We start from the raw sequence: 60,948 nt of genomic DNA on the forward strand, positions 1-60,948 counted from the left end.
GTGATGGACAGGGAAGCCTGGCGTGCTTCAGTCCGTGGGGTTGCAAAGAGTCGGACATGACTGAGGAACTGAACTGAACCGAACTGAATTGAACCCAGAGGGTCATTGTGAAGATGAAATGTGATAATGCAAAGTGCCTAGCATAGCACCTGGCAGGACAGCTCAATACATTGTCATTTAAAATAACTATTTTTTAAATATGTATTTATTTTTGTTTATTTATTTGGCTGTACCAGATCTTTGGTTGCAGTATCTAGTTCCCTGACCAGGAATCGAATCTGGGCCCCTTCTATTGGGAGCTCGGAGTCTTAACCGCGCTGGACCACCAGGGAAGTCCCTAAAATAACTATTTTGACAGTACTTACAAATGGGAAATATGAATGTAAAACTGGTAGAGTAACAGAATCAGGATACCAAATAGTATGTACACACTGATTATTAATACAAAGAGGGGAATTTAATGATAAGAATTGTAGTTTTAAGTTCATTCTTTTCAGTAATGTAATACAGTTCAAATGTGTAGTTTTAAATTTCAAATAAAAAAAAAAGGCACTGTGCACTATGAAGAAAACTTGAATTATAGAAGAATATTCTAACTAAACCACATACTGATAAACTACGAGTTAAAGGTTAATGAAAAAGACACCAGTTGTACTTGAATATTTGTTACTTTTCAAAGTACATTTAGGAATTATTAGATGGTACTTTTATTAAAACTTCAAGCTGTGTTTTTTAAAGATATATGGCTTTTCTCAAATGGGGCTTTTTAGAAACAAGCAACTTTTAGATGCAGTGAAAATTAATTTGGATTAATAAAGTGATTTGAGGGACTTCCCTGGAAATCCAGTGGTTAAGATTCAGGGCTTTCACTGCCAGGGGCACAGGTTCAAACCCTGGTCAGGGAACTAAGATTAGGCATGCCATGTGGCACCGCCAAAAACATAAAATAATAAAATAAAAATAAAGTGATTTGAGGTGAGTCTGGAATGGAAGAACTGCAGTATCTGAGAAGTCAGCTGCCTGATATAAATTACTGAACAGTAATGTAGCCAAAGTTGTCTTAATTGTTGTTGTTTGAGTTGCTAAGTCATGTCCAACTCTTTTGTGACCCCACGGACTGTAACCTGCCAGGCTCCTCTGTCCATGGGATTTCCTTAAGAACGTATTTTTCCTCTCCATATTTTCCCAGCACTGTAATAAGGAAAATGCACAAGGATTTATGCACAAGAATGTTGCCACCATGTGATTTATAATTAGGGAATGTTTTAGTTATCCAAATAAATTAAGAAATAATTCAGTTGTGAAATAAATTATGATCAGCACATGATGAAATACTATTCAGCCATTAAAAACCATGTTTTCAAAGATGATTTAATGATTTTGGAAAATATGATATATTCTTAATTGAAAATAAGCAGTACAAAACTGCATCTTATATAATATTCATACACAAAAAATAATGCCCACGGACACACCAACATATTAGCTGCAGATGATATTGTCCATGGTTTTTATTTTCTCTTTTCTACCTTTCTGCATTTAAATTTTCTACATCAAAGGCATGTATTTTCCAATTTTTTACTGCGGTAAATATACCTTACATAAAATTTACCATCTTAGCCATTTTTAAATGTACAGTTCGGCAGGATTAAATACATTCATAATGTTGTTCAATCATCACAACCACCCATCTTCAGGACATTCTTCATCTTGTAAAACAGAATCTCTGTCCTTACTAAACACTAACTTCCCATCCCCTCTTCCTCCAGCCCTTAGCAACCTCCATTCTACTTTCTGTTTCTATGCATTCGGCTATTCTATGTACCTCATATAAGTGAAATCATATGGTATTTGTCCTTTTTTAACTGACAGTTCACTTAGCAAAATAACCTATTGTAGCAAATTGCAGAATGACCTTTCTTTTTAAGGCTGAAAAACATTTCTTTGTATCTCTTTCTCTCTCTCTCTATATATATATATATATACACACATACATATACCATATTTTGCTTATTCATTCATCTGTCAGTGGACATTTGAGTTGCTTCTATACCTTTAGTTACTGTGAATAATGCTCCTATGAAAATGAGTATACAACTATCTCTTCAAAAACATATATCTTTTCCAGAAAAAAGTATTTAATAAATAGAAAATCTGTGTTTCTTTAGTTGTAATACCAAGAAAAATCAGATATATAATAAACACATAGTAACTAGGTGACTAGTGCTATTTTAAAACTCTGTTCTTTCAAAAGGAAATTAAAATAAAGGGAAATATGTTTTATTCAATGAGATTTTATGTTTAATTTATATTACATTTTATCATAACATATTTGCATTAACAGCTATTTCTTATTGAACGTCAAAAAATCTCTTAAAGGGGAAAACATATAGCCTTGCTACTTGTTTTAGAATTTGAAACAGTAAAATTACAGTGATTAAATCATAATGAATTCATGTAGTCAAAGAACTGGTCTGACTGCTCCTTAGGCCCAGTTAGGCTTATTCATAGTCAGCACCAGATTCGCAGAAGGCTGGGCGGTAAGGGCCCGTCCAAGTCACTGAGTCTAACTGCCCCATTCACAGTCAAGGACACTGAGATTCAGAGGGAAACCACCCTAACCACGGTCACATAACAGAAGGGGACGAAGTGAAGACTGGAACCTACCTGTCTGACTCCCAGCCCTTCTTCTCTAAACATGGGGTCAGAAGCGTTCCTAAGCCCCTGTGGGACCCCCCACGTGGATGGTGGGATCACCGGCTCCTCGACTGGATGATGAGGTTCTGAGCTTTGTACAGAGCTTTGTCCTCCACCTGCTGAGCTGGCTGGGAGTCAGACAGGCAGCGTCCAGTCCTTTTCTGTCCTTTATATCATGTGACCACGGTCAGTGTTTCCTCTCTGAGTCTCAGTGTTCTTGACTGTGCATGGGACAGACTGAGTGACTCTGAAGGGCCCTTACCTCCCAGCCTTCTTAGAGACGCCCAGGCCCTTCCACTCACCGCCTTCCACCACGCCTGCGTGCCTGCGCTGGATGTGGCCCCGGAGAAAGGTGGCGTTCATGAAGGTCTTGTCACACAGGTGGCACTACACAGAGAGAAGCAGTGGGAAGTGCAAGATCAGATCACCTGAGTCATCCTGGGATGATTCTCCCTCCGTCAACACTCCCATTCCTTGGGATCCCCGGGCTGCTTCACAAATGAAGAGCTTGATTTACAAAGTAAGGAAGCAATGCGAATCATATATATATACATATGTAAAACATATATATATATATATGTGTTGCTGTTGTTTAGTTGCTAACTCATGTCCAACTCTCTTGCAACCCTATGAGCTGTTGCCCCCCAGGTTCCTCTGTCCATGGGGTTTTCCAGACAAGAATACCATAGTGGGCTGCCACTTCCTTCTCTAGGAAATCTTCCCAACCCAGGGGTCGAACCTGCATCTCCTGCATTGCTGGCGGATACTTTACCACTGAGCCGTTACATACACATATATATTTTTTATACAGCCCCTTCAAAATATTTATTTTCTGAGCTTTAAAACACTACCAGCTGTAGGGAGCTATGAACAAAAACTAGGCATTTGATGATACTAAGGAATTTTTGTGTGTTTTTCAGGGCAAGATGATGATATTATGCTTATGTTTAAAAGTAGGAGTCCTTGCCTTTCAGAGATACAAAGTGAAATATTTACAGATAAAGTCATATGACTGATACACTTCAAAATAATCCAGGGGAGGGGGGAAGTGTGTTTGGGAACGTATGCAACAACATTGGCCATGAGTTGAAAACTATTGGGCTAGGTATTATGCAAATCAAGGTTCATTATATTATTCTCTCTACTTTTGTATACATTTGATATTTTCCATAATCTTCCCCTCCTACCTCCCTTCCCTGCTTCCCCTTTCCCACCCCAAGCAGCACATTCACAAACCAGGCACCAAACACGGCCCTCTGCCATGCCAGCTCTGAATCTGGGAAAATGAAATATTGGCATTGCAGTGGCCCAACTTGCTACCACACAGACAGACTCTTTCTAAGAATGGAATCCACACTGACAAAGAATTGCCAAGAGCTGCAGAGAGAGAAACTAGATTCTGGTGCCATTATCTGAGTCCACCATAATCCTGGATTTTTCAGTTCAATTAACCAATAAATTCCTTATTGGCCTAAGCCAGGTTAAACTGCTGGTTTGTAATTTACTACTAGAAAAGGTCTGAGCCTTTTATCATAATTAACATTGCATTAATTGCATCAATTACCATTCTAGTCACTAACATCATATCTTAGTGATTCCTTCTGTCCAGTCACCCTTACACTGTGAATTTCTGAAAAATCTGAACCAGCATGATTGGTGCCTTCATCCTCAGAGCCTGCCAGAGGATCTAGCCACCAACAATTCATTAAAGGGCAACTGATCCCAATCTACACTTTTCATGGAAAGAGACGCAAATGCTCAAATGCTACTTTGGGTGATGAACCGTCACTTGGTTGACTAATGGAGTCACTTTTCCAGAATGGGCTTGTCTTCACCAGTTCCTTGTCACACACTGATTTCACACATACCCTCACACATCTCTTATACATGTTTATCAGATCACACCTCTACACACACACAAAGCCTTCACACATACACACTTAGGCTCTACACACACACACACCCTTCATACATCCACACATGCAACAAAAGTATATCTTGACATGCGCATTTTACATAAGCGTGTTATATGCCACACACTCTACACACACACATGCACACACCATTCACAGACATAACCCTCCAAGCAATCATACACACACCTTAGGTATGTTTACCCACCATCTGTAAACTCACACACACCCTGCATATGTTCACACATGCACAATGAGACATAACACATAAGACATATATACTCTGAACTCATACACACCTGCCACACAACTCCACACGCATTGCAGACCTAACCAGACTGCAAGGGCTCTCTGGTGATGAACGGCATCTCTAAAACCTGCTCCCAGCCCCAGTGAGAATGGCCACAGCTGCCTCGGGGCCCAGGCGGCAGGGCCACAGAGGTGGCCACTGGCTGGGCGCACAACCCTCCCAGGGTCCCCGCCCCGCAGCAGTGCTCACGGTGTGGTAGCTGTGGGCACCCGTCTGCAGGAGCAGCTGCTGCAGGGCACTGATCATCTTGCGCCGCCGCCGGCTCTCTTCCCGCACGCCCTTGAGCTCATCGGCCTGGCGGCCCAGCTCCTGCTGGCCGCGCTCCTGCTGGCCGAGGCTGGCCTGCAGCCGCGCCTCCAGCTGGGCCACGCTGGTGCTCAGGCAGTCCTGGCAGTGCAGCAGGTACTCGATGCTGAGCTGCGCCAGCCTCAGCACCTTGAGCAGCACTGGGTCCACGGGCTGCCCACAGCGGCCGCACACCTCCCGGTCCAGGTTGCAGAAAGTGACACCAGCGATGTTCTCCTGCAGGGTAGCCACGTCCAGCTCCCGTGCCACGCGGTCCACATCCAGGGCACTGATGCGCCTCCAGTCCACACTCTCACGGCGAGGCTGGAACTTGAAGGTGGGGAGAGTGTAGGCCCCAAAGAGGGGGCTACTGAGGCCCTGGGCAGTGGGGGTAGGAGACTGCATGGGTGGGGGAAGCCCTGGGCTGGCCACCGAGGAAGGGTGCCACCAAGGCCACGGCCACAGGCACAGGAGCTGAGAGAGGGCCTGGAAAATGAGAAGAGAGCCGAAGTTAGGCCTGCCACACGTGGCTGCGTGCACCGTGCTAGACAGCAGGAACCTTAGTGTGCAGTGTGCGCTGACAAGGCCAAAGCAAGGGCGTGGGCTTCACAACACGCAAATGTGGGTTCAGATCCTCAGCCTTGAGCAAGATCCTCTGTATTATTAAGCCTCCATGTGTATTGGGAATCATGGTGCCTCCTCTGCAGGCCTGTGGTCAGGAATGAGGCAGGAAAAACACCCAGCCCACTGCCTGACACATAGCAGGTCCTCAGTGTACCACCCCCGCCCCGCCCCCCCACCATGCCCAAGTGCACTGCAAGAGAGCCTGCCAGAGAGCTGGGTCAGTAAGGAGCTGTCAAATGTATATGGAAGTCTTTCTGCAACCCTATACTGATCTCAGGATAAAGTCCAGTAACTTTGCCTTGGGAGGCAGAGCCACTTAACAGTGGACATTAAATGGTTCTCTTTCGGTAACTGCAAAATTTAATGGACGGGATGGGCTACAGTTTCCAGTTTCCCCAGCTGTAAGGTGGACCCATATGACCATGTTTTCTTTAGTGGGATGTGAGTGAAATGATGTCCAGCTCTGCCACAGGGTGGCGCTCAAGACAGCAGCTGGGCCTCTGCACAGAGATCTTGTTCAGTCCACGATGGTCTCTTTTCCAATCCTTATGGTTTAGAAAACAGCTCCAGTTTGTTGTTAAAAGACTCAGATTCTACTCGCCACTCTCTTGTTAGACAAAGAAATTGTTCTCTTTGTAACTTTACAATAGCAACTGGATTTAAAATGAACATTCCACTACTAAGAATTATAATTTATTCCACAGATAAACTCATACAGGTATGCAAAGGTACTTGTGCAAAAATTGTCATTGTAGTATTATTTGTAATAGTAAAGTATAAGAAAATTACAAGAAAGTACAAAGTAAGGTATCTCCATACAATGAAATACTATGGAACTATTGATAAGAAGGCAGCTTTTTATGTACTGATAGAGAATAATTACTATATATATACACATATATATGTATTTGTTTAAATAATATAGTAACATGACATTTAATAATAATTTGTAAAAATAAAGGAGATCTGTGTATCTCACATATGTATGGGGACACACACACACACACACACACACACATATATATATATTAGAGCTTCCCAGATAGTTTAGTGGTAAAGAATCCACCTGCAGTGCAGGAGACATGGGTTCGATCCCTGGGTAAGGAGGATCTACTGAAGAAAGAAATGGCAACCCCCTCCAGTATTCTTGCCTGGAAAATTCCATGGACAGAGGAGCTTGGTGGGCTACAGTTCATGCGGTTGCAAAGAGTCAGACACAACTGAACACTGTGGACTTTGAACTGCCCTACATCAATTCTTGAGGCTATCTTTCCTACAATTTTGCTTTGATCAGATCATCACTGCTTATCCATCAAATTCATCCACTCATTCACTCAACCTCCCCCCGTTTAGAGCATGCCTACCTTGGCCAGGCCTGGTGCCAGGCACTGGGGCCATGGAGATGCATTAACCACACAGCTGCCCCCTCTTCCCCACCCCAGCAGCTTAGCACAGCTCCTTGCTGCCACAGTACCCAGTGCAAATCCTTAGCCTGGTCTTGAAGCTGCCACTGCATGCCACTGACCCACCTTTTCCATTTCAGCTCCCATGCTTCCCTTTCTCAGATACTCCTCCTCAACACAAACTCCAGGGGAAAAAAAAAACATCTGGCCACAAGCATACCAACCATGGCCATGAGGAGACTAGCACATTTCTCTTAATAAGGCACATTATTTTTTTTAAAAAAGAAGGCAGGTGACATGACACTCACCATGCTCAGCTGCTGGCTGCAATCTTGTCACCAGAGCCTCAGAGACAATTGCCACAACAAGCTGTACCTTGGAGCAACAGCAGGTTACCAGGCATGCTATGGGCAAGGGTAACAGGACTCCTGCTTCCTGTCCTCCCGCAGACCACGAGCTCACTTGAGAACTTGCTGTTTAACTATTTAAACTTTGGCCTCAGATGTCTGCCCACAGCCCCTCTCTAATAATAAGGCCAAGAATGTTCCATCAGCCACTTTCTTGGCTTGCCTCCCACTTCTTTGAATGCCTCTCGCTTGAACAGTTACTATCTTTTTGCCCTTCCTTTAAGGCAGGGTATGCAGTCCCCCTGTGACAGTCTGCTATTCACCCCCCACCTGTCACTCCGGGCACATGCTCCCTGGGGATGAGTTCACACATACCCTTAGCTTCAGCTACCATAAGCCTCAGCCACTCCCAAATCTGTTTTTCCCAGGCCTGTCTCTTGATATCTTTAGATTGACCTTCCAATATTGATTATTCTGGCTTCCCTAATAGCTCTGTTGGTAAAGAATCCGCCTGCAATGCAGGAGACCCCGGTTCAATTCCTGGGTTGGGAAGATCCACTGGAAAAGGGATAGGCTACCCACTCTAGTATTCTTGGGCTTCCCTTGTGGTTCAACTGGTAAAGAATCTGCCTGCAATGCAGGAGACCTGGGTTCAATCCCTGGGTTGGGAAGATCCTTGGAAAAGGGAAAGGCTACCCACTCCAGTATTCTGGCCTGCAGAATTCCATGGACTTTAAAGTCCATGGGATTGCAGAGTTGGACACAACTGAGTGACTTTTAAAAAAACTGATTATACTAGAAATAGCAACAGAGAAGGCAATGGCAACCCACTCCAGTACACTTGCCTGGAAAATGCCATGGATGGAGAAGCCTGGTAGGCCGAGGTCCGTGGGGTTGCTAAGTGTCAGACACAACAGGGTGTCTTCACTTTCACTTTTCACTTTCATGCATTGGAGAAGGAAATGGCAACCCATTCCAGTGTTCTTGCCTGGAGAATCCCAGGGATGGCAGAGCCTGGAGGGCTGCCGTCTATGGGGTCGCACAGAGTTGGACACAACTGAAGTGACTTAGCAGCAGCAGTAGCAGCAGCAGAAATAGCAAATCTAAATTCCATCAGGACCAGGAAGGTAATGTTAAAGGTAGGAAACATGCCAGGCATAAGAAAAATCATAAGTTTGATGATAAGTGGCAACTAATTCCCTAACTTAGTGTCCAAGATGTAACTGGGCAGGGACTTCCCTGGTAGTCCAGGGGCTAAGACTCCATGCTCCCCATGCAGGGGGCCCAGGTTCAAACCCTGGCCAGGGAAGTAGATTCTGCATGTTGCAACAAAGATTGAAGATCCTATGTGCTACCACTAAAACTCAGTGTAGCCAGATAAACATTTTAAAAGATACAACTGGGCTGTGGTTCTCAAGTGTGGTTGCTGGCTGGCAGCATCAGCATCAACCGGAAACTCATTAGAAATGCAGATCTTCAGACTGACCGACCAGAGAACCACTGCAGGCAGTGTTGGCACAGGGAGCGTTAGGGGCTGGCAGAATGGGGAGTGCACACCCTGCTTACAAGGGGCAGGGTGGTTACAATGTAACCACCACTGAGCTTCAGCCATAAGGGAAGGGATGTTCTGTGTTCCTTGTGGGCTAATTCCAAATTGATTAAGAAGATATTCAAGTAGGTATGGGCAATATGGTGAAGTAGGAAGACCCCAGCTCACCTCCTCCCACAGACACACCAAAATTACAACTATTTACAGGAATAACTATCTACAGGAATGACCTGAACACTAGCAGAAAAGATTTTCCACAACTAAAGATATAAAGAAGAAACCATAAGCCAGGTAAAGGGATTGGGAGCACTGGGTAAGTGAACCACAAACAAGAGGATAATGACAATTGCAGAGGTTCTCCCCAAGGAAGAAGGGGTCTGAGCCCCACCTCATGGCTCCCAGCCCAGGGGTCATGCACCATGAAGATGAGTTCCCAGAACATCTGACTCTGAAGGCCAGCGGGGCTTGCATACTTACATATGGGAGAGCTGCCACTAGCCCTGAGCCCCACAACCAGCTGTTCCAGGACTCACCCCGATCACCAGAGGGCTGGCAGCCACCATTGAGGCAGGGCCACCCACGCCTACCAGCACACTCACAGCAGCTAGCCCAGCCACACAGAAAGACCCACTCAGCCCACATAGCCGACACCCCTAGAGCATATAGCTCTGGTGACCAGGGGGGAGTTCGGTGCTAGGCTCCATGGACGTGTCCTACGTAATGCCACTTCTCCAAGATCTGGAAACAAAACCTGACCTACCTAATACAAGAAATAAACAGAGAATTAGACAAAATGAGGAAGACTCATTTCAAAACTCATTTGAAATGAGTTTTAAATGAAGGAACAAGATCAAACCCCAAAAGAATCAAGTGGAGATATTCAATCTACCCAATGAAGAATTCAAGGTCATGATCATAGAGATGCTGCACAAACTCAGGAAAAGAATGCATGAACACACTGAGAAGTTTAACAAAGAGTTATAAAATATAAAGGAGAACCAAACAGATCTGAAGAATACAACAACTGAAATAAAATATACACTAGAACAGGGGTCCCCAACTCCCCAGACTGTGGACCACTACTGATTAGTCGGTTAGGAACCAGACTGCACAGCAGGTGAGCAGCAGGCAATCTAACGAAACTTCATCTACTGTTCCCCATCACTCACATTACTGCCAGAACCATTCCCCTGACCCAGTCAATGGAAAACTGCCTTCCATGAAACCAGTTCCTGGTGCTGTAAAGGGTGGGGACTGCTACACTAGAAGGAATCAACAGTAGGTTAGATAATACAGATGAATGGATTAGTGAACTGGAAGACAGAATAGTGGAAACCACCCAAGGTGAAAAGAAGAATGAATTTTTACAAGTGAGTGCAGGTCTTCCCTCGTGGCTCAGTGGTAAAGAATCTGCCTGCCAATACAAGAGATGTGGGTTCAATCCCTGGTCTGAGAAGATCCCACATGCCAAGGAACAACTAAGCTCATGTGCCACAAGTATCAAGCCTGTGCTCTAGAGACCAGGAAACACAACTGAGGTCTGCCCACCCTAAGAGCCAGCGATCAGCCACAAGTGAAGCCACTGCAATGAGAAGCCCATACACCACAACTAGAGAGCAGTGCCTTCTCACCGAAATGAGAGAAAAGGCCGTGCAGCAACAAAGACCCAGCACAGCCCAAAAATAATAAATTTTTTTTTAATTTTTAAGTGAGGGACGTTTACGAGATCTCTGGGACAAAGTCAAATATACTAACATTCACATTATAAAGATCCCAGAAGAAGAGAGAGAAAAGGGAAGAGAATTTATTTGAAGAAATAAAAGTTGAAAACTTCCCTAGCCTGGGAAAGAAAGCAGACATCCAAGTCCTGGAAGCACAGAGAGTCCTAAACAAGACGAATCCAAAGAGTTCCATACCAAGACACATTAAACTTAAAAATGAAAAACATTCAAGATAACAAGAGTATCTTGAAAGTGGCAAGAGGTAAGCAACTAGTTAGGTACAGGGAACTCACATAAAACTATGAGCTGACTTTTCAATAACATTTTTCAGGCCAGAAGGGAGTGGCATGACATGAAAAGATGCTCAGAATCACTCATCATCAGGGAAATGCAAACTAAACCTACAGTGAGATATGACCTCACACCTGTCAGAATGGCTATCATCAAAAAGACAAGAAATAACAAGTGTTAAGAAGTAGAGAAAAGTGAGCCCTCAAGCACTGTTGGTGGGATCGTAAACTAGTACAACTCTATGGAAAACAGTATGGAGGGGGGTCCTCAAAAAATTAAAAATAAAACTACCATTCAGTTCAGTTCAGTTCAGTCGCTCAGTTGTGTCCGACTCTTTGCGACCCCATGAATCACAGCACGCCAGACCTGCCTGTCCATCACCAACTCCCGGAGTTCACTCAGACTCACGTCCATCGAGTCTGTGATGCCATCCAGCCATCTCATCCTCGGTCGTCCCCTTCTCCTCCTGCCCCCAATCCCTCCCAGCGTCAGAGTCTTTTCCAATGAGTCAACTCTTTGCATGAGGTGGCCAAAGTACTGGAGTTTCAGCTTCAGCATCATTCCCTCCAAAGAAATCCCAGGGCTGATCTCCTTCAGAATGGACTGGTTGGATCTCCTTGCAGTCCAAGGGACTCTCAAGAGTCTTCTCCAACACCACAGTTCAAAAGCATCAATTCTTCGGCACTCAGCTTTCTTCACAGTCCAACTCTCACATCCATACATGACCACAGGAAAAACCATAGCCTTGACTAGACGGACCTTAGTCGGCAAAGTAATATCTCTGCTTTTGAATATGCTATCTAGGTTGGTCATAACTCTCCTTCCAAGGAGTAAGCGTCTTTTAACTTCATGGCTGCAGTCACCATCTGCAGCGATTCTGGAGCCCAAAAAAATAAAGTCTGACACTGTTTCCACTGTTTCCCCATCTATTTCCCATGAAGTGATGGGACCGGATGCCATGATCTTCATTTTCTGAATGTTGAGCTTTAAGCCAACTTTTTCACTCTCCACTTTCACTTTCATCAAGAGGCTTTTTAGTTCCTCTTCACTTTCTGCCATAAGGGTGGTGTCATCTACATATCTGAGGTTATTGATATTTCTCCCAGCAATCTTGATTCCATACAATCCCAAAATTCCACTTCTGAGTATTTTTCTAAGGAAAACAAAAGCACTAATTCAAAAAGATACCTGCACTCCTGTGTTCACTAGAGCGTTATTTACAACAGTCAAGATATGGAAGCAACCTAAGTGTCCAACAACAGATGAATGGATAAAGGAGATAAATATATATATATTATATGTGTGTGCGTATATATATATACATGTATGTCTGTATTACTCAGCCTTAAAAAAGAATGAAATCTTGCCATTTACAACAATATCGATGGGCATAGAGAGTATTATGCTAAGTGAAATAAGTCAGACACAGAAAGACAAATACCATATGATCTCACTTAGTATAGAATCTAAAAAACAAAACAAGTGAACAAACATAACAAAATAGAAACAGACTTATAGATACAGAGGAAAAACTGGTGATTGCCAGAGGGGAGTGGGGCGGAGGAATGAGTACAACAGGTGAGGGAGATTAAGAGGTACAAACTTTCAGTTACAAAATAAATAAGCACTAAGATGTCATGTAAAGCATTGAGAACACAGTCAATAAAATTATAATAACTTTGTATGGTGACAGATGGTAACTAGCCTGATAGTGGTAATCATTCTGTAAAGTACAAAAATATTGAATCACTATGTTGTATCCCTAAAACCAATATAATTCTGTAAGTCAAATATACGTCAATAAAAATTAAGATATTCAAACACTTCTACAAACTGTTTCCCAACTACCCTTCTAACTGCATCTCCCACCTACCATTTACTTGCTGTCCAAACTTTCATATCTCTGGGTTATTTACCCAAAGGCACAGTTTTTAAGTGCTTTATAAAGAATAACTCGAGACTTCCAGTTCAAGATGGTGGAGTAGAAGGACATGCGCTCATCTCCTCCTCCAAGAGCACCAAAATTGCAACTAGTTGTTGAACAATTATCAACAGAAGTGGAGCAGAGCAAGACCATATGGTCCTTCCCCACCCTGCACCATCTCCTCTGCCTGCCTTTGCCTACGGAAAACTTTAGTCGAAAAAAAAGTTTAATCAGAGAAGTGAGAGACAAAGGAAAATGGTCTAAGGAAACTAAGTAATAATAAGGTAGTCATTAAGCAGAGTCAAGGACCTTTAGTTCTTTCTCAAGGGCTAAAGGTAATATTCTGAGCCATATCCTGTGAGCTGTCTTATAGATATACCAAAACACCAGGTGCAGAAGTTAACTACATAATGACCAGACTACCCAGGACTTGAGCTGCCACAATTCAGGGAATTGATGCAAAGAAATGGGAACAAGTGAAACCAGGAATTGAAGACTAACCATACCTAAAATAATCAAGATGATGCTAGTCAGACAACTGACGACCATTTGGAAGATGACTGTTAGAAATGACTGTACTGGTTCTGCATGTTTCCCAGACACACACTTTGTCCATAAAAGCTCTCACCCTCTGCTTGGGGGAGGGGGCCACCCACCCCAGTTGCCAGCATCTAAAATAAACCAAACTTTCCTTTCCACCAACCTGGCCTATTTACTGACTTTTGAATGGCAAGTAGCCAGGTCCCCAACGCATACCTTTCGGTAACAGGAGGACACTGGAACCCACCAAAAAAAAAAGATACTCCACAACCAAAGACAAAGAAGCCACAGGAATGAGACAGAAATTGCTAGGCAGTCAGGGAAGGACTCTGAGACCTCAGTTTGGTTTTCAATAAACATCTGATTCCATTAGCCTGAAGCTATACCTGTTGTCACAAATTCCTGGAATGTGTCCTTGGTCTGATAAATTATCAGCAGTGGGATCCAGGGAAGGGCAGTAATTAACTTCCAACCCATTTCCCTGAGGAAAAAACCACCATTAATCTTAAGGCTATTCAGTTCAGTTCAGTCTCTCTTTCCAACTCTGCGACCCCATGAACTGCAGCATGCCAGGCCTCCCTGTCCATCACCAGCTCCCGGAGTTTACTCAAACTCACGTCCATTGAGTCGGTGATGCCATCCAACCATTTCATCCTCTGTTATCCCTTTCTCCTCCTACCTTCAATCTTTCCCACCATCAGGGTCTTTTCAAATGAATCAGCTCTTTGCATCAGGTGGCCAAAGTTTCAGCTTCAGCATCAGTCCTTCCAATGAATATTCAGGACTCATTTCCTGTACAATTGACTGGTTGGATCTCCTTGGAGTCCAAGGGACTCTCAAGAGTCTTCTCCAACACCACAGTTCAAAAGCATCAATTCTTTGGCGCTCAGCTTTCTTAACAGTCCAACTCTCACATCCATACAAGACTACTGGAAAATCCATAGCCTTGACTAGACGGATCTTTGCTGGCAAAGTAATGTCTCTGCTTTTTAATGTGCTGTCTAGGTTGGTGATAACTTTTCTTCCAAGGAGTAAGCGTCTTTTAATTTCATGACTGCAGTCACCATCTGCAGTGATTTTGAGCCCAAGAAAACAAAGTCTGTCATTGTTTCCATTGTTTCCCCATCTATTTGCCATGAAGTCATGGGACCGGATGCCATTATCTTCATGTTTTGAATGTTGAGTTTTAAGCCAACTTTTTCACTCTCCTCTTTCACTTTCATCAAGAGGCTCTTTAGTTCTTCACTTTCTGCCATAAGGGTGGTGTCATCTGCATATCTGAGGTTATTGATATTTCTCCCAGCAATCTTGATTCCAGCTTGTGCTTCACCCAGCCCACCATTTCTCATGATGTACTCTGCATATAAGTTAAATAAGCAGGGTGACAATATACAGCCTTGACGTACTTCTTTCTCTATTTGGAACCAGTCTGTTGTTCCATGTCCCATTCTAACTGTTGCTTCCTGACCTGCATACAGATTTCTCAAGAGGCAGGTCAGGTAGTCTGATATTCCCATCTCTTTAAGAATTTTCCAGAGTTTGTTGTGATCCACACAGTCAAAGGCAATAAAGCAGAAGTAGATGTTTTTCTGGAACTCTCTTGCCTTTTTGGTGATGTTGGCAATACATCTAGTCTATTTTACAATGGCCAAGGGGCATGAAAAAGGGTGGTACTTTAATCCAAGGATCAAGAAAAGTCATAAAGATGTTAAATTAAACATTGTGACCTTTAAACTGATTGCTTAAAAATGAGGTATTTTAAGGACAGGAGCCAACAAAAAATGTACAAATTAATACTGGTAAGAATATAAAACTGCTATAATACCCACCCTTTGGGAGACTCTTTACCCCTGCTCAGTGCCTATGCTGAGAGCTTTGTACTTTGCTTCTCTTTAATAAATCCTATTCACTTGCTACTGTGTTTGCATGTTTGTGAAGTTCATGCTCCACAAAGGAGAGCTCGGATTCCCATTTCAGTGAGATGGTAGGAGGGGCACAATCACGATAACATCAACTCTCACACCTGCTGGATGGGTGACCTACAGCCTGGACAACAGTAATACTAAGGAAGTTCTCACACTATTATGAAGGTTCTGAACCCCACATCAGGTTTCCCAGCCTGGGGATCGGACAAAGGACTGGGAATCCCCAGGGAATCTGGCCTTGAGGGCCAGAGAGATTTGATTGTAGACCTTCCAGAGGACCCTCAGAGGACTGAGGGAAACAGAGATTCTAGTCTTGGAAGGCATAAACAAAATTTTGCATGCACCAAAACCCAGAGGAGAGGAGCAGTGATCCCACAGGAGACGGAACCAAAACTACCTGCTAGTATTGGAGGGCCTCCTGCAGAGGCATGGGTCAGCAGGGGCTCACCACAAGGATGAGGCACTGGAAGGTCCCCCTTGGCCTAAGTCCTCTTGGTCAGTCACTCAGTCGTGTCTGACTCTGTGATCTCACCAGGCTTCCCTGTCCATCACCAGCTCCAGGAGCTTACTCAAACTCATGTCCATCAAGTCGGTGATGCCATCCAACCATTTCATCTTCTGTCGTCCCCTTCTCCTCCCACCTTCAATCTTTCCCACCATCAGGGTCTTTTCAAATGAGTCAGTTCTTTGCATCAGGTGCCCAAAGTATTGCAGTTTCAGCTTCAACATCAGTCCTTCCAATGAATATTCAGGACTCATTTCCTTGACAATTAACTGGTTGGATCTCCTTGGAGTCCAAGGGACTCTCAAGAGTATTCTCAGGCACCACAGTTCAAAAGCATCAATTCTTCAGCACTCAGCTTTCTACATAGTCCAACACTCACATCCATATATGACTACTGGGAAAACCATAGCTTTGACTAGACAGACATTTGTTGGCAAAGTAATGTCTCTGTTTTTTAATATGCTGTCTAGGTTGGTCATAGCTTTTCTTCCAACGAGCAAGCGTCTTTTAATTTCATGGCTGCAGTTACCATCTGCAGTGATTTTGGACCCCAAAAAAATAAAGTCTCTCAAACTGTTTCCATTGTTTCCCTATCTATTTGCCATGAAGTGATGGAACCAGATGCCATGATCTTCATCTTCTGAATGTTGAGCTTTAAGCCAGCTTTTTCACCCTCCTCTTTCATTTTCATCAAGAGGCTCTTTAGTTCTTCTTTGCTTTCTGCCACAAGAGTGGTGTCATCTGCATATCTGAGGTTATTGATATTTCTCTCGGCAATCTTGATTCCAGCATGTGTTTCTTCCAGTCCAGCATTTCTCATGATGTATTCTGCATATAAGTTAAATAAGCAGGGTGACAATATACAGCCTTGACGTACTCCTTTTCCTATTTGGAACCAGTGTTCTATGTTTAGTTCTAACTGCTGCTTCTCGACCTGAATACAGATTTCTCAGGAGACAGGTCAGGTGGTCTGGTATTCCCATCTCTCTAAGAATTTTCCACAGTTTGTTGTTATCCACACAGTCAAAGGCTTTGGCATAGTCAATAAAGAAGTAGATGTTTTTCCAGAACTCTCTTGCTTTTTCGATGATCCAACGGATATTGGCAATTTGATCTCTGGTTCCTCTGGCTTTTCTAAATCCAGCTTGAACTTCTGGAAGTTCACGGTTCATGTATTGTTGAAGAATTTTGAGCATTACTTTCCTATCTTGTGAGATGAGTGCAATTATGCAGTAGTCTGAACATTCTTTGGCATTGCCTTTCTTTGGGATTGGAATGAAAATTGACCTTTTCCAGTCCTGTGGCCACTGCTGAGTTTTCCAAATCTTCTGGCATATTGAGTGGAGCACTTTCACAGCACCATCTTTTAGGATTTGAAATAGCTCAAGTGGAATCCCATCACTTCCACTAGTGATGCCTCCTAAGGCCCACTTGACTTTGCATTCTAGGATGCCTGGCTCAAGGTGAGTGGTCACACCATTGTGGTTATCTGAGTCATGATCTTTTTTGTATAGTTCTTCTTGCCACAGTGTATTCTTGCCACCTCTTCTTAATATCTTCTGTTTCTATTAGGTCCATACCATTTCTGTCCTTTATTGTGCCCATCTTTGCATGAAATATTCCCTTGGTATCTCTAAATTTCTTGAAGAGGTCTCTAATCTTTCCCATTCTATTGTTTTCCTCTATTTCTTTGCATTGATCACTGAGAAAGGCTTTCTTATCTCTCCTTGCTATTCTTTGGAACTCTGCATTCAAATGGGAATATCTTTCCTTTTTTTCCTTTACCTTTTGCTTCTCTTTTTTTCTCAGCTATTTGTAAGGCCTCCTCAGACAACCATTTTGCCTTTGTGCATTTCTTTTTCTTGGGGATGGCCTCGATCACTGCCTCCTGTACAATGTCACAAACCTCTGTCCTTAGTTCTTCACGTACTCTATCAAATCTAATCCCTTAAATCTATTTGTCACTTCCACTGTATAATCATAAGGGATTCAATTTAGATCATACTTGAATGGTCTAGTGGTTTTCCCTAATTTCCTCTTGGAGGTCACCATTAACCTTACCATAGAGCCCTAGGGCTGAGTCATCTCAGGCCAAACAGCTACCAGGAAGGGAAACAATCCCACCCATCAGCAGATAATTAGATTAAAGCTTTACTGAGGAAGGCCCTGACTATCAGAGCAAAACCCAGTGTTTCCCACCATGAGTCCCTCCCATCAAGAAGCTTACCCAAGTCTCTTTAGCCTCATCCATCAGAAGGCAGACAGAAGCAAGAAGAAACAGCTAAAACAAAAACCAAGTTACAGAAAGTTAATCATGATGAAAAAGCAGAAGGCTATGTCTCAGATGAAGGGATAAGAAAAAAATCCCAGAAAAACTAAATGAAGTGGAGACAGGCAACCTTCCAGAAAAAAAATGATAGTGAAGATATAGCGCAGGCGGCTGTGAGCCGGTGCACTAAGCGCGGCAGAGAGGAGCTACCCTGCGTCCGAGGTCAGCGGTGGCCGGGAGGAGCTACCCCGTGTCCGAGGTCAGGGGCGGCCGCCGGGAGGACCTACCCCACGTCTGAGGTCAGTGGCGGCCGGGAGGAGACACGCCGCGTCCGAGGCCAGTGGCGGCCGCGAGGAGACACCCCCGTCCAAGCTCAGGGGTGGCCGGGAGAAGCCACCTCGCGCCCGAGGCCAGGGGCGGTGACCCTGAGGAGCCACCCGGAGCCCGAGGCCAGGGGCGGCAGCTGGGAGGAGCCACCCACGCCCAAGGCCAGGGCCGGCGGCCTGGACGAGCAAGCAGAGGAGCGGTGGCTGCGCAGGCACAGGAAGGCCTAGAGGAGCTATCCCACGTTGAAGGTCAGGAACGGTGGCAGTAAGGAGATACCCCTCGTCCAAGGTAAGGAACAGTGGCTGCGCTTTGCTGGAGCAGCCGTGAAGAGATACCCCACGCCAGGGTAAGAGAAACCCAAGTAAGATGGTAAGTGTTGCAAGAGGGCATCAGAGGGCAGACACACTGAAACCATACTCACAGAAAACTAGTCAATCTAATCACACTAGGACCACAGCCTTGTCTAACTCTATGAAACCAAGCCATGCCTGCAGGGCAACCCAAGACAGGCATGTCATGGTGGAGAGGCTTGACAGAATGTGGTCCACTGGAGAAGGGAATGGCAAGCCACTTCAGTATTCTTGCCTTGAGAACTCCATGAATAGTATGAAAAGGCAATATGATAGGATACCAAAAGAGGAACTCCCCAGGTCATTAGGTGCCCAATATGCTACTGGAGATCAGTGGAGAAATAACTCCAGAAAGAATGAAGGGATGGAGCTAAAGCAAAAACAATACCCAGTTGTGGATGTGACTGGTGACAGAAGCAAGATCCGATGCTGTAAAGAGCAATATTGCATAGGAACCTGGAATGTCAGGTCCATGAATCAAGGCAAATTGGAAGTGGTCAAACAAGAGATGACAAGGGTGAACATCGACATTCTAGGAATCAGCGAACTAAAATGGACTGTATGGGTGAATTTAACTCAGATAACCATTACATCTACTACTGCGGACAGAAATCCCTCAGAAGAAATGGAGTAGCCATCATGGTCAACAAAAGAGTCTGAAATGCAGTACTTGGATGCAATCTCAAAAACGACAGAATGATCTCTGTTCGTCTCCAAGGCAAACCATTCAATATCACAGTTATCCAAGTCTATGCCCCAACCAGTAACACTGAAGAAACTGAAGTTGAACGGTTTTATGAAGACCTACAAGATCTTCTAGAACTAACACCCAAAAAAGATGTCCTTTTCATTATAGGGGACTGGAATGCAAAAGTAGGAAGTCAAGAAACACCTGGAGTAACAGGCAAATTTGGCCTTGGAATGCAGAATGAAGCAGGGCAGACTAATAGAGTTTTGCCAAGAGAATGCACTGGTCATAGCAAACACCCTCTTCCAACAACACAAGAGAAGACTCTACACATGGACATCACCAGATGGTCAACACCAAAATCAGATTGATTACATTCTTTACAGCCATAGATGGAGAAGCTCTATACAGTCAACAAAAACAAGACCGGGAGCTGACTGTGGCTCAGATCATGAACTCCTTATTGCCAAATTCAGACTTAAATTGAAGAAAGTAGGGGAAACCGCTAGACCATTCAGATATGACCTAAATCAAATCCCTTATGATTATACAGTGGAAGTGAGAAATAGATTTAAGGCCCTAGATCTGATAGAGTGCCTGATGAACTATGGATGGAGGTTCGTGACATTGTACAGGAGACAGGGATCAAGACCATCCCCATGGAAAAGAAATGCAAAAAAGCAAAATGGCTGTCTGGGGAGGCCTTACAAATAGCTGTGAAAAGAAGAGAGGCAAAAAGCAAAGGAGAAAAGGAAAGATATAAGCATCTGAATGCAGAGTTCCAGAGAATAGCAAGAAGAGATAAGAAACTTCCATACTAAGGATTATATAACAACAATGTATCCTGCTTGAGGACAGTTTCTCTTTCCTGAAACACTTCTGGCTAATCTTGTTATCTTAAAATGTAAATTATGGGAGTGGATCTAGTAAGATCTTTACAACTTTGAGACATTCTTTTGATTTATTGTAATAATTAATTACAAAGTATATAACTCCCTTGCTAACACTAGTGAGGGGGGCATTCTCCCATCCCTTTCTAATGTCTATGTCAGAAACTTTCTCTGTCCCTTTTCTTACTTTAATAAAACTCTGCTACAGACACACACACACACACACACACACACACACTATAAATGGATTAAATGCATCAGCCAAAAGACACAGAATTACTGGGTAGATAAAAACATGTGCAAGTATGCACTTCCAATTACCACATCACTCTGCTTGACCCCCAAATAATTGTATGTAATTATTTTATATTGTTAAGTTAATCATGTTCCCATTATGGCTTGCAATTATAATTGTCTTTTAATTTTTGTCTGGCTATTGATTGTGAAAACTGACAAACATCTCTTACTCTTGTGATTATGTAATGATTACTCACTTAATACCATTATATCATTATTGATCAACAGAAAAATTATAGAACTCTATATCACCAAAACTAGGATCTAATAGAAAAGCCTGTAATCATTTATTAAAATCCAGATGCATATCAGAAATATCTTGAAATTTTTTTGAAAAATGCTAATGCTCAATAGTCATATATGGATGTGAGAGTTGGACTGTGAAGAAAGCTGAGCGCCGAACAATTGATGCTTTTGAACTGTGGTGCTGAAGAAGACTCTTGAGAGTCCCTTGGACTGCAAGGAGATCCAACCAGTCCATTCTGAAAGAGATCAGCCCTGGGATTTCTTTGGAAGGAATGATGCTAAAGCTGAAACTTCAGTACTTTGGCCACCTCACACGAAGAGCTGACTCACTGGAAAAGACTCTGATGCTGGGAGGGATTGGAGGCAGGAGGAGAAGGGGATGACAGAGGATGAGATGGCTGGATGACATCACTGACTCGATGGACATGAGTCTGAGTGAACTCCGGGAGTTGATGATGGACAGGGAGGCCTGGCGTGCTGCGATTCATGGGGTCGCCAAGAGTTGGACACGACTGAGCGACTGAACTGAACTGAACTGAATGCTCAGGTATTGCTTATTTTCTCCAGAGCTCCAGATATGTGTCTAATGAACAGTCATGTTTGAAAACAACTGCACTATATGATGATCTTTTACTTTTATCTAGTTTATTTCCCTTTTTTCTATTCATATTCAGTGTCCCATTTCATTAAGTTTATGCTCTCCAATTTCTCCATCTCTTCTTTTTTTCTGATGTTCTTTCTCAAGCCTTTATCAAGTGTAGCAGAAAAACTTTTGTATACATATACATAAATATGTGATTGAATAAGGAGCACGTGATTGAGGCCCTCTGCAAGGCTGAGTTCAAGTTTAATGCAGATGAATATGAAAACATGGCTCATCCCAGAGGTCAAATATATCCCTAATCATAGCCTCTGGACAAACAGCAGAGCCCACTCTCATGAGAGTCTTGGCCCTGTCCCCTCCTTACTCATGCCCACCAATAAATCCCACTTTCCTATCAAAAAAGGGAAAAAAGAATCAGGACAAAGAGTAAGAATGGAATTGTACTTTGCAACCACATGGACTGTAGCCCACCAAGCTCCTCTGTCCATGGGTTTTCTCCAGGCAAGAATACTGGAGTGAACTGCCATGCCCTCCTCCAGGGGATCTTCCCAACCCAGGGATTGAACCCCAGCCTCCAGCATTGCAAATGGAATCTTTACTGACTGAGCCACCAGGGAAGCCCGAGAATTGAGTTAGGGTAAGTTAATTTGGACTCCTTGGAGAGAAATGCCATTCAGACAGTAAAATGCTCGATTTGCTGACCATCTGTGTCCTCAGCTTAATCCCCCAGGCTGCTAATGAAAGCTTAGCGTGCAGGAACCCTTATGGGTGGGCGCAGGCTCATCAGGGAGACGTCTCAGGGTGCGCATTGACTGACAAGAGGTAACAGCTGTGTTCTAGTTGGCCTCCTAAGCAGCCCTTAAACCCTCATGTTTACACTCTGAGCACACTCTGTAAATACCCAAGGTGGCAGCCCCAATCCCAGTTATAGAAAATACTGAATTAGGGGGTCTGTGTTCATGAGTTTTTGCATTGTGTGGTGTGCTCAGTCATATCTGACTCTTTGCAACCACATGGACCGGCAGGCTCCTCTGTCCATGGAATTTTCCAGGCAAGAATACTGGAATGGGTTGCCATTTCTTACTCCAAGGGATCTTCCCAACCCAGGGATTGAACCCACCTATCCTGCATTGGCAGGCGGATTCTTTACCACTGCACCACCTAGGAAGCCCTCGTGAGTTTTTACTGAACCACAAAAGTATCATCCCTGAAATCCTAAGAGTCCAGTTCTCAGAAGTCCTAGGGCTCTGACATAAAAAGATGAGCAGAATTCCCTGGTGGTCAAGTGGTTAAGAATCTGCCTGCCAATGCAGGGGACACGGGTTCGATGCCTGGTCCAGGAAGATTCCACATGCCACAGGGCAACTAAGCCCATGCGCCACATCTACTAAGCCCAAGCTCTGGACCTCAAGAGGTGCAACTACTGAAGCCCGTGTACTCTCCACAAGAGAAGCCACTGCAATGAGAAGCCCGAGTGCCTCACTAACGAAGACCCCCTGCTTGCTGCAACTAGAGAGAGCCCACGCACAGCAATGAAGACGTAGCACAGCAAAAATTTATTTATATATTTTAAAAGGTGAGCAGAACTGTGGAAATCTGAAGTTGATTAAGATGACAGCAGCTATTACTTATTAACTATCCAGGTGCCAGGCACTGTGCTAGCATTTTACAGTTCTATTTCTAACCATCATACAGCCTTGTATGTGGCTAAGATTTGCCTCATCTGTTAGATGTAGAAACTGAGGCTCAGAGAGGCTAAGGGACCTGCCATCAGTCCTTCAATTACGAAGTTAGGAAGCCAAGATCAAAATCAAGTTCTGAGTCCAAAGCTTCTGAATTTTGCCAAACTACCTCCCAATGGTGATGATGATAATACAAAATATTCTTTCCCATTTTGTATATTATAATACCAGAGATTTTTTTATCAAACTGCAAGGACTGAAAGAGTTTATAGCACATCATAACAGATCAGTGCTGGAGACCCTAACGTTTCCCTGTCTCCTTGTAGAATTTAGCCAAACACAACTCAGCTCCTCAGCTTGCATCCTGGTGCGGATGGGAGGAAGGCAAAGCCAAGTGAGAGTGCTTCTGGTTACCTGGAGACCACACACCCCAGAGGCAGGAACGCCGTGTTTTCTTCAAACTGAATTATCAGCAGACTGCTTTCCCACACCTGGGAACAGAAATGCAAAGCAAAAATGACTCCCCATCATTAGGAAATCAGGAACTATTAACCATCTCTAGATGTTTCAATGGGGTCCCAGGAACTTCCCAGTACTAGACCACTGTCATGAACTAGTGGGATCCAAAAGAATGATATTTATGCTAGCATTCCAAATCATTCATTACTGAAGAGACAGTTTCTACCTGGAGTAACCTCACAGCTGAGATGGCAAGCCCATCTACCACCTAGCTTTGCATACTCCCAATGATGGGATGCTCACTACCTCACAAGGGAGCCACCTCTCAGTGAAACAACTCCTGGAAACTTTAAAATTCTTCTGAAACCTGCCACCTATCAATTGTCAAAGATGGTTTCCACAAAAAACGACCCGTTGATTTTTTCAAAATAAAATTCTGATTTTTTTTAACATAAATTAACAACTAGTGTACACCACCACCACTGCCACTTTGCCGTCTGTTCTGCTTCTTCAAGGATGCTGCCAGCACTTCCCTGGTGGTCCAGTGATTAAGAAGCGAAAGTGAAAGTCACTCAGTCACGTCCAACTCTGTGACCCCATGGACTGTGGCCCTCCAGTCTCCTCTGTCCATGAAACTCTCCAAGCAGGAATACTGGCGTGGGTAGGGATCTAACCCAGATCTCCGGCTTTTCAGGTGGATTCTTTACTGTCTGAGCCACCAGGGAAGCCCAAGAAAACTGGAGTGGGTAGCCTATTCCTTCTCCAGGGCATCTTCCCAACCCAGGGATCAAACCGGGGTCTCCTGCATTGCAGACAGATTCTTTACCAGCTGAGCTACCAGGGAAGTCCAGTGATTAAGAATCTGCCTGCCAATGCAGAAGACGGGTTTGATCCCTGGACCAACGGCAACTAAGCCCACACACCGCAATGTGCCCTAGAGCTGGGGCTCTGCAACTAGAAAAAGGCCACAAGCAGCAATGAAGACCCAGTACAGACAAAAATTAAAATAAATAAGAAACAACCTCTCAACACTTTTTTTTTTTTTTTAAAGAATGCTGTCAAGCCAAGAGGAGCATTTGGAGGAGCCAAGCTTCCAAGGCAACTGCCAGGCAATCATTTACAAGCCTGCCCTGACTACCAGCTAACTTGGCAGTGCAGGCCCGGGGGGAACTCGGGTGTGTCATTAGCACTAATTGTTCTGGCTGCCAAGGAAACCCTGGCAGAGTTTGCAAACAGGCTGTGTACACATGGTAGGCAAGGGAGCACTAGAGACCCCAATGGAGACAAGAGTGACCCAGGAGCACTTTTGGAGCACGACCATTACAGACCTTGTTCCGCCTTGCCCTCTGTTTCTGCTTGTTTTCTAAAAAAGGAGACTTCCCTCCCCTTTTCAGTCTTTCTTGCCCATTATGTAGCAAGAAAGAGATCCACTCCATCAGGCACACAGCTCTCCCTTTATAGAACGTCTCCAATTTTTAAGAGACGATTCCTTGTTTTGGTTAAAGCCTATTTTAAGTTTGCCACAAAAGAATTTTCTTTAAAACAAAAATGGGATGGGACTTCCATGGAGATCCAGTGGTTAAGACACTACACTTCACTGCAGTAAGCATGCGTTCGATCCCTCGTCAGGGAACTAAGATCCCGCATGCTGCGCAGCTCGGTCAAAAATTAGAAATAAATAATGTAAAATATAAAATAAAAATGGGAGATAAGGATTTGATTGACATCTCTTCGAAGTATTTTAGACATGACTACATACTGATAAGATTTATCTTCCCAGGTGCAAAACCATCAAAAACCAACACAACTTTTCACATCTAAAAGAACAGCAGTTTAGAACATACTGGGCTTCCCTGGTGGCTCAGATGGTAAAGAATCTGCCTGCAATGCAGGAGACCCAGGTTCAATCCCTCAGTCAGGAAGATCCCCTAGAGAAGGGCATGGCAACCCACTCCAGTATTCTTGCCTGGAGAATTCCATGAACAGAGGAGCCTGGCGGGCTACAGTCCATGCGGTCGAAAACAGTCAGACACGACTGATCAACTTTTTTCTTCTTTCTTAGAACATACTGGTGTTTTTCTTCTCCATGGAGAAGCCATTGCTTCTCAGTAGAGTTTTTCCAACTTCAGATCCTGGGACACCAGACCCCCTTCAAATCCTCCCTAGTGGTAGGAGGTCCAGTGACAGATGGTGCTGCAAGTGGTTAGCCTGCTGATTAGGACTGGCTCTCCCTGCAAGGGGCCCACAAGGAGGGCCCATCAAGTTATTTCCTTCCCTCTTTCTGTCAGTTTCAGCTGAGCCAACTGAAAGTTTGGTCCAAGAAGTTGGACCAAACTTCAGTTCCCTGGCAGAACCCAGTTATGCTGCACAAGTGAATTCAGGTTTCTGTTTCCACCTAAAGCATATAGCTTCATGTGACCATCTTATCAAGTTGGATGGTATCCAAAAAGATTTCCACGTGACGGAAACGTCTCCAGAGCATTGGTGCTGACAAGAGACGAAGGAATACCTCTTATCAGCCACTTGACTGCAGAACCGGCCTTCTCTAGGTGGGGTTGTCCTCACTGGCCAGTCCTCAGCTCTAGGAGGAGGCGTGAGAAACTGAGAGAAAGACCACCCACCCAGTCTGCCTCTGTGGGAGGCCGGTCAGAGCACCTCCCACTCATCAGGCCTCTCTTCAAAGTCTCCTTAGAAACGTTCCAAGAGACCCTGCAGGGGCAGGGCCCTAAGAAACAACCCCTTCCCTGGTCCCGAACCTCTCCTCTGACGGGCCTCCTGGACACTTGTCCGGTACTAAGCGAGTTCCCCTGGGCTTTTTTATCTGCAGCCACCCCAAACGAAAAACATGGTTGCTGCTTCCTCCTACACTCCAGCCTCGGGAAGCAAGGCGGAGGAACCAGAGATGCTTAATCCGTTTGTTTTTACATCTAGAAGATCCCCCTTTACCTACAGAACGCAAAGCAGCAACCCCCACCCCCACCCCCAATCATTTTACTTTTTCCAAAAAGTGAAAATCCGAGGCCGTCCTCCCAGGGAAGCCCAGTCCCGCGGGTTCAGTCATTCCTTCTCCCCCGGCCCCGAGTACCTCGGTCCGGAGTGGGCCAGGAACCGGGGATGGGGAAACCGCCGGGCGCAAAGGGCAGCGCGTCCCGAGGCGGAGCTCCCCGCCGGACCCCGCTGGGCGTCGGAGGCGCTGCTGTTGAGCCTACTGCAACCGAGGCTCCCGTCACTTGGACTGCACGCCGCTCCAGCTCGGGCCAAATTCCTGGCATAGTTTTCCCACGTGGCCCGGCTCACCTGGGGGTCCCCGGAACCTACGGAGTGGGCAGAGGTCGCGAGAGAGCGGCTCCGCCCCTCGGCCCCGGCCCCGCCTCCCGACTCGCTCCACCGCCCTGGACCGAGGCTGTTCCCGGAATCCTCGCCGCCGCGCCGGCCTAGGATGCTTCCTCCGCTTTCGGCGCCCCACCCCGCGCGGCAGCTCAGACTCTGGACGGCGCGGAACAGAGCGGCCACCTGCTGCCAACCTGCGGGACCAGGGGCACAGAAAGCCTCCGGGCGCCCGCAGCCGGAGGCTGGGGTCTCCGCTGCCTCCTGCTCCCGCGAGAGCCACCCCACCCGACCCCAAGGAGGGGCGGAGCCTCTCCCCAGTCCCTCCGGGACGAGCTATTTTTAGGCCCGTTACGGAAGCGGGAAGGAGGGAATGCCACGTTTAATCCTTCAGGAAAATCCAGGATCCTAGTGAGTGGCTCCCAGGCCTTGCTGAGAAGCAAGGACGCCCTCCCGTCTGCACACACACACACACACACCCAGACACACACACACACAGACACACACACACACAGACACACACACACAGCCCCCTACACCCCACCCGGTACAGTCGCCTGACCTGCTGAATGCTGGGTCTACCAGTACCAAACTAAAGGGACCTTCTTGTTTTCTGATGAAGAAGGAAATGGCAACCCACTCCAGTATTCTTGCCTGGAGAATCCCATGGACAGAGGAGCCCGGGAAGGGGGCTGCAGTCCATGGGGTCGCAAAGAGTCGGACACGACTGAAGCGACTTAGCACGCACGCATGCACTTGGTTTCTGATCTGAACCCATGCTAGCCCTTTGAGTAAATCCCAGGTCTGTTCAGATGGCCACCACTTTCCCCCCAACCCCCAACCATCTGGTCAGCCCCGGGGATCCAGTTGGGAAATGCAGGACCATAAAAAGCTCTTTTGGGGTAACAGTCTTTGACCCCTTCCTATAGCCATTTGTTGTTTTACTGAGACTCGGATTTCTGTGGGTTTTTTTTTTTTTTTAACCCCCTTTAAGCCTTCTTCCCACCCCAGCTACCAAGCTGTGTGAGGGGATAGTCAAAACAAAACTGTATGGGGAAAAGTGTTGGCAATAACGTGGAGAAATTGGAACCCCTGCACACTGTTGTAAAAGTGTAAAATGGCATAGCCATTGTGGAAAAGAAAATGGTGATTTCTCAAAAAATTAAACACGGAATTACCATATGATTCAGCGATTCTACTTCTGTGTATATACACTAAAGAATTAAAAGCAGAGACTCAAAAAGATATCTGTACACCCATGTTCATAAAAACATTATTCACAATAGCCAAAAGATGGAAATAACCAGAGTGTCCATTAACGAATGGAAAATAAAATGTTATATATACATACATATATGCACACACACATATATATATCTAAGTCCTTAAAAAGGAATGAAATTCTGATACATACTACCACATGACTGAATCATGAAAACATGCTAAATGAAATGTCAGGCACAAAAGGACATAGATGATATGATTCCATTTATATAATGTACCCAGAATAGTCAAATTCATAGAAACAGAAAGTAGTATGGTGATTGCCAGGGCTAGGGGAAGGAGGGAATGGAAATTATTGTCTAATGGATACAGAGTTTCAGTCTGGGATGATGGAAAAATTAGAGAGGTGGATGGTGGAGCTGGTTGCACAACAACATGAATGTACTTAATGCCATTGAATGGTATACATGAAAATGGCTAAAATTGTAAATGTGTAAGTGCACATTTAGGGTATGTGCATTTTACCACAATTTTTTAAATGTTAAAAAAAAAAGAAAAAACAGTGGGCAGGGACCAGGCCCAAATAGGAGTATCTGGGAGCCACCAGCTCTCATGGGAAGCCTTGTTCCCATGTTTTCTTGGCCAGGGCACCCTTTTCCCTCCAGGACTTCCTGCAGGAAGGCAGAGAATAATCCAGACTGTGGAGTCAAAGACGCATTTACATTCCACCTTCCCAGGCTGTGTAACCCTAGGAAGTCACTTACTCTCTCTGTGAAGCGGGGAATATAAACTCTACCTACTTGCTAAGTTGCTTCAGTCGTGTCCAACTCTTTCCTATCCTATGGACTGTAGCCCGCCAGGTTCTTCTCTCCTTGGGATTCTCCAGGCAAGAATGCTGGAGTGGGTAGCCATTTCCTCCTCCAGGGAATCTTTCCCACCTAGGGATCAAACTTGCATCTCTTATGTCTCCTGAATTGGCAGGCTGTTCTTTACCGTTAGCACCACCTGGGAAGCCCAAACTTTACCTAGCAGGTCATTATGAGAACCAACTTAGTTAAAACGTCTCAGCCAAGGGCCTGGCAGTCGCTAGCATGTCTTCAGAAGTTCCGTCAAATGTGAGGGCTGGGAGGCTTCTCAACTTAACTCCCTGAAGTATATGAAAAGTAGCTCTGTGCATGCGGACGTGTGTGTGTGGATGTGCACATGTGTGATTTGCACCAACCTCAATTCCCCCCCGTAGAAATGGGTGCTATCTGTTGCAGGGCTGTTGTGGGAAAATGAACTTGACATGCACCAAGATCCACCTTCTCAGTGATGCCAAAAGCTAAAGACTCCATCTTCAGCTGACTAAGACCTTCCATGCATGGAACCCACACACTCTCACTTTACCCGGCCACAGTTTGACTTTCAATAGCGCCAAGAGTTTCCAAGTGCCTGCTAGGAGGCAGGCTGTGTTCTAAGACCCACTAGATCATGTAGCGCTAGGAAGCCGTCACCTCTGCTGTGTCCCCTGTGCCACAGCACACACAAGACGTGGTGGCATGAGTGACAGCAGGTATGCAGTGCAAGACACAGGAACAGGCCAAAGGAGACTGCCCTAGATGCCTACTCCAGGGGACATCCTGTCACCCTGAGTGGCTGGGCCATAACCATGGAATGGAGGACAGAAGGTGGATTCTCAATATCCGTGGTTTCCATTTTGCCCTGTAGCCCCTCACCACTTCCTCAGGCAAGTGCCAGATAGCCGCTCTCTGAGAGGCATAGACACCGCCACAACTGGTCTCCTTCCTACACTTGGGGATGTGTCAGTGGGACATGTCTGCTGATTGGAGGTCTACTTTAGACTCTGTTGTTATTGTTTAGTTGTTGTGTCTGACTCTTTCGCAACCCCAGGGACTGTAACCCACCAGGCTCCTCCGTCTATGGGATTTCCCAGGCAAGAATACTGGAGTGGGTTGCCATTTCCTTCTCCAGGGGATCTTCCCCACCCAGGGATCAAACCTGTATCTCCTGCATTGGCAGGTGGATTCTTTACCACTGAGCCACCAGGGAAGCCCACTTTAGACTCTAAGGAGTCCACAGTTGGAGTGCCCTCTGCTGTCAACTGCTGGCATCACACTTTGGAAGCCCGCCGGGTTCCAGATCCCAATTTTTCAAAGGGCTTCTGGTGTGTGGGGGACAGGTCTCCCACGGCTGGGCTGCTGACCACTGATGGTCCTAGAGGTGATTTGAGGTCAAAGGTGTACTGTTTATAGACAGGCATATAGATAGAAGGACATTTTACATAAAAACCTGGTTTGCTAGTTTCTTCTTGAAAAATCTGAGGATCTGGCATCAAAAAGCCTGCACTCACATACCAAGAACTGGGGGAACCTCTTACCTACTCTCTAACCCATTCCCTGAAAAGGTTCACTTTGAAGAAGTCTGTGCGCTTGGAGAAAGACCTCTTTTCTCAGGAAAACTCTCTCCTCTATTGCAGAATGAGATACAGGATCAGTTTAACCAGGACCCACTCTCTAAGTCTAGAAACAAACACTAGGTGGGGTGGGCTGAGACTGATTGAAAAAAAAATGCAACAAAATAATAAAATGTTTGTGTCCATGATATACAAAGACCAGTTAAAAATCAAATAGAAATAGAAAAGCAATCCCATAGAAAAGTGAACAAAAGATTAGGCAAGTCATAGAATAAGAAAACATACTAGTTAAACATATGAAACACTCAACTTCACCAAAAGTAAAATAACTAGATACATTTTTAAGCAATCATATTGGCTAAAATTAAGTAGAATGTTGGCACTGGTGAAGGATGGGAAAATAAGAAATTTCAAACAGCCTTTTTGAAAACAATTTGACAGCACATAGTAAATTTTAAAGTCTTCAAAATGTGGTAATCAGAACTATAGTACCACCTGTATGATTAAAATTAGAATCACCTTAAATGTCCACCAATTGGGTTCTAAGTAAATAGGTTATGATATATCCTACAATAAGACACTTTGCAGCCCTTATGAAGAATATATTTTGTTAATGAAAAAAGGTGTCCAATACATAAGCATTGTTAAATTAAAAAGCAACTAACATAATACTATGTATTATATGTTTTTTAATTATACATATAAGAAATCAGGGGTGATATTCAAAATATTTAACCATTATGCTCACACAGTCATTAGCCCTCTGGGGCAAGTCTTCACATGTTAGTTGCTGCATCATGGAGGTCCTAGAGAGAAGAGTTAGGGCAGATAAGCTGATCGGGGGGGATACTTGGAAGACTATGGCCAAAACTATTTCCAAATAGCACGGACATATATTCAGAGAAAAGTGAGAGACATCCCAAAGTTGACAGTGGTAGAAGATGGCCTTTCATCTTTTACTCCGTGCGATCTTATCATTTGAAATTCTAAGAATGAATGTCCGGTTTGAAAAAAGAAAAATTAACATGGGGGAAACACTAGCATGACCTAATTTCAAAATGTATCATGATGTAAACGTGTGGCATATATTCACCAAAGGCCAGAAGGAATCCAGGGTCATCTGGAATCCACAGTTCTGATGCTCATTACTCTTTTTATTTTGTCCAGTAGCCTCCTCACCACCATGTTTTATTTCCAGCTTTATTGAGAAATAATTGGTATTTATCACTCTATAAGTTTCAGGTATACAGCATGATTTACATAGATTGTGAAATGACAACCACAATGGTTTCAACTAACATCCATCTTCTCATATAGGTACAATAAAAAGAAAAAAGGAAACAATATTTCTCCTTGTGATGCAAACTCCAGTATTTACTCTTAACAACTTTCCTGTGTTTCACACAGCAGTGTTAGCTGTAATCATCATGTTGTACGTTACATCTCTAGTACTCATTTTTTAATCACATACCTTTTAGTCTATGCATTTTTCCCATCATCACCAAGTTTTGAAATATTCTTTTCTACTACACAAACTGCATTTATTAAGTAATATATTATTAATTTCTGCCTGACATCTTATCAATCAAAAACATCTTGCTGCCAGGTAAAACTCTCTATAACCGTCAAATTATCAATATTGCTACAGTGAATTCATACAGTCACAGCCCAGCATAAAGAAATGTGACATTCAGCTTGACCTATTTGATCCCATCATATAAAACAGTTCATATATTTTTGAAATATTGAAAATATTTCTAATCAAACTTTTCAAAACCCTAGTGATTGGGAACGTTAGTCATACATTTGCCATGCATTCTCCAGATGCGGAAATTAGGTCCAGTGTGTGACCTTGCTCCACCCTCAAACAGCTAGTGCTAGAAGACATGCCTGTGGAGACAGGCAGGTGAGCTGAAACCCAGCAGGGACTCTGGGGACACTGGTCAGAGGGCCACCAGGGTGAGTAGCAGCAGGTCTCAAAGTCTCACTCTAGCGTCAGACTGGACCTAAGAATCCAGAGCAATTAGCTGGGAATAAACAAAGCTAGGGCAGGAGACATGACTTGTGATTATTTTTTAGTAAGACAGTCAGAGCAGTGATTCTCAAAGCGGGAAATATCAGAATGAAAGGGGATGGGTGGATGTAGTTTGTAAAGCATCATTACTTTATATCTGGAGAAAAACATAAATTTATGTTTTCCTTAAAAGCAAACTCTCAAATAAATTTTCTAGAAAATCTTGATTGATGACTATTTATGGAAGAAATATCAATTCTCATACCTCCTAGGAAGAGGAAGTAAATTTTTATGTGACTGTAGAAGGGGCAGCTGTTTTTAAAATTTGAGTGAGTGATTTGCTTTTTTAAGACAATTAGGGTAGAAAAGGGAATAGCAGACACCCTAAGGAGCAGAGGAGACTATCCCAGGGGGGATATGGCCAGTCATCAGATATAAGTACTGGGGACCTCCAGTGGACTGAATGTGATCCCCCGAAAATTCGTATGTTGAAATCCTACTACCTCAAAGTGATCATATTAGGAAGTGGGACCTTTGGGAGGTAATTGGGTCATGAGGCCAGAACACTCATGGATGGGATTAGTTCCCTTATAAAAGGGACCCCAGAGATCTCTCTTGCCTCTTTCTGCCATGTGAGGATTCAACTAGAAATGTGCTATCTGCCACTTGGAAGAGGATCTTCACTAGAGCTCAGCCATGCTGGCACCCTGATCTTGGGCTTCCTAGCCTCCAGAACTGTGACAAATACATTTTTGTTATTTAACCACTCAGTCTATAGTACTTTGTTATTGCAGTCCAAGCTGACTTAGGACCTTGTCTGCTTGATCCAGCTGAATCTTCAGCATCTAAATCAGTGCTTGGCACACAGAGAGACAGAATTAATATTACTGACTGAATGCTTTAATGAGTATCAAATTAAAGGGTAGAAATCAAGTCTTTTTTTCCCCCAGCCAATTCTCTAACACAGCTGTCCTCAACCTATATGTCACCAGGTCAGATTTCGTGGAAGACATTTCTTCCATGAACCAGGGTTGGGGGGAGGGGGATGGTTTCAGAAGATTCAAGTGTACTTCAATCTCATTCCACCAATGATTTAACAGGAGATAATCATCCACAGCCCAGAGGTTGGGGACCCCTGCTCTATCAGATTCTGTAATTAATTTTACAGAAGTAAATTTAATGCTCTATCAGACTCCGTAATTAATCTTACAGAAGTAAATTTAACATGTAGTAAAACTGTCAGCCGCCTATCATAACACCCATTTTTCCTTCCTCCTTAAATGTCCCAGCCTCTCTTGCAGCTACATACTGGTCACTGAGATGTAAAGTTAAATGTTATATGGTAAGTTGCAGGAAGAGTTTATAAAGTAAGGAAAGTGCACCTTTCCTCTTTCCTTCATCCTGCTGCCTGAAATGCAGAAATGGGCTGGAGACCAAGCTGCAGTATGAACCATGGGCTGTGGACGCTAGAGATGGTAAGCAGAAGGATGCAAGAAGCCAGGGTCCCTGATGACTGCAGTGATCATACCCACCCTGATCTGCCTACCTTCAGACTACTTTTACATGAGAAAGAAACTTCTATATTTTATATACCAATGGTCTTTGGGATTTCTATTGTAGATACAGTCCGCCCATCCCAACTGACAAGTGGGGCCTGCAGTTCCGCCACTGCCCGCAGGGAGCGTGTGAGAGTTTTCATCTCGCTCTGTGGCAGGAGCTCAGCCTCCTTCAGCACCGGGGCGGGTTCCGCTTCCTCATGCCACAGGTCAGCGCTGTCAGTGCTCCGTCTTCTGAGGACCTGCTGAGGTTTCAGCTTGAGGACAGCATGACACTGTGTCCATGCAGATGGGAACAGATTTCTCAGGACACGCCCCGGGAGGTCCCATGGGGAGAAAACGGTGAGGGAAAAGGGAAGTGAGGGAAGGTGGGGAGAAACTTCTTGTGTGCAAATGACTGCCGGGAGTTGAGGGTTGGTGGCGGTTGGGGGGAGTCCATCTTCAGAGGACCCAGGAAAGGAAGGCCTTGACATGGAAAAGTGTAGGTTTCTAGCCCGTGGTATGTGCAATGTACCAGTGTCATTCTTTAGTGTGGAGTCCAGTTTTCCTTGCATTGTTTACTGAGGGGATTGCACTTGCCCGGCTGTATGTTCTTGACCCTTTGGCTATAAATAAGCTGACCACATCCATGTAGGGTTATTTCTGGGCTCTCTCTTCTGGTCCCCTGGCCTGTGGGTCTGTCTTTGACCTCACAATCATTCTGGTTACTGCGGCTTCAAAATACTGTTTGAAGTCAGGGAAGCAAGATACCTCCAACCTGTTCTCCTTTTTGAGGATTGCTTTGGCTATTCCTGGTCCTTTGTTGTTCCACATAAATATCAGGATTCTTTGCTCTATTTCTGAAAAAAATGCCATTGAAATTTTGGTATAAATTGCTTTCAGTGTGCACATTGCTTTGGGTAGTACAGACATTTTAACAATATTCATCCTTCCTGAGCATATGATATCTTTCTGTTTCATTGTATCTTCTTCAGTTTCTTCATCAGTGTCCTAGAGTTTTCAATGTGCAGGCCTTTCACATCCTTGGTTAAATTTATTCCTAGGTATTTTGTTCTTTTTGATGCAAATGTAAATAGAATTGTTTTCTTTTTCTTTCTGATGGTTCATTATTAGTGGTTAGAAATGTAGCTGATTTTTGTGTATTGATTTTGTCACCTTATTGAACTCATTTTTTAGTTCTAATGGATTTTTGGTGAAATGACATGGAAAATTGTGACTGTAAGTGATATGTGGGTGAGCCTCTTCACTCCAGGGAAGTGGAGATCAGGTGAAAGCCTGGCACTCCAGGAAGTGGCTAAATCCATAGTGTTGCACCAACAACCCAGCATTGGCTTATTTGTTACCTGGACTCTGCTTCCTAGTCACTGACCCCTCTGGACCTTGAAGCAGGTCCCTGTAAGTCTTGGGACAGTGCTTACGGTAGAGATTTTCCACCAGTGTATTGCTTCCTCTGACCACAGCCTTCCCTTCCTGGTTCATGTGGTTCCACAGATGCAGGGCATAGGAATCATTGAAGCTCGGTTCTGTATCCCAGACTTCATAGTAGCGTCGCCAGGCTCGAAAAGAGATAGGGTAAAATCTTTGAGGGTGTAGGAAGGAGAAGTTTAAACACTTGAGGTCACTCACCTCCTGGAAGTCTCTGAGTTTGCACCATACTCTCAAAAGCCTCGTCATCAATTCAGGACCCTGGTGGCCCCAAATATTTGGATTGTAATTTTCCACAAAGTTTTCCATGCACTCCCACAGGAAAGGGTGGTGAGGGAGGAATCCAAACACCCCATTACTTGAGAACTGAGATTTCTGTGCAGCCAGAAAGTTGTCCTCAGGGATGGGTCTGATGGAGATGACATCTGTGTCCATGTAGACACCGCCGTACTTCCAGATGAAGGCCAAGCGGGATGCATCTGAGCTGATGTGGAGCCAGAATCTCTCGGTACTGCTGTTGATCTGCAGGAGCAGGTACAAATCAGCCCCCAGAAAGGGGAAAGGGGAGGCCCGGCACAGGTAGCTAAGGGGGAAGCAAGTAGACCTCCCAAAAATCTATTTGCCAAAAGCCCAGTGTTGCAAATTTATCAAAATTACCTCCAACCCAAAAAAAGTTGCCTTTAAGTGAAAAGTTTACAGCAGTAGTATCAATAGGAAGATTTTTAGCAGCTTCTAAAGATTTCATGAAATGGTTTTTATATAAAAGCAGTAGAAAGATGAAACCCAGAAGGGATTTCATGAGTCACTTTCAGCAGGATAGAAATTAACCATAAATATGAAACTGTGAAGAAAGAATTTTTTGTACAACCTAAAAATGCTGAGAACTGATAAAGGAAAAAATGAACTCTGAAACCATAGGATATGTTAATATCTATGTTCTTTGAAAAGTTGGTAAAAGAATCTTAAAATGCATCCATGCCTTCGTCCACTGATTAATTCATTTAATAACATTCATTGAAGGCTTACTTACCATTCAGACAGCTCTAAGCTGCTAAGGAACAAAAGTGAACAAACAGACAAAAATATTTACTGGCAGAAGATAGACAATAAACAAATAAATCTATCATATGTTCGGTTTTCATAAGGCCTCAGAAAGAAAAAGTCAGGCAAGGGGATTATGAAGGGGACAGGATGGAGCACTATCTTGCATTCAGACAGAACCTTGGATAAAGCAGATGGATGAACTATGTTGGTATCTCTGAGAGGAGGCTTCTAGGTAGAGGAAACAGCAAGTGCAAGGGCCCTGGGGCAGGAACACACTCATGGTGTATAGGATCAGGAAAACCGCAGTGCAGAGTAGTGAAAGGAGAGGGATAGGAAACAAGATCGGAGAAGGGGCAGGGCAAGAGTGAGGACAGATGCTATGCTGGAGTAGAGACCGAAATGATTTGGAAGGTTTGGAAGAAAGGAGATATGATCTGAATTAGTCTAAAAAGGGTCACCCTGGCTATAGTATGGAAAATAGATGGGGGCAGGTGCAAAGAGGCAAATTTGGAAACTGTTGAAATAATCCAGGCAGGAGATGATGATGGTTTAGACCAGGGTGACAAGAAAGGAGATGGCAGAAGTAGTCAGATTCTGAGCACATGGGAAAGATAAAGCTGGTCAGGATTTGCTGATGGATTGGGATATGGAGCTGGAGACCGAGGAGTCAAGGACAACTGAAAAATGCTAAAATGTGAGCAGAACAGAAAATGACTTCGAAATGAATAAAAATAAACCATTATAAATTAAATATCCATGTTCCCAAGTAGAATGCTAAGATTTTGAATACAGAAAACAAAATAGATTTTTCTGAATTTAAACATGTTGATTAAAAGATTAAACCGTGATCCTTGGCTTTTGACAAAATAAACATTTTTTTTTTATTCTGCTCTAACACCAAACAAAAGAAAGTCAGCTAAGACTGCTGAAATCCTCACCTGAACTATTAATAGCATTATATTGTATACAATTACCAAAAACCTCATGAATAATAATGGTTAAAATTTATCAATAACTGTTATAATTTCTAATCTACACAAATCCTCAAAAATCATAGTACCTGGTTTCCCTGGCAGTCCAGTGGTTAGGAATCTGCCTGCCAATGCAGGGGACATGGGTTTGATCCCTGGTCTGGGAAGATTCCACATGTTGAGGAGCAACTAAGCCTGTGCCCAGGCACTGCAACTATTGAGCCCATGGACCCTGGAGCCCGTGCTCTACAGCAAGAGAAGCCACTGCCATGATAAACTGGCACACCACAACTAGAGAGTAGCCCCCTGCTTGCTGCAACTAGAGAAAGCCCAAGCACAGCAACCAAGACCCATCTCAGCCAAATATAAAAAAATAATAATAATAAATCTTATAGTGCATATATACTATGATTATTTCTGTTTTCAAGTGAAAAAAAGAAGGAAAAAGAAGTTCAATCCTTTGTCCAAGGTAAGAGAGGCAGAGGTTGGATTTTAACCCAGGCAGTCTAAAGTGGAGGCCCACTTTATTTCCAGTAAAAATAACTGAAGTTGATTGTTAGTAAATTGGTGATTATTAATGAACAGACCCAGATATCAGAAGCCACACAGAACCAGGAGGAGGAAGCCTGCCTTGATGTGGACATTGGACTGACATCAAGGTAAAATAAAACCTTCCCTAGAGGTGAGCACCAGAAAGGGGAATCGGATTCTGGTTGCTCATTCCCTCCTCAAGTTCACAGTACTCATCCCTGGGCATCTTTAAGGGCTGCTGCTGCTGCTAAGTCGCTTCAGTCGTGTCCGACTCTGTGCGACCCCATAGATGGCAACCCACCAGGCTCCCCCCTCCCTGGGATTCTCCAGGCAAGAACACTGGAGTGGGTTGCCATTTCCTTCTCCAATGCATGAAAGTGAAAAATGAAAGTGAAGTCACTCAGTCATGTCCGACTCTTAGCGACCCCATGAACTGCAGCCTACGAGGCTCCACTGTCCATGGGATTTTCCAGGCAAGAGTACTGGAGTAGGGTGCCATTGCCTTCTCCTCTTCAAGGGCTACAGTTGCTCAAATTAGTGCAGTGAATCCAGTGATCATCAGCAGGTGATGGCACACTCAGCCATCCTCACAGCTGACCTCCAGCTATCCTGGGGTGGCTAACTGGGGCAGAAAATGCCACTGCCCAGCTCCCCCAAGGTGCAAGCATGTCCCCCATCCAGAACACCCCACCCAGTCCCTAAGTGACTGAGAGAGGGTGTGGGACAGAAGTTTTCTCTTTTTTTTTATACAAACACTGTAGTAGATTGGATAACAGCCACTCAACGGTCCTAATTCCTGAAACCTACAATTACCTCCTTTAGAAAAAGAGTCTTTGCCAATGTGATTAATTTAAGGACCTTGATCCGGGGAGATTAGCCTGGATTACCATGGGCCCTAAATGCCACCACAAGTGTCCTTTAAAGGGAAAGGGAGAGGGAGATTTCGCACAAAATTACAAAATTCCTAAGAGCCCCAGGAGTTTCTTGATCATCTCTCAATATTACACAATCCTATATAGCTGCACCCACCTGATCGTTCATGAATTATCTATGTAAATCATTTTCAAGTTCAATATTGTCTAATTTCCCCCCCTCAGGTGCAAAAAAAGTTTAACATAGATGGGTTTAAAACTGTCAGTGAAAAATGAGTGGTCTATACACCTAGAAAAGATACAGAAACTCATTCAATTAAGAGTAGTCTCAAGACATCCTAAGAAATAAAATGAAAGCAAAAGGCAGCAGGGTAGAGATAAGCTTAAATCAAGACTCTCCTGTTTCCTTGAATTGGGACACAACACTGTAGAAAGAAGACCAGGCAAGAGTCAGAAGATCTGGGTTCCTGCCTATCTTTGATACCCTGTCTCAGCCTATCTCTGACCCCTTATCCTCAGTGTGAAAGTGAAAAGCGAAAGTGAAGTCGCTCAGTCCTTGCGACCCCATGGACTATAGCCTACGAGTCTCCTCCATCCATGGAATTTTCCAAGCAAGAGTACTGGAGTGGGTTGTCATTCCCTTCTCCAGGGGATCTTCCCCACCCATCTATCCTCAGTGTACCCATCTATAAAATGAGTAGGTTGGATCCAGTTTCTATGGTCCCTCCCAACACTGGGATTCTGAGGTTCTCTAAACACTTACTCGAGTGTACCACGAAAACAACGGTGTGTCTTCAAACAGGCGTTTCATATCCAAAGGGAAGAGGAAAACATTGTCAATTGCTGAGAGGAGGGAAAGGGCTGGGGAAGTGGAGTTTGGGGGCAGCTGCATGGAATTATTGAGCCCTTTCATAAGTAACAGCACGGGCTGCTCGGGGTAAACCTTTGCAGCTGACTCCACAGCACAGCAGACCAGCGAGGTTGGCTCTATTCTCTCCGAGGTCTCTAGGAACACAATGCTGCGCCCATGGCCCAGGAGGTCTTCCAGCCCCTGCTGGGACTTGTAGGAAGGTAGGTAGCAGATGAGGCAGCTGGGTTTCAGGGTGAACTGGTAGAGGAAGCCACAGGCAAACAGCAGGGTGACCGACAGGGAGAACTGGAGCTTCGTCAGCATGTCCACCCCTCTCTCCTGGCCTGCTCCCTAAAATCAACAGTATTCATTAAAAATTATATTCATAAAACTTGATAAGATATAGTACACATGAAGATAATATATGAATATCACTTTCAAGCTTAGTTTTTTAATTGAAGTATAGTTGATTTATAATATCAGATTACTTTCAGGTATACAGCATAGTGATTCAGTATTTTTATAGATTATATGCCAATAAAAGTTATTACAAAGTAATGACTATAATTCCCTTGCGAGACAATATATCCTTGTTGCTTATCAATTCTATATCCAGTGTAGTTCATATTTGTTAATTCCCTCCCCCTGTTTGCCCCCGACCCCTTCCGTCTACTGTTTGGTCACCACTAGTTTGCTTTCTCTCTCTGGGTCTGGTTTAGTGTTGCGTGTGCATTCATTTATATTACTTTTTACATTCCCCATGATAGTGATATCATACAGTATTTGTCTTTGTCTGATTTGTTTCACTAAGCATAATATTCTCTAGGTCCATTGACATTGCTGCAAATGGCAGAATTTCATTATTTTTATGGCTGAGTAATAATTCCATTGTGTATATATATATATAAAATATCTTTATCCATTCATTTATTGATGGGCACTTGGGTTGCTTCCATATCTTGCCTGTTGTAAATAGTACTGCTGTGTACATTGGGGTACATGTGTCTTTTCAAATTCATGGTTTTGTTTTCTTTGGATATATACCAAGGAATGGAATTGCTAGATCATATGGTAATTCTATTTTTAGTTTTTTGAGGAATCTGCATACTGTTTTCCATAGAGGCTGTACCAATTTACATTTCAACGGACCCTGTATGGGAGTTCTCTATTCTGTACCTCCTCACCAACATGTGTTATTTATAGACTTTTTGATGCTAGCCATTCTGACAGGTGTGAGGTGATATGTCTTTGTTGGTTTTATTTACATTTCTTTAATAATTATATGCTTTGATTTTTAAAATTCTAAATAAAATGTGATCCAATCAAATCTAGCAATGTTCAAAAGAAAGGTACATTGATTAGGTTTTACCTGAGGAATTTAAGGATGATTTGCAATAGGAAAATAATTAATTAGTAGGAAAACTATTAATGAAATGCATTATTTTAATAGATTAAAAAAGAAAAACTGTATGATCATTTTAGCTCAATAGATGCTGACAACAAGATAAAATTTGATATCCATTCATGATTTTTTAAAAGCACAAGGAAACTTTCTTAAACTGACAGTGTCTCCCAGAACATATAGCAATGATCATGCTTAATATGAAGCATTTGAAACCTCCCCTCCCCATTAAGACCAGGAATGTAGTATGGATGTCCATTATCAATGTTACTTTCCCCATCATTCTGCTAAGTCTAACCAATGCAATGAAACAAGAGAAAAGAATTTCTACTATGAATATTAGAAAGGAAGAGACAAAAATATCACTAGTTGTAGAAAATATGATTGCCTATAGAGAAAATCCAAGACAACTTACCGAAAAACTAATAGAATTAAGAAGAAGCAAACTGAAGGTTAAATCACTTGCCAAGATTACACAGTTAGCAGAGCCATGACTTTAACTTGAGTCTACCTGTCCCCAAAACCTAGGCTCTGAGCGGATACCTGCAGCACCTCCCCCTCCTTCAACATAAGCTCTAACTCCAGCCAACACCAGGAGAGCAAACATCTCATTCATTAGTGGTTAGTTTTTTTGCTTTACTCTTTCAGAAAATACAAATCCAATAAATCAGAGCTTACCTTCTAGCCAGAAACTTGTAGTTGGCCAATACCTGTGGTCTTAGCAGCAATGACAAGTTTTTTCCTACTGCACTTTCTGATAAGTGACCACCTAATCTTCAGTTCAACAGTGCCAAGGGAAGTAAATCATTGGCAGAAGATTAATGCTAAACACCAGAATTCCCAGGAAGCTCCACCCTTTATTTACTAAGTTGCCCCAAACACAAAGACTTGCAGATCAAGGGGTTCATATGATTTTTCAGATGACCCACACACTAATCCTACCTTTTGGTGGGCCTGTCAGAGTGCTATAAGGCAACAATTTCACCTGGGGAAAACTGAATCCATAGTATAATCTTGGAGCCAACAAAGTGTACACCCAAGTAGTTTGGCCTCAGTCAAAATCGTGGGCAGAGACGGGAAATTTCTTCAACACACAACCCTGTTTGTCCAAGCTCTGCAAACAAAAGGTTTTGTTGAGGGAAAAGAAAATCCACCTCCACAAATAGGTAAGTAGTGTACAAATCCCATGGGCTTCCCACGTGGCTCAGTGGTTAAGAATCTGCCTGCCAATGCAGGAGATGCAAGAAATGAGTGTGTGATCCCTGAGTCAGGAAGATCCCTTAAAGGAGGATGTGACAACCCACTCCAGTATTCTTGCCTGAAGAATCCCAAGGACAGAGGACCCTGGTGGGCTACAGTCCATGGGGTTGCAAGAGTCATGACTGAGCAACTGAGCTCACACATGCAAACCCCAGTAGTCCAAGCCCTGGTGATCTGGAACTAGAATTGATTCCCTGGTTTCAGTTATGGTGGCTTCAGGAAGGGCTTCCCTGGTGGCTCAGATGGTAAAGAATCTGCCTGCAATGCAGGAGACATGGGTTTGATCCCTGGGTTGGGAAGAATCCCTGGAGGAGGGCATGGCAACCCACTCCAGTATTCTTGCCTGGAGAATCCCCATGGACAGAGGAGCCTGGCAGGCTGCAGCCCATGGGGTCACAAAGAGAAGGGTGCCTTTGCCCAGAGGTCCCTGGGCTTCCTCTCAGTCTCATGAGGTCAGTGTCATCACGCTCCACTGATGTGGTAATCCCCACATTTCCCCAGACAGTGTGACTCTCCTGTGGTCTGCTCCCCATCACCCCTGACAGGTGTAATTTTATGCATGCTAAGTTGTTTCAGTCACGTCCGACTCTTTGTGACCCTGTGGACTGTAGTCCCCCAGGCTCCTCTGTCCATGGGGATTCTCCAGGTAAGAATTCTGGAGTGGGTTGCAATGCCCTCCTCCAAGGGATCTTCCCAACCCAAGGACTGAACCCAGATCTCTTATGTCTACCTACACTGGGAGGTGGGTTCTTTACCACTAGCACCACCTGTGAAGCCAAACAGGCATGTGTAGTAATCCTCTTTTGAGCCATCCTTTGCTCTGAGTTCATCCAGAACCTTCTCTCAGCCATGAATAGGTATCCACTGGATGCTCTGGTATGGATGGAGAGGCTCCCTCCTGAGCAGACTTTGGATCCTGATATAGCAGCTCAAAGGAAGTAAAGCTGTCCCACTCGTCGATGGCTTCTTGTTTTCTGTTTGGTTGGCCAAAAAGTTCATTTGGGTTTTTCCATAACATCGTACAGAAAAACCTGAATGATTCAACCCACTATGTGCCTGAGGCGCCCCAGGAGCAGTTCTTGGGTCTCTACACACACCTCTTCCTTTTGGAACTGAATTTCTTCTTTGGACCTTGTCAGGTCCAGGGTCAGGGTCCTTGGAATCTTTCCAAACTTCCCTAGCCCTGGATAGATGGGTTGTTCCTTCCTCATGGAGGGGTGGAGGAAGCAGAGCTCCTGGTCCTCACTCTGGGGTAAAGAAAGGACTCCATTAGTGGGAGTGATGCATTCCTAGTGCCCACATTTCAGGAGGATCATGGATCCTGGTGCCTTCTAGCTGTTTGCAAGATAGCCAACACCATCACACAAGTGGTCGAGGTAGAGATCAGGGAAGTAGTTGGTGGTCTTTGTCACAGTCACAGGGATGAAGGTGAGCATGAGTGATGCAGTTAAATCTTTTTTTTTCTCACTTAAGGAATTTTATTTTATATTGGAAAAGTGTAAACATCAATTCGTTACACTTTTACAAGTCTAGTATTCTACCCATCTATTCAGTTTAGTTCAGTTCAGTCGCTCAGTCGTGTCTGACTCTTTGCGACCCCATGAATTGCAGCACGCCAGGCCTCCCTGTCCATCACCAACTCCCGGAGTTCACTCAAACTCACGTCCATCGAGTCGGTGATGCCATCCAGCCATCTCATCCTCTGTCGTCCCCTTCTCCTCCTGCCCCCAATCCCTCCCAGCATCAGAGTCTTTTCTAATGAGTCAACTCTTTGCATGAGGTGGCCAAAGTACTAGAGTTTCAGCTTCAGCATCATTCCTTCCAAAGAACACCCAGGACTGATCTCCTTCAGAATGGACTGGTTGGATCTCCTTGCAGTAAACCCATCTATTAGGCTCATGTTTGATATATTTTTTAAATTTTTAATTGGAGGATAATAGTTTTCCAATGTTTGTTGGTTTCCCATGTACAGCAACACGAATCAGCTACAAGTATACATATATCCCCTTCCTCTTGAGCCTCCCTTCCTCCCCTCTAGGTCATCACAGAGCACTGAGCTGAGCTCCCTTGTGCTGTATGACAGCGTCCCACTAGCTATCTGTTTTATTCATGGTAGTGTATATATGCCAATGCTACTCTCTCAATTCATCCCACCCTCTCCTTCTCCAGCCTGTATCCACAACTCCATTCTCTACATCTGCGTCTGTATTCCTGCCCTGATGCAAGGAAACCTCCAGCACAAAACATAGGGCCTGTATGACCAGGGACCAAGAAGAGGGTATAACAGAAAAAGCACTGAGCTTGGAATCATGCCTCTACCCACTATAGGTCGAGGGGGACAGGGCAAGTCCTCAGGCTGTCCAGAGCCTCTGCTCCTCTCTGCAGTGCTGATCTCAGGCCCATGGTGAAGACAGAAGTCTCTAAAAGCCAAAGAAGTGATTCCCTCTTTCCACCAAGGCTAAGAGGAGAAAAATAGAACACTCGTACTGTAGATGGCATGGATTCCCTGATGATAAACATTAAGTCGTTACAGTTTTCAGATGAATGAAATCTTCATACTTGCCAGTGAACAGTTAAGAAGGAAATTCTCAGCCCTGTGTGAGAATTGTTGAAATGGGTGCAGAGGCCAGCAGTTAGCCTCTGGTGCCCAGGGTCTCTTTAGGATCACAGCCTGATGTCCTTGTAGAGTCTTTCCAAGGAGGCCTCCTGTCATCTGAGCTGCTCTACCAAGAACATCCCCAGATTCTTCCAGCCTTCCGTCTCATGTTCAGAGCAGGACTGCCTTCCCTTCTGTCTGCTCCCATGTCTGCCTTCTCTGGCCTGTACCACACTAACTTTCTGTCTGTGCAGGTAGCTGTCACAGCGACAGCTCCTATCCTGAACGCCACAGACCCTTAGGGGCTCAAGGATGGGCTTCAGGAGACCCTAGATGCTGAAGCCACAGCTTCCATCAGTACCTTTACCCTGGATGCCACTTATCCACAGCTTCTCCTACCTATCACCTAAGGAACGTCCCTACTCTTTGACCCTCTCTGACATTAATTCTGTTTAAAATTCCTGAAGATGTCTTCACCATCCAACCAGCCAAACAATCCTTGGGAACCTCAATACAGATATCTGAGTAGAGATGGTCCCAGAGTTCTTTATCTTTATGCAGTGGTTGGGTCTGAATGCACTGAATGACTGAATGACAGTCACATATGCATCCAGGTCTATTTTGTCTCCCTTCGAGGAGTTTTCGCCTCCTGTAAGAGAGTTCTTACTTCCTACACTGTAATGTAAGCCAGATTTGGTCAATCCAGTGGATTATGAAGCCTGGGTAATTGTTGCTCAGTGATGAGACCTTAGGAAATGTGGATTGGTGTAGCCTCAAATGGGGCTTCCCTGGTGGCTCAGATGGTACAGAATCTGCCAACAATGCGGGAAACCTGGGTTCAAACCCCGGGTTGGGAGGACACCCTGGAGAAGGGAATGGCTACCCACTCCAGTATTCTTGGAGTTTCCAAGATAGCTCAGACGGTAAAGAATCTGCCTGAAGTAAGCTAACAGGATGGGTAGAAACTCTGAATCCATGTTCTTTTTATTTTACAAGACTGTTCTTTGGATGCCTGAAGCTAGTGCAAAGAAAAGGGATTAAAGGGAAGAAAATCAAAGAAGAGCCTAGTTTTCCCCCACTTGTTGGCCCTACAGATAACCTCTGATAACCTCAATTGGAAATAGTTTGGTGTTTGGATCTGAACTACCTCTGTTGTAAAAGATTCACTGTGTCAAGAAGGAAACATTAAAGGAATTTTTAAACAATAAATGTTTGTTGAGTGCAATTACACATGAAAAGCCTACCTCTTAATTCTGTAGTTTCTTTGAACTCCGATTTACTGCAAGAAGGAAATATTCAAGCCAACAATACGTGTCCTGTTTTCTTTGGAGCCGTTGGAACCCCAGTTCCTGTTTTTAACATATGTGTCAGACCAGTGGGACTGATAAACTTGTTAAAGCATTTAGCTATTAGCAGGGCAAAACCAATACACAGAGTGATATCTTATCAACCTTGCCAATTCCTTTCACCACTTTTCTGAAGCTGAAACAGGCTGGTGTATTGGTTTTCCATGACTGGAGAGCAGATCGCTGGACAGAGGCAGTTCACTGCTGCAGACTGAGAAAGAATCCACAGCCTAACCCTTGGCACACACTGAGGAGTGATGTTGTCAACATCAAATATTGAAACAATTTTTGTTACTAAAAATCAGTGAGGTCATGCCAGAGTAAAATCTCCTTTTCCCATGGCAATAATTTAAACTATTCTGCATTTCCAAGAAAAATGCTTCTAGCCTCGTGTTTCTGGAGATAATGGTTTTTGTTCTCCACACAGCCATACTAGTCAAACATGCTCCTGTTGACAAAACCTTATATAGCTACCAAGAATGTGCTCCTGGGTTTATCCTGGAAATTACTCTATTCACACATGTAATTTCCCCCCTTTTTAAATTTACTTGCAGATAAAAGAAGGGGTGGGGAATAAGGGCAGGGATACAAGGGGAAATAATCATTCTCCATAAATCAGCTGTGCCACAGATGCCACTCTTCCAGGCCAGAGAACAGGATCTGCAATAAGCCCACAAAAGTCAGTGGAATCAGCCTGATCCTGGCAGGTTGTTCAAAGGGGCTTTGCTGTTAAGTTCTATTTGTTGTTGTTTGGTCCCTAAGTTGTGTCTGACTCTTTTGCAACCCCTTGGACTGTAGCCCACTAGGCTCCTCTGTCCATGGGATTTCCCAGGCAAGAATACTGGAAAGGGTTGCCATTTCCTTCTCCAGGGGATCTTCCCCACCCAAGGATCGAAACTGTGTCTCCTGCATTGGCAAGCGGATTCATTATTACTGACCCACCAGGGAAACCCCATTAAGCTCTATAAGTCAATGCTTAATTTCTTCTTCCTGTAAGGAATTGGGGACATCTTGGAGCCATGTATGCCAAGAGTCCATGTGACACAGGACCTTTATAAAGACTGTGGCCTTGAGAGTGAACACTTCCCATTCTGACTGAAAGAAACTGTTATGGACTGAATATTTGTGCCACAAACTCCCCCATCACCAAAACTCATCTGTTGAAGCCCTAAGCCCAATGTGATGGTATTTGGAGGCAGGACCTTTCAGAAGTCATCAGGTTTAGATAAGATCATGAGGGTGGGATCCTTATAAGGAGAGGAAGACAGAGAGTTCCCTGTCTCCACTAGCACACACAAGGAAAGGCCATGTGAGGACGCAGCAAGAAGGCAGCAGTCTAGAAACCTCCATGAGGGGCCTCGCCAGGAATCCAGTCTGTCCCTTGATCTTGGGCTTCCCAGCCTCCAGAACTGTGAGCAACAAGTTTCTGTTGAAGAAACCACCAGTGGGCAGTATTTCGTGTAGCAGCCCAAGCTGACTAAGAGAAACCTCGCAGTAAGCTGCTGCTCTCTGATCTCCATCCATATGTTTTCCTGAGAATATGTTTTTGCAGTTGGAGCTACTCTGAAGATTTGGAGAACCAACACTAAGCCTCCAGTGTGGAAGGGCAAATTCATCTGTAACAGAAACCTGTACCAGATGGAAGTGTCCTCCTTACCTGAGACTTCTCTGCCTTCCCTTCCTTTTGTCCTTCCACATACCCCACAATCTGCCCTCTTTTTACGACTTCTCTTTCTCTGCCTTCCCTTCCATTTGTCTTTCCACACACCCCACAATCTGCCCTTTTTACAACTTCTCTTTTTAAATGGAAATCCCTGGTCTCCCTCATCTCGTGCCTGACAGTCACCAGGCACCCACCATCCAAGTCAGAAATCAGGGACTCATCTATTTTTTTTAATATTCTTTTTTAAAGTGAAGTATAATTGATTTACAATATTACTTTAGTTTAAGTGTACAACATTTTTATAGATTATACTCCATTTAAAGTTATTACAAATAATAGATATATTTCCCTCTGCTGTAAAATATATCCTTGTTGCTTATCAATTTTATACATAGTAATTTCTACCTTTTAATGTACATGCATGCTAAATTGCTTCAGTCATGTCCAACTCTTTGTGACCCTATTCCATGGTCTTCTCCAGATAAGAATACTGGAGTGGGCTGCCATGCCCCGCTCCAGGGAATCTTCCTAACTCAGAGATTGAACCCACATGTCTCCTGCCTTAGCAGGCACATTCTTTACCACTAGCGCCACCTGGAAATCCTGTACCTCTTAGTACCCTACCCCTATCTTGCCCCTCCTCCCTTCCACCACCTCACTGGTAACCAGTACTTTGTTCTCTATATCTGTGAGTCTGTTTTGTTATATACATTCATTTGTTTTATTTTTCAGATTCCACATATAAACAATATCATACAGTATTTGTCTTTCTCTGACATTACACTAAGCATAAGATTTTCTAGGTCCATTCAGTTCAGTCGCTCAGTTGCGTCTGACTTTTTGTGACCCCATGAATTGCAGTACACCAGGCTTCCCTGTCCATCACCAACTCCCGGAGTTGATCCAAACTCATGTCCATTGAGTCGTGATGCCATCCAGCCATCTCATCCTCTGCCATCCCCTTCTTCTCCTGCCCCCAATCCCTCCCAGCATCAGGGTCTTTTCAAAAGAGTCAACTCTTCGCATGAGGTGGCCAAAGTGTTGGAGTTTCAGCCTCAGCATCATTCCTTCCAATGAACACAAAGGACTGATTTGCTTTAGGATGGACTGGTTGCATCTCCTTGCAGTCCAAGAGACTCACAAGAGTCTTCTCCAACACCACAGTTCAAAAGCATCAATTCTTCAGCACTCAGCTTTCTTTGTAGTCCAACTCTCACATCCATACATGACCACTGGAAAAACCATAGCCTTGACTAGACGGACCTTTGTTGGCAAAGTAATGTCTCTGCTTTTTAATATGCTGTCTAGGTTGGTCATAACTTTCCTTACAAGGAGTAAGCATCTTTTAATTTCATGGCTGCAATCACCATCTGCAGTGATTTTGCAGCCCCCAAAAATAAAGCCTGACACTGTTTCCACTGTTTCCCCATCTATTTCCCATGAAGTGATGGGACCAGATGCCATGTTCTTCGTTTTCTGAATGTTGAGCTTTAAGCCAACTTTTTCACTCTCCTCTTTCACTTTCATCAAGAGGCTCTTTAGTTCTTCTTCGCTTTCTGCCATAAGGGTGGTGTCATCTGCATATCTGAGGTTGTTGATATTTCTCCCGGCAATCTTGATTCCAGCTTGTGTTTTTTCCAGCCCAGCGTTTCTCATGATGTACTCTGCATAGAAGTTAAATAAACAGGGTGACAGTATACAGCCTTGACGTACTCCTTTTCCTATTTGGAACCAGTCTGTTGTTTCACGTCCAGTTCTAACTGTTGCTTTCTGACCTGCATACAGGTTTCTCAAGAGGCAGGTCAGGTGGGCTGATATTCCCATCTCTTTCAGAATTTTCCAGAGTTTATTGTGAACCACACAGTCAAAGGCTTTGGCATAGTCAATAAAGCAGAAATAGATATTTTTTTGGAACTCTCTTGCTTTGTTGATGATCCAGCGGTTGTTGGCAATTTGATCTCTGATTCCTCTGCCTTTTCTAAAACCAGCTTGAACATCTGGAAGTTCATGGTTCACATATTGCTGAAGCCTGGCTTGGAGAATTTTGAGCATTACTTTACTAGCATGTGAGATGAGTGCAATTGTGCAGTAGTTTGACCATTCTTTGGCATTGCCTTTTTTTGGGATTGGAATGAAAACTGACCTTTTCCAGTCCTGTGGCCACTGCTGAGTTTTCCAAATTTGCTGGCATATTGAGTGCAGCACTTTCACAGCATCATCTTTCAGGATTTGAAATAGCTCAACTGGAATTCCATCACCTCTGCTAGCTTTGTTCGTAGTGATGCTTTCTAAGGCTCACTTGACTTCACATTTCAGGATGTCTGGCTCTAGGTGAGTGATCACACCATCGTGATTACCTGGGTCAGGAAGATCTTTTTTGTACAGTTCTTCTGTGTATTCTTGCCACCTCTTCTTAATATCTTCTGCTACTGTTAGGTCCATACCATTTCTGTCCTTGATTGAGCCCATCTTTGCATGAAATGTTCCCTTGGTAGCTCTAATTTTCTTGAAGAGATCTCTAGTCTTTCCCATTCTGTTCTTTTCCTCTATTTCTTTGCATTGATCACTGAGGAAGGCTTTCTTATCTCTCCTTGCTATTCTTTGGAACTCTGCATTGAGATGCTTATATCTTTCCTTTTTTCCTTTGCTTTTCACTTCTCTTCTTTTCACAGCTATTTGTAAGGCCTCCTCAGACAGCCATTTTGCCTTTTTGCATTTCTTTTCCATGGGGATGGTCTTGATCCCTGTCTCCTATACAATGTCACGAACCTCCATCCATAGTTCATCAGGCACTCTATCTATCAGATCTAGGGCTTTAAATCTATTTCTCATTTCCACTGTATAATCATAAGGGATTTGATTTAGGTCATATCTGAATGGTCTAGTGGTTTTCCCTACTTTCTTCAATTTAAGTCTGAATTTGGCAATAAGGAGTTCATGATCTGAGCCACAATCAGTTTCCGGTCTTGTTTTTGCTGACTGCATAGAGCTTCTCCATCTATGGCTGCAAAGAATATAATCAATCTGATTTCGGTGTTGACCATCTGGTGATGTCCACGTGTAGAGTCTTCTCTTGTGTTGTTGGAAGAGGGTGTTTGCTACGACCAGTGCATTTTCTTGGCAAAACTCTATTAGCCTTTGCCCTGATTCATTCCATACTCCAAATTTGCCTGTTACTCCAGGTGTTTCTTGACTTTCAACTTTTGCATTCCAGACCCCTATAATGAAAAGGACATCTTTTTTGGGTGTTAGTTCTAAAAGGTCTTGTAGGTCTTCATAGAACCATTCAACTTCAGCTTCTTCAGCGTTACTGGTTGGGACATGGACTTAGATTACTGTGATATTGATTGGTTTCCCTTGGAAATGAACAGATCAATCTGTCGATTTTGAGACTGCATCCAAGTACTGCATTTTGGACTCTTTTGTTGACCATGATGGCTACTCCATTTCTTCTAAGGGATTCCTGCCCACAGTAGTAGATATAATGGCCATCTGAGTTAAATTCACCCATTCCAGTCCATTTTAGTTCACTGATTCCTAGAATGTTGACATTCACCCTTGCCATCTCTTGTTTGACCACTTCCCATTTGCCTTGATTCATGGACCTGACATTCCAGATTCCTATGCAATATTGCTGTTCACAGCATTGGACCTTGCTTCTATCACCAGTCACATCCACAACTGGGTATTGTTTTTGCTTTGGCTCCACCCCTTCATTCTTTCTGGAGCTGATCTTCAGTAGCATATTTGGCACCTACTGACCTGGGGAGTATCCTTTCAGTATCCTATAATTTTGCCTTTTCATGCTGTTCGTGGGGTTCTCAAGGAAAGAATACTGAAGTGGTTTGCCATTCCCTTTTCCAGTGGATCACATTCTGTCAGACCGCTCCACCACGACCCATCCCTCTTGGGTCTCCCCATACAGCATGGCTTAGTTTCACTGAGTTAAACAAGGCTGTGGTCCATGTGATCAGATTGGCTAGTTTTCTGTGATTATGGTTTCAGTGTGTCTGCCATCTGATGCCCTCTTGCAACAGCTACTGTCTTACTTGAGTTTCTCTTACCTTGGATATGGGGTATCTCTTCATGGCTGCTCCAGTAAAGTGCAGCTGCTGCTCCTTACCTTGGACTAGTCACCCCTCCTGACCTTGAACGTGGGGTTGCTCCTCTCTGCTGCCGCCCCTGATGGTCCATTCACATTACTGCAAATGTGGCAGAATTTCCTTCTTTCATTAAAAAGAATGAGTAATATTACACAATGAGTAATATTACATTGTGTATATGTATATGTACACAATGCAATAATACTATATATATTATACATCATATATAATATATATACACATATATAGATACATCACATCTTCTTTATCAATTCATCTATTGATGGATATGTGTTACTTCCATATCTTAGCTATTGTAAATAATGCTGCTATGAGTATCGAGATGCATGTATCTCTTTGAGTTAGTGTTTTAGGGTTTTTTAGATATATATACCCAGGAGTGAACTTGCTGGATTGTATGATAGTTCTATTTTTATTTATGAGGGACTGCCATACTATTTTCCACAATGGCTGTACCAATTCATATTCCCACTAGCAGTGTACTTGGATTCCCTTTTTTCCCACATCCTTGCCAACATTTGTTATTTGTAACACTTTCTGATGTTAGCCATTCTGATGGGCATGAAGTGATAGATGTGGTTTTGATATGCATTGCCTTAATAATTAATGATATTCAGCATCTTTGCCTGTTAAAAATCTATATATCCTCTTTGGAAAACTGCCTATTCAGGTATTCTGGCCATTTTATAAACACCATTTATATGGTATTTGGTCTTTGGTATTGAGTTGTAGAAACTGGTCATATATTTTGGATATTAACCCCTTATAGATCATAATATTTGCAAATATTTCCCCCCATTTAGTATGTTGTCTTTTTTTTTTCTTGGTGGTTTCCTTTGCTATGCAAAAGGTTTTAAGTCTGATTGGTCCCATTTACTTATTTTTGCTTTTATTTCTTTTGCCTTAGGAGACAGATCCAGAATGATATTGCTACAATTTATGTCAAAGAGTGTTCTGCCTATGTTTTCTTCCAGGAGTTTTGTGGTTTCAGGTTTTACATTTAGATTTTTAATGCACTTTGAGTTTATTTTTGTATGTAGTATGAAGAAATGTCCTAATTACATTCTTTCATGTGTAGCTGTCCAGTTTTCCCAGCATGACTTATTGAGGAGACTGTCTTTTCTCCTTTTTATATTCTTGCCCCTGTTATTGTAGATCAATTGAGCATGGATGTGTAGGTTGATTTCTGAGCCCTCTATTCTATTCCATTTAATCTGTTTTTGTGCCAGTACAATGCTGTTTTGATTAATGTAGCTTTGTAGTATAGTCTGAAATAAGGTAGTATGATACCACCAGCTTTGTCCTTTTTTCTCAAAATTGCTTTGACAATTCAGGGTTTTTTGTGGTTTCATATAAATTTTAAGATTATTTGTTCTAGTTCTATGAAAACTTTCTTCTTTTGATAGAGATCATATTAAATCTGTAGATTGCTTTGGGTAGTATGGACATTTTCACAATATTAATTCTTCCATTCCAGGAGCACAGGATACCTTTCTATTTCTTCTTATTATCTTTGATTTCCTTCTTTAGTGTTTTATAGTTTTCAGAGTATAGATCTTTCACCTCCTTGGTTAAGTTTATTCCTAGATATTTTATTAAAGATCATGGCATCTGGTCCCATCAATTCATGGCAAATAGATGGAGAAACAGTGGAAACAGGGGCAGACTTTATTTTGGGGGGCTCCAAAATCACTGCAGATGGTGACAGCAGCCATGAAATTAAAAGACACTTGCTCCTTGGAAGAAAAGCTATCACCAACCTAGACAGCAAATTAAAAAGCAGAGACATTACTTTGCCTACAAAGGTCCGTCTAGTCAAAGCTATGGTTTTTCCAGTAGTCACGTATGGATGTGAGAGCTGGACTATAAAGAAAGCTGAGTGCCAGTGAATTGATGCTTTTGAACTGTGGTGTCGGCAAAGACTCTTGAGAGTCCCTTGGACTGCAAGGAGATCCAACCAGTCCATCCTAAAGGAAATCAGTCCTGAATATTCATTAGAAGGACTGATGTTGAAGCTGAAACTCCAATACATTGGACACCTGATACGCAGAGCTGACTCATTTGAAAAGACCCTGATGCTGGGAAAGATTGAGGGCTGGAGGAGAAGGGGATGACAGAGGATAAGATGGTTGGATGGCATCACTGACTCAATGGACATGAGTTTGAGTGAACTCTGGGAGCTGGTGATGGACAGGGAGGCCTGGCAGGCTGCGATTCATGGGGTTGCAAAGAGTCAGACACGACTGAGCAACTGAACTGAACTGAACAGACCTTAGAAAAGTTAATGCATCTATGAAACCTATGGGTACATTACAACCAGGAATCCCATCACCTACCACTATTCCTCAAAATTGGCATATTATTATTATTGATTTACAAGATTGCTTTTTTGATATACCTTTACACCCTTTAGACCAAGAGAGATTCACTTTCTCTCTCCCTTATCCTAATCATATTGGACTTCATAAACGGTACCAATGTACTGGACTGCCACAAGGGATGATGAATTCTCCCACCATGTGTCAGTACCATGTAGCCAAAGCCCTTGAGCCTGTGAGAAAGCAATTTCTTAACTTTCTCGTTATTCACTATATGGTTGATATATTGTTTTCGGCTCCATCTATCTTAGAAACTCAACACATGTTTGACATAGCTCAACTATGCTTAAAAAACTCTGGATTAATCATTGTCCCTGAAAAAATTCAAGCCTCTACACCTTACCATTTCTTGGGGTTTGTTGTTAACAGACAATGTATTACTCCCCAACTAACTCAGATCCATACTGATAAATTATCAACCTTAAATGATTTTCAAAAGCTCTTAGGTGATATTAATCGGATTAGACCTTCTTTGAAAGTGAAGTCGCTCAGTCGTATCTGACTCTTTGCGACCCCATGGACTGTAGCCTACCAGGCTTCTCCATCCATGGGATTCTCCCGGCAAGAGTACTGGATTGGGTTACTATTTCCTTTTCCAGGGGATCTTTCTGACCCAGGGATCTATCTCCTGCATTGGAGGCAGACGATTTAACCTCTGAGCCAGGAGGGAAGCCCTTCTTTAGGCATTGCTAATTATCAACTGAATAACTTATTTAATACTTTAAAAGGAGATCTTGATTTAAATAGCTCTTGTTCACTTTCTCAAGAGACATAAGAGGAACTCTATTTGGTGCAAAATAAATTACAAAAACAATTTCTTACTCACATCAAACTAGATTTACCTCTGGAATTGTTTATACTCTCCTCTCCTCGTTCTCCCACAGGACTTCTTGCCCAGTAAGAACACCCAATAGAATGGATCTATACCCGTTTTAGGGGAATAAAGTCACTTACACCCTACCTTGATTTAATTGCTCTAATCATTATCAATGGAAGAAATAGGACTAAAACTCTAATTGGCTCAGATCCTCATAAAATTGTAATACCTATCAATAAATCTCAATTTGAGAATGCTTTACAAACTTCTACCGATTTCCAAATAGCTTTTCTGGAATATTTTGGAGAAATTTCGTTTCATTATCCTCTGGTAAGCTGTGGAATTTCTTCAAAAATACTGAATTTATTATTTCTCGCATTATCAGCTCACAGCCTATACCACAGGCTGAGGTTTTTATATAGATGGGACTAAAAACACCAAAGCTTCATTCTGGTCTCTTAAGGAATACAAAGTCTTTTATACTAAATTTCATTCTGCTCAACAAAATGAATTATATGCTCTTATTCAAGTTATTTGCCTACCTCCTCACCCCATTAGTGGCTCCCATGGTAAAGCGTCTGCCTCCAATGCGGGAGACTCGGGTTTGATTCCTGGGTTGGGAAGGTCCCCTGGAGAAGGAAATGGCAATCTACTCCAGCACTCTTGCCTGGAAAATCCCATGGACTGAGGAGCCTGACAGGCTACAGTCCGTGGGGTCACAAAGTGTCGGACACGACTGAGCGACTTCACTTTCACTTTCACCCTATTAATATAGTCTCTGATTCTATATATTCTGTTTTTGTATTAAAAAATATAGAAACCTCCACCATAAACTCCAATCAACCTATTATTCAACAACTCTTTTTTGAACTACAATCTGTTGTTAGAAACCGCAATTCTCTCTTTTATGTTACACATATTCGAGCACATTCTTGTCTTCCTGGCTCAATGAGTTATGGTAATGAGCAAGCTGACAAACTGATTTCCTTTGCTACTCCAGAGGAACAGCATGCTCTGTTGCATAACAGTGCTCGCTCCCTACCACAGCTATGGAAAATCCCATACCACCAGGCTAAAGAAATTATTAGTAATTGCTCTTCTTGTAGATCCCTACATCTTCGACCCATCACACAAGGTATTAATCCTCGTGGTTTGCAACCTAATGAACTATGACAAATGGACGTAAATCGTTGCCCTGAACCCTCTCCATCTTCTTTCTTGCATGTCTGTATTTACACTAATTCTTCTTTTATTTGGGCCACACCTCTTCACAGTGAGGCTACACAATATGTTATAACTCACTTATTAGCTTGTTTTGCTGTAATGGGAACTCCTAGTTCTATAAAAACAGACAATGGCCCCGCCTATATTTCTAGGCACTTTAAACAATTTTTACAATCTTTTTCTATTAAACATATTACAGGCACAAGGCTTAGTCGAATGAGCACATCACACACTAAAATTGCAAATAAAAAAATTTTAAAAGGGGGAATACACAGGAACACTACTGTCTCCCTTATCTAAAGCAGACTCTACTAGATTCCAACATAAGATATTTTCTAAACCTATAACTATCGTTAATACAGCTTTATTTGTTTTAAATTTTTTAAATTTACCACAGGGAGATATCTTACCGAGAGCAGAAAGGCATTTCGAGGAACTGAAGGACACTTCTCTTCCTCTGCCCATTTGGTACCAAGACAGGTTAACAAAACAATGGAAATCTGGGAAACTCATCTTACAGGGAAGGAAGTATGCTTGTATTTCCCCAGATGGATCCAATGAACTCACATGGCTTCCTCTTCGGAAGATTCGACCCAAGGGGGCCCCCGGCCTTCAAAATGGAGATGGAACAACAAGGACCCCAGGAGGAAGAAATTCCAATACAGGCCATGGCAGCTCTAAAGATCTCCAGGAAGCACCGCCCTCGGCAGCATCACCCCTATGATCGCCCCACTTGGGGACAAACAAAAACCATTACTAATCGAGCTGAAAATTTGGTCTCTCAACAAGGAATGCCTCGGAGTCCCGAATACATTTTCCTGGCAATGCTCAGTCTTTTGACCTGTACCCGCCCCCCCTCCGCCCTGCTCGAGCTCTGACTAATACCCACCCCCCTCTATTGCAGGTCATAGAATGGACAAAGAAAAGACTGATCTTATCAACCAATGACTCCACCCATATGCTCCCTCCCTGGGACGTGAAAGGGCCCTCACACCCTGGGGAGGAGGGAAAACTAACATTTCTTTAGGCTATGAAGTCCTTCCCTTGTGCATGGGCCAGCAGAATTGAGCATAAATGTCAGCCGACAAACTTGGGCTTTCACCCTGCCTCCCAAAAAAGGACTTTCGGACATTGCTTAGACCATTTACTGCCCTTTCTTTGTCTGTGAACCATGTTTATACTACTGAGACTTTAGGGAAAGAGTTAGGGAAAGAACAAAGAACATTATGCAAAAGGTTTACTTATAAAAACTTTACATATACTCCTGTTCGTTGGGACAAATGTCAAACCAAATCAAGAAAATGAATGTTTGTGGCTAATCATACAATTGTTGATTGGGGACCCCATGGTATGTGGTTATCTGACTGCTCAGATGATATTAACAACACTGCATGTGTTATGGAAGGTCACTGACACTATGATGGAACATTACTATGACAAAGGGTGGCTTGACGGTGTATTAGCCCCACCTCATCCTAGGAGTGTCCTCAGTAAACAGAGTGGGCCTGAACAATGGGACGTTTGGAAACTTGCTGTGAGCACCGAAAAACTTGGAACTTGGACCGGACATTTTACAGGGACCAGTCACGGTCATAGTAACTATTTCTACAATCAGTCATATTTTATACAGGCCTATGTCCCACTTCCTTTTGTTATAGCCATAGGAAATTTACCATTTAATAAGACTTTATGTTCTGTAACTTGTAATTAATTGTAAACTATATACTTGTCTTAATTCCTCTCTCTCTTTAAGAAATGATTCCCTTTTGATTCTTTGATCTTGACGTAATTTGTTCAGTTCAGTTCATTTCAGTCGCTCAGTCGTGTCCGACTCTTTGCGACCCCATGAATTGCAGCACGCCAGGCCTCCCTGTCCATCACCATCTCCCAGAGTTCACTCAGAGTTGCGTCCATCGAGTCAGTGATGCCATCCAGCTATCTCATCCTCTGTCGTCCCTTTCTCCTACTGCCCCCAATCCCTCCCAGCATCAGTCTTTTCCAATGAGTCAACTCTTCGCATGAGGTGGCCAAAGTACTGGAGTTTCAGCTTTAGCATCATTCCTTCCAAAGAAATCCCAGGGCTGATCTCCTTCAGAATGCACTGGTTGGATCTCCTTGCAGTCCAAGGGACTCTCAAGAGTCTTCTCCAACACCACAGTTCAAAAGCATCAATTCTTCAGTGCTCAGCCTTCTTCACAGTCCAACTCTCACATCCATACATGACCACTGGAAAAACCATAGCCTTGATTAGATGGACCTCAGTTGGCAAAGTAATGTCTCTGCTTTTGAATATGCTATCTAGGTTGCTCATAACTTTTCTTCCAAGGAGTAAGCATCTTTTAATTTCATGGCTGCAATCACCATCTGCAGTGATTTTGGAGCCCAAAAAAATAAAGTCTGACACTGTTTCCACTGTTTCTCCATCTATTTCCCATGGAGTGATGGGACCGGATGCCATGATCTCAGTTTTCTGAATGTTGAGCTTTAAGCCAACTTTTTCACTCTCCTCTTTTACTTTCATCAAGAGGCTTTTTAGTTCTTCTTTACTTTCTGCCATAAGGGTGGTGTCATCTGCATATCTGAGGTTATTGATATTTCTCCCAGAAATCTTGATTCCAGCTTGTGTTTCTTCCAGTCCAGCATTTCTCATGATGTACTCTGCATAGAAGTTAAATAAGCAGGGGGACAATATACAGACAGCCTTGACGTACTCCTTTTCCTATTTGGAACCAGTCTGTTGTTCCATGTCCAGTTCTAACTGTTGATTCCTGGCCTGCATACAGATTTCTCAAGAGGCAGGTTAGGTGGTCTGGTATTCCCATCTCTTTCAGAATTTTCCACAGTTTATTGTGATCCACACAGTCAAAGGCTTGGTGGTTACCAGTAAATCTCCAACGACCCTGGGAAGAAGGTCCCATGGCTGGACTAGCTCCCAGATTACTTCAATTTTGTGTTACTCTTGATTCATTTTAATCATAGTGCCTACAACTGGAAACAAATCAAATTTCATTTTACAAATATAATAAAATAGGGGGAATTGTCAGGAAGGCTGACAACTACCTTGTCAGGCTTAACAGGAGGCTTCCTGTGTGCTGTTTTGGATCTGTCAGGAATCCTCTGTTCCTTATTAATTCCTGAACATTCAGGAATTAAGAGGAGAGGTAAGCCTCTCCCAGGGCTGAGGAATCCAGGCATTTCCTTCATTAGTTTTTCAATCTGATGATAAGTACCCTCTTCCTTCTTATGAACCATATGGTAAAAGTGATTGTTTACAACTCTCTCTCTCTTTGATATGGATCACCTATGTTTTGTAAGTCTGGAATTTTAATCTTTATCTTTGCTGAAGAATAACTACCTTGTAAGACAGTATATATGCCCACACCATGTTGATTAAAACACCTTTGTTCCATCAGAGCTTTGGTCCCCGTGTCTTGCTTTCTCTTTCTCTCTCTCTCAGGCTATTTCTTTGAAGCGCAGAGGCCCTCTGGGTTCACTTTCCTGCCCAGGCTTCTAAGACCCTCGAGAAGGTGCTCTGCACCTTCACCCCATCAAGAGGGTGCCTGAGGCCTTCGTGAACAGAGCAAGCCCCGTGTCAGGATTTTATTGGTTTTCTGCGTAAACCAAGGAATATCAGCCTTTTTCTCTCTCCTCTACTTTCTTATCGTCGACTTCGGACCACCAGGTTCTGGTCCATTAAAGGACCTCAACAGTTTCTGATTGTTTTTGTAGTTCCATGCTTTATGTCTTTTTCATTTGTTTGTTTCTTCCCTTGTGGCTTGATGATTTTCTTTAGTAGTATACTTGTGTTTCTCTCCTTTAAGTTTCTCTGTATCTATTACACATTTTTAATTTGTAATTCTGAAAGAGATGGGAATACCAGACCACCTAACCTGCCTCTTGAGAAATCTGTATGCAGGTAAGGAAGCAACAGTTAGAACTGGACATGGAACAACAGACTGGTTCCAAATAGGAAAAGGTGTACGTCAAGGCTGTATATTGTCACCCTGCTTATTTAACTTCTATGCAGAGTACATCATGAGAAACGCTGGACTGGAAGAAACA

General features: G+C 43.5%; 2 protein-coding genes across 10 annotated transcripts in view; both read right to left on the minus strand.

Moving 5' to 3' along the window:
• The window catches only part of DZIP1L (DAZ interacting zinc finger protein 1 like), a 70,100-nt gene extending 42,871 nt beyond the window's left edge, over positions 1-27,229 (minus strand). For 4 of the 9 annotated variants that reach the window (XM_040233358.1, XM_040233350.1, XM_040233342.1 and 1 more), the window contains exons 1-3: positions 7,541-8,013; positions 5,110-5,691; positions 3,000-3,084 (exon numbers count right to left, since the gene is read on the minus strand). In XM_040233358.1, coding sequence (XP_040089292.1) covers positions 3,000-3,084; positions 5,110-5,691; positions 7,541-7,543 — 670 coding nt within the window. In that variant the 5' untranslated portion in view covers positions 7,544-8,013. Of the gene's footprint in view, positions 1-2,999; positions 3,085-5,109; positions 5,692-7,540; positions 8,015-23,801; positions 23,879-26,931 lie in introns of those variants that run through there. The other 5 variants (XM_040233372.1, XM_040233363.1, XM_040233386.1 and 2 more) reach the window with 5 other exon arrangements.
• Positions 27,230-35,620: 8,391 nt separating this feature from the next.
• On the minus strand, positions 35,621-40,409 carry A4GNT (alpha-1,4-N-acetylglucosaminyltransferase). Its single transcript, XM_040233411.1, has 2 exons — positions 39,990-40,409; positions 35,621-36,330 (listed from the first exon to the last, which is right to left on the minus strand). Exons 1-2 carry the CDS (start codon positions 40,398-40,400, stop codon positions 35,716-35,718), a joined length of 1,026 nt encoding a protein of 341 aa, XP_040089345.1. The 5' UTR covers positions 40,401-40,409; the 3' UTR covers positions 35,621-35,715.
• Between the last annotated feature and the right edge of the window lie 20,539 nt (positions 40,410-60,948).

The sequence above is a fragment of the Oryx dammah genome, unplaced genomic scaffold (assembly GCF_014754425.2).
Source record: "Oryx dammah isolate SB20612 unplaced genomic scaffold, SCBI_Odam_1.1 HiC_scaffold_2, whole genome shotgun sequence".
NCBI lineage: Eukaryota > Metazoa > Chordata > Mammalia > Artiodactyla > Bovidae > Oryx > Oryx dammah.

Bases quoted from the DNA above. Each gene is read 5' to 3' on its own strand.
- A4GNT (XM_040233411.1), bottom strand. From the start codon at position 40,400: ATGCTGACGAAGCTCCAGTTCTCCCTGTCGGTCACCCTGCTGTTTGCC. The intron at 36,331-39,989 runs GTAAGTGTTTAG...CTGCTCCTGCAG, and splicing joins TGTTTTCGTGGTACACTCGA to ATCAACAGCAGTACCGAGAG.